General features: G+C 48.3%; 7 protein-coding genes and 1 pseudogene across 12 annotated transcripts; 4 read left to right on the top strand and 4 right to left on the bottom strand.

Annotated features, from left to right (window-relative positions):
• Window positions 1-1,571: 1,571 nt before the first annotated feature.
• On the bottom strand, window positions 1,572-4,720 carry LOC113613623 (60S ribosomal protein L37a-like). The gene is given in 2 exon segments (XM_027094450.1): window positions 1,572-1,891; window positions 4,714-4,720. Coding segments are annotated over 2 exon segments (327 nt in total).
• A 5,011-nt stretch (window positions 4,721-9,731) lies between these two features.
• Window positions 9,732-28,241, bottom strand: AARSD1 (alanyl-tRNA synthetase domain containing 1). Its single transcript, XM_027094790.1, has 16 exons — window positions 28,143-28,241; window positions 24,906-24,995; window positions 23,944-23,997; window positions 23,412-23,439; window positions 19,432-19,566; window positions 19,150-19,281; window positions 17,221-17,380; window positions 15,688-15,745; window positions 15,126-15,282; window positions 14,913-15,029; window positions 14,542-14,672; window positions 14,170-14,236; window positions 13,887-13,978; window positions 13,182-13,236; window positions 11,956-12,050; window positions 9,732-10,072 (listed from the first exon to the last, which is right to left on the bottom strand). The coding sequence occupies exons 2-16, from the start codon at window positions 24,944-24,946 to the stop codon at window positions 9,937-9,939; spliced, it is 1,458 nt and encodes a 485-aa protein (XP_026950591.1). The 5' UTR covers window positions 24,947-24,995; window positions 28,143-28,241; the 3' UTR covers window positions 9,732-9,936.
• On the bottom strand, window positions 25,956-27,233 carry LOC113613798 (60S ribosomal protein L21 pseudogene; annotated as a pseudogene).
• A 1,287-nt stretch (window positions 28,242-29,528) lies between the features above and the next one.
• RUNDC1 (RUN domain containing 1) lies at window positions 29,529-37,815 on the top strand. Of its 3 annotated transcripts, none has more exons than XM_027094789.1 (6): window positions 29,529-30,050; window positions 33,164-33,322; window positions 34,324-34,522; window positions 34,993-35,112; window positions 35,505-36,406; window positions 37,187-37,299. In XM_027094789.1, the coding sequence occupies exons 1-5, from the start codon at window positions 29,556-29,558 to the stop codon at window positions 36,368-36,370; spliced, it is 1,839 nt and encodes a 612-aa protein (XP_026950590.1). In that variant the 5' UTR covers window positions 29,529-29,555; the 3' UTR covers window positions 36,371-36,406; window positions 37,187-37,299. The 3 variants fall into 3 exon arrangements, with proteins under 3 accessions (XP_026950590.1, XP_026950589.1, XP_026950588.1); XM_027094788.1 differs by having other exon boundaries at window positions 35,505-36,419; window positions 37,187-37,298; XM_027094787.1 differs by having other exon boundaries at window positions 35,505-37,815.
• A 3,751-nt stretch (window positions 37,816-41,566) lies between these two features.
• Window positions 41,567-44,023, top strand: RPL27 (ribosomal protein L27). 3 transcript variants are annotated; one of them, XM_027094384.1, is made up of 5 exons: window positions 41,567-41,585; window positions 41,878-41,960; window positions 42,924-43,093; window positions 43,718-43,828; window positions 43,941-44,023. In XM_027094384.1, exons 2-5 carry the CDS (start codon window positions 41,880-41,882, stop codon window positions 43,987-43,989), a joined length of 411 nt encoding a protein of 136 aa, XP_026950185.1. In that variant the 5' UTR covers window positions 41,567-41,585; window positions 41,878-41,879; the 3' UTR covers window positions 43,990-44,023. The 3 variants fall into 3 exon arrangements, with proteins under 3 accessions (XP_026950185.1, XP_026950182.1, XP_026950184.1); XM_027094381.1 differs by having other exon boundaries at window positions 41,571-41,638; XM_027094383.1 differs by lacking the exon at window positions 41,567-41,585 and adding an exon at window positions 41,753-41,771.
• A 1,834-nt stretch (window positions 44,024-45,857) lies between these two features.
• On the top strand, window positions 45,858-56,244 carry IFI35 (interferon induced protein 35). Of its 2 annotated transcripts, none has more exons than XM_027094708.1 (7): window positions 45,858-46,040; window positions 54,384-54,473; window positions 54,838-54,985; window positions 55,056-55,162; window positions 55,264-55,450; window positions 55,546-55,652; window positions 55,889-56,242. In XM_027094708.1, exons 1-7 carry the CDS (start codon window positions 46,038-46,040, stop codon window positions 56,078-56,080), a joined length of 834 nt encoding a protein of 277 aa, XP_026950509.1. In that variant the 5' UTR covers window positions 45,858-46,037; the 3' UTR covers window positions 56,081-56,242. The 2 variants fall into 2 exon arrangements, with proteins under 2 accessions (XP_026950509.1, XP_026950508.1); XM_027094707.1 differs by lacking the exon at window positions 45,858-46,040 and adding an exon at window positions 46,686-46,815 and having other exon boundaries at window positions 55,889-56,244.
• Window positions 56,245-56,392: 148 nt separating this feature from the next.
• Window positions 56,393-63,305, bottom strand: VAT1 (vesicle amine transport 1). The gene is made up of 6 exons (XM_027094706.1): window positions 62,812-63,305; window positions 59,642-59,849; window positions 59,069-59,239; window positions 58,875-58,964; window positions 58,075-58,316; window positions 56,393-57,917 (listed from the first exon to the last, which is right to left on the bottom strand). Exons 1-6 carry the CDS (start codon window positions 63,220-63,222, stop codon window positions 57,834-57,836), a joined length of 1,206 nt encoding a protein of 401 aa, XP_026950507.1. The 5' UTR covers window positions 63,223-63,305; the 3' UTR covers window positions 56,393-57,833.
• Window positions 63,221-65,686, top strand: RND2 (Rho family GTPase 2). The gene is made up of 4 exons (XM_027094451.1): window positions 63,221-63,289; window positions 63,776-63,844; window positions 64,521-64,655; window positions 64,864-65,686. Exons 1-4 carry the CDS (start codon window positions 63,221-63,223, stop codon window positions 65,128-65,130), a joined length of 540 nt encoding a protein of 179 aa, XP_026950252.1. The 3' UTR covers window positions 65,131-65,686.
• Window positions 65,687-67,629: the final 1,943 nt, after the last annotated feature.

Here is a 67,629-nt window from a genome sequence, read left to right on the forward strand (position 1 = left end):
GTATCTTTGCTTTGTTCAGGTCTAGAATCTTGACAAGTTTATATTCCAGGTGATTGCTGATGCCATCAGAGGCCAGTCTGCCACCACAACTTTTCTCACACATTGCCCAAGTTCCCTCTGCATCCCCATAGCCCTTTCTCTCACTGTGGTTGTGAAATCGCATAGAAACAGTTGAAGCCAGCTCCCCACGACAGATATATTCTACACTTGTCAGAAATAGCAAATTGAGTGTGTCCATCAGGTTATTTTATGAACTTATCAGCCTATCTTGCCATGAAAGCCTGGTGTGAAGGGTTTTATAAAAATATATCTTATAAAGCAAATTTGCTTAGAGCAAAGGTAACTGAAATAGCCAGAAATACAAAACGTTGCTATTGCTTTCTGTCAATAATCAAGACATGACAGAATGGCCATCATCAAAAAATCTAGAAACAATAAATGCTGGAGAGGGTGTGGAGAAAAGGGAACACTCTTGCACTGTTGGTGGGAATGTAAATTGATACAGTCACTATGGAGAACAGTATGGAGGTTCCTTAAAAAACTACAAATAGAACTACCATAGGACCCAGCAATCCCACTATTGGGCATACCCTAAGAAAACCATAATTCAAAAAGAGTCATGTACCAAAATGTTCATTGCAGCTCTATTTACAATAGCCCAGAGATGGAAACAACCTAAGTGTCCATCATCGGATGAATGGATAAAGAAGATGTGGCACATATATACAATGGAATATTACTCAGCCATAAAAAGAAACGAAATTGAGCTATTTGTAACAAGATGGATAGACCTAGAGTCTGTCATACAGAGTGAAGTAAGTCAGAAAGAGAAAGACAAATACCGTATGCTAACACATATATGTGGAATTTAAGAAAAAAAATGTCATGAAGAACCTAGGGGTAAGACAGGAATAAAGACACAGACCTACTAGAGAATGGACTTGAGGATATGGGGAGAGGGAAGGGTAAGCTGTGACAGAGCGAGAGAGAGGCATGGACATATATACACTACCAAACGTAAGGTAGATAGCTAGTGGGAAGCAGCTGCATAGCACAGGGAGATCAGCTCAGTGCTTTGTGACCGCCTGGAGCGGTGGGATAGGGAGTGTGGGAGGGAGGGAGATGCAACAGGGAAGAGAGATATGGGAACATATGTATATGTATAACTGATTCACTTTGTTATAAAGCAGAAACTAACACACCATTGTAAAGCAATTATACTCCAATAAAGATGTAAAAAAATAATAATCAAGATATGAAAAACGTTGTAGGAAGTCAAGAAGCTGAAAAAAAAAAGAGTTAAAGATGCAGAATTTCAGGAAGACTGAGAAAAACAGAGATAACCTGGAAGTAGCAGTCAAGCCTCAGCTTACAAAAAGATGAAACAAAGAAAGAAATGTTCCCTGTTGTCTTACTGCAGCCATTGATAGCATCAGTATAGAGGAATTCAGCAGGGGTTTCCAGGGGGTGCTGGAAAATGGGAATCATGAATGCTGCATTCTGTTTTGTGTGTTTGTTACATAAATCAAACTATTTATTATGGGCTAGCAATGTTTCAAATGGTGGAGCTCTTACTGGCCTTTGCATGTCTTCAGTCTTCTGAGGGCAGACGTTACTGTGACTGCAGAAGTGGGCTGGGAGGTTCCGGCACCACCAGCTACAATTTTCATGCAGGAACCCCAGTGCCTGATCCCCACAACTCAGCTCTTCATTTTGGTTTCACCTCAGAAGGAACAAGTGTACTTGGCGTGCTGGCGGACTTCAATTTCCTTCACCATTCTCCTGAGGGAGGCATCAAAACAGGTCCCATATTTACCCGTGATTCTGACCTTAGAGCATTTAGCCTTGTCGTTGCAAACTAAGGCTGAGCCCGGAAAGCGGATGCTGTTTTCTGAATTAAGTTAGGATTCAGCACTATTCAGAATCTCTGGTCTTCATGGAGGTAAGGGCATAAAATATCAAGCATCAATTTGACCAGAGAAGGGTTGAAACTCTCAAAAACACAAATGACAAATCATTTCCAGAAGGCCACAACTTGTCTCTTCATTCCCTGCTGGCTTTTCGAGAAACCTCTCACTACTCCACGTCCCCCAGGCAAGATCTTCAGTAGCCACAAGGGGCCAAGACAATGAGAAGCCTTCTTTCAGGCTGGCTGAATCAGCGGGGGGCTCTTTTATCTTCTTTTTTTCTGGCGGAGGCCTGGGCAACCACAGGCTCACAGCACCCTCTGCTGTTAAATTACAGTCTTGATGTTGGGACTGAGACCACGAGAGAATTCTGGTCTGGGGCAAGAAGCAAATGACAAGAGCAAAAGAAACTCAAAATTAGTTTTCATGCAAAACTTCAGGACGAGTTAATCTTGCTGGTAACAGGCAGCAAAGACACAGCCAAGGAAAACGGGAGGACAGTGGAACTTTTCCAGCAAGACAGCTTTTCAGCCTTTTCCAAAGCTGAATGGAAATCCCTGACTCACCCACACCAAGGATCCAAACAGGCCAAGTACACTTTTTCGAGCACCGTTTGTAAAACACATGGAATATTGTCTTCATAGAAATAGAGCCCAGAGTAACAGAAAAGGGGAGACAGACAGGCTTCGAATTAAATGTAGGGAATTAGGGGCTTCTGTTCTGGGCCCTCTGGCTTTCAGCATGATAAGGTATGTACCTGCCCTAACAGAGGTAAAATTAGAAGCTACATGGCAACAGTGTAATGGAAGGTTTTCACTTCTCCTTACAGCTTGCTTATTTGATCTTTTTCCTTGCCAAAAGCACCAGACAGCCTTAAGATCCTTAAATGCCCCCGTCCTGAAATCACTTATTTAACCATGAGAGAGATGCTAGTTTATAAAAGAAAAGATGTTGGTCATATATATATATGTATGTATTATACAAATATAATATATTTATATAATTATATATAATATAAAATATACAAATATATTATACAAATTATATATATACATTATATATATGTATAGATATACACACATATATATATAATTTGTGTGCTCTTTTAAAGTATATTACGAATACTTACATAACTACTTAAATATACTAGCTATGTTACTCAGAGGCCACACAACATGGTGGTTAGGCAGATGGGCTCGGGAGCCAGATTGCTAGTTCAAAGTTGTGCCCTGTCATTAACTAGCCGTGTGACCCCAGCAATCTCCTTATCTCTCTGTGCCTCAGTATCCTCATCTGTAAAATGGGGATGACAATGGAATCCATCTCATGGGGTTGTTCTGAGAATTAAATAAGTTGATATTTATAAAGTGCTTAGAACAACACCTGGCAGAACTCTATATGTTTAACACCAACCAATAATTAAGCAATACCAAACAATAATAAAATAAAAATTAGGCAGTGGCACTGAAGTCTGCTTTTCACTATTTGGAACTGCAATTAGTAGAGGGTTTTATCAAGTGTAACTTCTTTGCCTTTGTGAGGTCTTTTTCAGACTATGTTTTTGTCACCCTCTTTTTGCTGGGGTGTAACACAGGATTTACCTTCTGTTAATGGGGAGGGAGGTGGGCCTCTGGGGACCAGAAGAAATGGCCTAAAATTGGTGGGAGAGGTTCATTTGGGTGAAGAGCAACACAAGCTTCATGTCTGTCTTATCCTTTGCCTCCTTGTAACAGCCAAGTAAAAGGTGCCCAAAATATATGACTCACTCCATCAGCCTTTTTAAGACCCTGTTACCTTCTGGGGCTGAGGACAATTCACAGTCCAGAATTTCTATAAAGAAGGGGCTTAGCAATGACCATCTGGTTGGAAGGGAAACCAGCAGCTGTCTTAGAATAAACTAGTTTTGTTTGCCTATTAAGCGCACTGCTGTATTTGAGATGGCCGGGATACTGGAGCCCAGGAGCGACTAGATTCCACCCAGTCCTCTGTTGTCTCTGCCACAATCCTCCTCTGCTCTCCTCCCCCCATTATTCTCTCACATCACCCTGTTCTTTTCCTGTTTGACTTAACAGAATGTATAATTTTACATTTATTTGCTTCTCTCTCCCCTTTCTTCTCCAGGACCTCAAATACCATTGAAAACAGTGACCACAGCTGTTTTATCCACCAGTATGGCCCAGTTCTTAGAACAGTGTCTGACACACACTACACTCTCAATAAATACCTGTTGAAGACATGAACAAATGAATTCCGTGATGGTTTACTACATACCCAAATCAGCAATAACAACAGAAACAAGTTAGGTGACATGGAAGATAGAGGAACTTTTATTTTCACAGAAGAAAAGGTTGATTCTGAAACACTTGGCTTTGAGGATGTTTGAGGATGAACAGGGATGGTTTACAGGAGGCCTCGGCTGCGGGTGGCTTCTGCAGGGAGTTCACGGAAGGGCTCAGCAAAAGAGAGAGAAGGCTCTCATTATCAGCGCCTCTTCTGCTCTGGACAACGGCCAGTTCACCAAGACCCACTCTTGTTCCTTGACATTGAGTCTGGCACTCTGCCAGCAGTAGTCTTCACAGAAGGTGCAGACCTTTCTGGAAAAAAGAAGAAAACTTTCCATCACTCTTTCCCAAATAGCCCTGGTTTCCCTCCATCGAAGGCACTTTAGTCATAGTTTGGATCCAATTCAGGAAAGGAATGGGAGACACAGAAGCTTTTTTCAAGAGCATTTCATTAGGGTATGTTGAGCTGTCTGTTTTCCCAGCAGGGCTCTGCAGTTTATTTAAGTTCTTATTAAGGAAAATACCTGGCATTCTAGCATAACTTGGCTGACTCTCTCGTTTCCACTCAGGACTAAAGGGTGGGGTGGAGCTACAGGACATTTAGGCACTATGCCTGCCTGAATTTAGGCTGTCTCCTGCTCTGTGTCCAGCTTTCATCTGATGTCTTTTGTCTTTCGTACTAAAACCTGATCCAGCACCTCCATGTGCGCACATAGTTATGAAGGAGACCTTCACCTTGGTGTGAGCCACAGCATTGTCTTCAGCAATTTATGGGTACTTAGGTCATAAAACTTTCTTAGCCAAGAGGGAGCCATTTCTCACTACTTCTATGCTGTAAAAGTGGATTCTAGCAATGTTCCAGAATATGCAATCTATGTGTGTATATGTGTACCTCAAACTCTACTACATTTTGTGCTAATTAATACCTATTATTCTCTTGGTCCTCATTTAATGTTACTCTAGTAAATGATCAAACTCACTCTGCTTGATTTTCTGGTGAACCTCACAAAAGATAATCCACCCCGTCCCTTGAATACAAACTGTACCTCTCCCCAGGGCATTGGATTAGGGCCCCTTTGACAGGTGTGAATGACATCACCAGTTCAAAATGTGCTGCTTTATCTTCCCTTCCTTTACACAACTAGTTACTGTTTTCACATAATTAGCTCAAATGTTGATGCATTTTCCTAATTATTTCAGAAAATTCTTCTTTCTTAGGACACCGTGTTCACATCCCCACTTGCCGGTTAAGAAACTGAAGGTAAGGGAGAGTCTCAGCAGGGAAACCATACACCCCGGATTTGCCCGAGACCAACCTGGTTTGTGGTTCTGGAGAGATGTGTGGAGCACCCCTTTCACTCTTAGAAGTCCCCAAGTTTGGGTAATAAATCATATGGTCATTCTAAGCCTACGTGACCAGAACCCACCTGAGTGGTGGCAAGCAAGGGTGGCCCCAGTCCACTACTTTTTTTTTAAAAAATAAATTTATTTTATTCATTTTTGTCTGCGTTGGGTCTTCATTGCTGCGGGCAGTCTACCTCTAGTTGCAGCGAGCGGGGGCTACTGTTCGTTGCGGTGCGTTGGCTTCTCATTGCAGTGGCTTCTCTTGTTGCGGAGCACGAGCTCTAGGCATGCAGGCTTCAGTAGATGTGGTGCACGGCTTTAGTTGCTCCGCAGCATGTGAGATCTTCTTGGACCAGGGATCGAATTCGTGTCCCCTGCATCGGCAGGTGGATTCTTAACCACTGCGCCACCAGGGAAGCCCAGTTCACTGCTATTTTTATTACACCCCGATGAAACAGAAACACAGAGGGAGAGAGGGAGATCACACACACAAGAAAATGAACTCATGGGAATTCCTTGGTGGTCCAGGGGTTAGGACTCCACGCTTCCACTGCAGGGGGCCCGGGTTTGATCCCTGGTAGGGGAACTAGGATCCCACAAGCCATGCAGCCAAAAAACAAACAAACAAACAACTCCCTCCTCAAAAAAAAAGAATTCCCTTGGGTCTCTGTTCAAGGGAATCCTGCCTGAGTCCTTCTCTAAGTAGGAACCCTTCTGTGAAGCAAATAATACTTCTCCGTCTCTCATCAACGATTCCATTTTGTACTGCCTAACTTTTACACTATGGTTTTGTTTTAAAACACGATACTCATTTAACTGAGGAAAGCAAGATGCAGAGGAGTGTACATTATGTTTCAAAAGAGGGGAGATTTATACACATCTACGAAAAAAATACTGCCAGAGGATATATAAGAAATTAGTGGCTGTCTCTGGCAAGGAAAATTGGGCAGAGGCAGGGCTGGAGAAAAAAAATTTTTAAATACGTTTTTTAGGGACTTCCCTGGCGGTCCAGTTGTTAAGACTCCCTGTGTCCACTGCACGGGGTGCAGGTTTGATCCCTGGTCGGGGAACTAATATCCCGCATGCTGTGTGGTGCAGCCCAAAATTTTTAAAATACATTTTTTAATTTACTTTTAAAATTTAATTTATTTAATTAATTTATTTAAATTTATTTAAAATAAAATAAAAATACATTTAAAAAATATCTCTTGATGCCTTTCATACCCCCTCCGCAGCCTACTGATGCAACGTCAATGCCTAAACTTTGCCTCAGAAACTCAAATTTCTCTTCCCTCTGGCCACCTGCCTGCAGCCCAGCTCTCCCACTCATCCTCCTCCTGGCTCCAGCTGAAGTCTCAGACTCTGGACTTCTGTCCCTGCCAAGTAGGCTGCCTTGTGGCTTTCAGTCTTACCAGACAAGCTGTTTTAGCTTCTTTCACTTTGGGAGAAAACTAACTGGACACCGTCATTCTCTCCTTAGGAGCTCTTGACACAGGAGGAAAAAATGATTCCACACCAGAGCTGTATCCACCCTGAACTTCTATATCACACGCACATGTAAGCACATAACCTCATCCGGAGACCCAGGAGTCAACCATAAGTTTGATTTATAGGACCAGCACAAACATCAAAGCTGACATGCCCTGTGAGGGAAAACACAGGGGCTATTTGGGAGAATTGGTCTATACTTTGAAATGGAATGGCACATCAACAAATACTTGTTAAGGGCTTCCCTGGTGGCGCAGTGGTTGAGAGTCCGCCTGCCAATGCAGGGGACATGGGTTCGTGCCCCGGTCCGGTAGGATCCCACATGCCGCGGAGCGGCTGGGCCCGTGAGCCATGGCCGCTGAGCCTGTGCGTCCGGAGCCTGCGCTCCGCAACAGGAGAGGCCACAAGAGTGAGAGGCCCACGTACCTAAAAAAAAAAAAAAACTTGTTAACTGTGAAGCTAATCTTTTTAACTACCTTGGATGCTTATTGCCCTATGGTACTATTACTAATCATATACCCATTGGCACCTACCTTCCCTGAACCTTCTCATCTATAAAATAGTTACACTACATCAGTGGTTTCCAAATGGTGCCCTGTGGCTCCATGGGGGTACCTCAGGGCCCTCTAAGCTCCTGCAAAACTCCAAGCCTCCACTCCTTTTTCCAACCAGATCAACACAGCTTTCATCCATTTCTGAATTGGGCTGTTATATGTAAGACTCATGAAGAAAAGCTTCCTTTAAATTGAAGACAAAAGTTTGAAAGCCACTACACTAGGTAACCACTCAATTCCATCCAGCCAAATTCTATGAAGCCACGCTCCCTGCCTGCCTCAGTTTCTCTAGCAGGAACGCAGCAGAAATTCCTCATGTGGGAATTTTACCTGAATAAAGTCCTTGTGTGAACAAGAAGACAGACATCTAATCTGAAGCTATTCACCGGTAGCTGCTGGGTTCAAGAGACGCCTCCCTTGGCCTCAATCATAGCTCCAAAATAACCTGGGGAGGCATAGGAGGTGCCTGCACACACGTCCATCCACAGGGGCACTGCCCAGGGATGCAGCTCACCTGGAGGTGGCAGAAGTGCAGCCACTCCTGCTGTTACAACCAATCCTCGATTTGCAGGTAAAGAGGAACTGAACATTAGGTAATCAAAAATACCCATTCTAGGTCATCTCCAGGAATCCAGTGTTTTCTTGAGCACTTACAGTTGAATATGTTACTTCCCAACACCACAGAGATTGAGGCACCCCCATTACTGCCACGTCACCAGTGAGGAAAGTGAAGGTTGAAAAGGCAAGATAACTCTCCCAAGTGAGTAAACAACAGAACCAGATTTTTTTTAAGTTGTATTCTTAAATTGTGAAATATAACCTCATGGAATAAATCATAAATGTAGGCTACAATGCGTAATCACAGAGCAAAGCCCGATGTTTACCTGTCACCCAAGTCAAGAAACAAAACACTGCGGGCACCCCAGAAACCACCCTCCCACCCCCATCTTGGGTCCCTTCTTCGTCCTGCTTCACTACCCCCCAGAAGTATCAATAAATGTTGTCCTTTTAAAATCAATCCCTCGCTTTTTGTTATATAGTTCTACCACCTATAGATGCACGAAGCCAGGACTACTCAGGTCTGTGAAACTCCAGTCTATGCTCTTAACCTTGAGATAATGCTTCCTCTTGTTCTATCAGCTGCTGAAAGATGACTTTAAATCTTCCATCAACTATGGATTTGTTTCTCCTTTTAGATCTGTCAATGTCTGCTTTATGTATTTTGAGGCTGTTATTAGATACCTATAAATTTAGAACTATTTTATCTTCCTTTTATCACCACACGTCTCTCTTGGTCTCTAATAATGATTCTTTTTTTTTTTTTGGCCATGCTGTGCAGCTTGTGGGATCTTACTTCCCCCACCAGGGGTTGAACCCAGGCCACAGCAGTGAAAGCACCGAGTCCTAACCACTGGACCGCCAGGGAATTCCTTTTTTTTTTTTTTCTGGGGGGGCGGAGCCAATAATGATTCTTAAAGTGTTACAGCTTTAAAGTCTCATTTACCTCATATTAATAATGCCCCCAGCTTTCTCTGGGTTAGTCTTGCCTGGTATCTTTTTCCATCCTTTTCCTGCCTCAATAGCAGACTTGGAACATCTTTCAACTATGTATTTTCGTGCCCTCTTGACCTATTTACAAAGTCATTGATACCTTTTAATTCTGAAACACAAGACTAGGAAAAGAAAATACGAGAAAACAAGGAGGTGTGAGTCTAAGCCCTAAGCCAAGCCTCTGGTCTGACTCACATCTCCTTAGGCAGCTGCATTTCTACATGAAGAAAGACTGCAGCTGGGTTTAGATAAATTACTACAGTTCATCAACATAACACTCACGGATAGGGTGTGCCTAACAGGAGCTGAATTAGAAAGCTGTTTAAGACTCACAGACATGGAGAACAGACTTGTGGATGCCATAGTAGGGGTGGGGGTGGGGGGTAGGTAGGGATGGACTGGGAGTTTGGGATTAGCAGATGCAAACTATTATATATAGAATGGATAAACAACAAGGTCCTACTGTATAGCACAGGGAACTATATTCAATATCTTGTGATAAACCATAATGGAAAATTATGAAAAAGAACATATGTAGCTCAATCACTCTACTGTACAGCAGAAATTAACACAACATTGTATATATCAACTATACTTCAATAAAATAAATTTTAAAAAATAAAGCTGTTTATTCACAAAGACACTGATCACATAAGCACACTGGAATAGACTGTATAAATTCAAATCCATCATGTAAATACACATGGTACCACAATCATTTCAAGTCAAACTATTTTATTGTCCAAGAGACTCCTTCTGTGGTCACAGGAGGCCGGCTGTCAACGGACAACCAGGGAGGCACCCGAGCCCTCACTCCTCTGCACTCTGCGTGCTGACGTAGTCCTGGAGAAGCGCCTGCACCTCTGCCCGACGGCTCATCTTGGTGGCCTTGCCCTGAAAGCGGCCTTTCTTCCCCGCTCCCTTGCCTTCTAGCACCTCAGCCACCCTGGGGAGCAGAGAGACAGGGAGGGCGCCTTTGAGGGAAAAGTCACAGGAGAACCAAGGGCAGCCCTGAGGCTTTCCCCTTGGGCTGGGGGGAGAGAAAAAGTAAATGGCTTCTAGAAATACTTGCACATGTGCACAAAGATATGGGTACCATATTTATTTAACAGCGAATAACTGGGGGCTTCCCTGGTGGCACACTGATTAAGAATCCGCCTGCCAATGCAGGGGACACGGGTTCGAGCCCTGGTCCGGGAAGACACCACATGTCACGGAGCAATTAAGCCCGTGCGCCACAACTACTGAGCCTGTGCTCTAGAGCCCACGGGCCACAACTACTACAGCCCATGCGCCTAGAGTCCGTGCTCTGCAACAAGAGAAGCCACCGCAATGAGAAGCCTGCGCACTGCAACAAAGAGTAGCCCCGGTTCGCCGCAACTAGAGAAAGCCCGCGCGCAGCAACATAGACCCAACGCAGCCAAAAATAAATTAATTAATGATTATTTAAAAAAAAAAAAGAGTGAATAACTGGAAACAACAGAAGTGTCTAGAAACGGGCTAAATTACGGCAACCTCCAAGGAACAGGATGAGCGTCATTAGGAGTAAAGAGCTGTAGACACAAAGACCTGCGGGAACAGCAGGGAAGCAACTGGGGCTGAGCGAGAAAGGTGGGCCTATGGCACTGGCCGGGCCCGTGCTGTCTGAAGAAGCAGGCCCCACTCACGTCCTCGTAGATACTAACCTGCAGGAACGCCAGTCCAGTGTTGCAAGTGTGTGCCTTTTTTTCTTCCTTTTTTGAGAAAAGCTAGAACTCCCTATTTTTAAATAAAAATCTCCTAATTTTAAAATGTAGCAACTAATTTTAAAAATTTAAAGTAGTACACAGGCCAAACCAGTCTATAGGCCACAGCTGGCTGCCTGTCAGGAGCCTCTGCTCTAAGTACTTCTGTTTTCCTTCAGTGTTTTACAGTAAACACATATTCATCACAGCCAATCAGGACTTCAAAACCCTAAATGCCAGAAAGAATATGGGGCACTCCACCTCCATATCTAATTTAAAATAAGAAAATATAAACAACATAAGAGTAAAAAAGTCCAGCACAATTCTAATTTTTCTATAATAACTACATCGATACGTTTTTTGATTCAGTCTCAAAACCCTAATTTTTTTCCCCAAGTTTGTCTGTGCCTCTGCTTTGCTGATGCCTTAAGCAGGTGCTTCATCTGCCTAGTGAGAATCCAGCACCTGTATTCATGTATCACTTATGAATCTCAATTTCTAAAAGAAAAAACACAAAGCACGTGAGATTTGGAGCCGAAAGTCCTGGGCTCGAGTCTCAGTTCTGCCACTTTAACCGTGAGATCTCAGGCACACAATGTGCTGTCCCTCATCTCTAAAACTGGGAATGACGGTGGTGATCATTATTTCTGCTAAGGCAACATCACATGACTGTGATGTGAATGAAAATGAGATGCAGGGGCTTCCCTGGTGGCGCAGTAGTTAAGAATCTGCCTGCCAATGCAGGGGACACAGGTTCGTGCCCCGGTCCAGGAAGATCCCACATGCCGTGGAGCGGCTAGGCCCATGCACCACAACTACTGAGCCTGCGCGTCTAGAGCCTGTGCTCTGCAACGGGAGAGGCCGCGACAGTGAGAGGTCCGTGCACCGCGATGGACAGTGGCCCCCGCTCGCCGCAACTGGAGAAAGCTCTCGCACAGAAACGAAGACCCAACACAGACAAAAATAAATAAATAAATAAGAAAATTTATTAAAAAAAAAAAAATGAGATGCAGATGCGGTGGCCCTTTGCATCCAACAAGGGTGCTATTAGTAGGTTAGGCTTACAGGCTCTTCCACCCATGCAAAGCAGTCCACGGAAGATTACCTGGGCGCCAGGGTCTCCACAGCCTCAGCTGGCCCTGCCAGTAAGAAGAGTCCAGCACCTTTCTCTTCGCCCACAGTTAAGAACAGGAGGGTCTCCTAGGATGGAAGACAAGATGAGCCCTGACACTTAAAAGACGTGCAGTCAATCCCCCCTAAACTGCACTCTCTTCAGTCTCAGGAACAGACTTTTATCATATTGCAATATATAAAGATACCAAATCAACACAGTGTACACCTTACTCAATATTACATACCAATAACATCTCAATTAAAAGGAAAACAGGTTTTCCCTCCTAAACCACAAATGATGTTCCTCATGAACGTAAGGCAGCCCCTGCACTCTGGGGCCCACTAGGGACAAGAAACTTTGAGAGTAGCTATAGGAACTTAGGTTGAATATTAAGAAGGGGGCAGAAGCCTGCTAACCATGACCAAGCATAGAATGTCTTTCATGATCTGACTCCCGCCAAACTCTGCAGCCTGGTCACCCCACTCCCACACCGCCCCTTGCACCCTGTGTCTGCTATCGCCAAAACCTCCGTGATTCCCTCTGCTTGGCCACCTCGGCTCCCCTGTCTGCCGATGACCGCTAAGCAGTCTTCTAGGCCTCTCCCCTGAAGCCTCCCCAGCCCTTCAGGGAATGCGCTCCTCTGCCTCTAGCACTGACCACCCTAAGTTATAAATGTCGGCATACACGGTTGTCTCCCAGACTCAAGAGCGAGCTCCTTGAGTATCAGTACTCTCTACACAGAAATAAGAGAGATACACACACACTGCTTGGCCCAGAGTAGATATTCCCAAAGGTGTTTCCTGAGTGAATGCAAAAGAGAGACCTGGAAACCACTAAGCTCTGGTCAGGACCGGGACGGGTGGTTGAAGCCAGAGGCAAAGGAACACTGAACGGACGGCCTTCTAAGGGCCTAGCCGACCGCCGTATTTCTGAAATCAGCCCTCAGCACATATAAATGTGGGTGGCACGGAGGAGTTCCAGTTCTGATAAAAGGAGCTCTGAAGCTGGTAAGTGTCACAGCCCCAGAAAGGTCAATACCACTGACTGAGCTTGGCACCTAAAACAGAGCCTAGCTCAGAGTCAGTGCTGAGAAAATAGCGTTGAATGAATTTCTGTTCCCTATTCTTCATGTGTTCATGTGGAGGGACCTCAGCTAACCTGATGCCCCTCATTAGGTCTCCACCCGGGGTGGACAGAGAACCTCATGCTCCTCTTACCTCTGACCCAATCTCGTTGGCGATGATATTCATGAACTCAGAATCACCCTCCTTCCTAAAACAAAGGGCAAAGACATCAGATCCAAGTTGCAACGGGAGCTAGGAAACTGCAGGAAGCCCAGCTCCTCCTCGTGAGGCTGGCCACACTGCTGCCTTTTGTGCAGAGTCCCAGAGAAAGAGCGTGCTCCCTGAGGGCCAGCCTGGCATCTTTCTAAGCCTCGGCACGCTATAACAAGTTTTGCGTTTGTTTCTGTCTCCCTTAAACAGGATTCACCCGGGTAAGTGGAGACCTGTTAGATGGCAAAGGAGATGAGGGAAGGCTCTAATGAAAGTTATAGTGAAGATGTTTATATCAAACCCAGGAAATCTGCAAGGCAACACACTTCTTTGGGTCTTCTTAGCCTTAAGAACACCGGGGGGGCTTCCCTGGTGGTGCAGTGGTTGGGAGTCCGCCTGCCTTTGCAGGGGACGCAGGTTCGTGCCCCGGTCCGGGAGGATCCCGCGTGCCGCGGAGCGGCTGGGCCCGTGAGCCATGGCCGCTGAGCCTGCGCGTCCGGAGCCTGTGCTCCGCAACGGGAGAGACCACAACAGTGAGAGGCCCGCGTACCGCAAAAAAAAAAAAGAACTCCTGGGGCGACCCGCCTCCCACTCTGCACTGCGTACAGGGGAGGGGCTGAGCCCTAAGCCTAGCACCCCTGGCCTCACCTGTGTAAAGTGACCACACCTCCCCAGTCTGGGCTGTTCCTGAGGCTGTGGGCAATGTGCACAGCCAGGTCTCTGAGCAGATTCAGGTTGTTCTGAAAAGGATGCCATAACTCAGTTGACAGGTGGGGAAAGGGTAACCAGAGAGAATACCGTCTCTCCACCCCTCCCCTCCCCAGTCACTGCCCACTAACATGCTGCACATCCAGTTAGGTGGAGGGGCTGAGTCTGGGGAGCCTTTTCCAGGCAGAGCCCACACCCTCGCCACCCTCCATGGATAAATCACCTTCTGCAGGAGCTTGTTGGAGTTCTGTAGCTTTTTCACTGCTTCCACATGATCCTCTGCTCCACACCTGCAAGAGAAAGGTTCATGGAGGCCTGCCCAGTTTTCCAACTGCTTTTGGTGTCAGGCATAAATCAATGGCGCCCTTCCTGATGGGACCCAGGGACATTTCCAAGGAAGCCTCAGGCTGTTGGGGAAGAGGATGTAAAGGAAGAAACCATTTTGTGTGCATCTGCTCGACTACCCAAAGCACCTTAGCATTTCTGGTTGCATCCTACCCCTAAAGATAGAGTATTCTGTCTGCCGCACAGGTGGGAAGGCTAAGCTCCGGGCTGCCCAGGCGCTGAGAAAATGAGGCAGTGGAAGGGGGCGTACTTCAGCAGAGCTGTCAGTGCTTTCTCAGTGCTGTGACTCTTCTCCATCCACTTCAGCACCCGGTTCCCAGCCAGAAAGGTCACGTTGGTTTTGTTCTTTTTCCCCTTCTCAGAGCCCAGGATTTTAATGACCTACATGAGGCAAGGAAGTAAAACACACACACACACACACACACACGCACGCACGCACACATATATAAACCGCAGCACAAGGGTAGGAGAGATCAAGACCTCCCTGCTGGCTCGGAAGCAATAAGGAGTGATTTCACTCAGGACCCCTCCCATGTCCCCCTCTATCACTCTCAGCCCTGCTGTGATCCCCCACCTCCGACACCCTCGCTCCCACCCACTCAAGAGCCCTTCCTCACCTACCTGAAGGTCACTGAGATTGCTCACGTGGGTCCCACAGCACATGTTGGAATCAACGCTCTTGATGGTGACAACTCGAATAGGCCCAGCATGATCATCCGGCAAACCCCGGCCCCTCACCTGGAACGCAAGGGAGGGAGGAGGGCTGTTTGAATTTTGATGAGGAGCCCTTGGAGGGCCACTCTACAGAAGCCACCCTGCCGGCTCGCCCCTCACCTGCTCCACACCGGGATCATCCAGGCTCAGTTCTCGCACATACACAGGCAGCCGCTCTCTGATTTTTTCATTGACGCTCTGCTCAATGGCAGCTACTTGCTCCGCAGTCACAGAAGGGCTGTCCAGCTCGATGACACTCCGGAGTCGCCCTAACTCCCTGCAAGAAGAAGTAGAGTGGTCACAGGATGCTGACGGGGACAATTAATAATAGAAGGAAGTTTATCGTTTACAAAGCATGTTCATGTAAATGCTGGTATTTAATCCTCACAAAAATGTCACAAAGTAGGGACTGTCATTTCCACTTTACAGGTGAGGGGTGATAAGGAACATGATCAAGGTCATGCAAGGGATTCACCCCCTAGTCACTGAGCTTCAAAGTCCATATTCTTTTTTAAGCAAAGGGAGATGTTTCTCAGGGAAAACACAAAGTCATCCACCACCCCATCTTCGAGGGGAACAGGTGAGCACAGATTTTTATCCTCCTACCCCCGACTCACTACTAGGAAAGGAGCCAGCAGTCAGGGACCCATGCCTGGCAATTAGTCTTATGCCTCTTGCTCACCATGATGTTGTCTTCAGCCCAAACAGATGATCAGCAACCGCAGTGATGAGATGCTGCCCTGAGCAGAAAAAGGAGATGGGAGAAGAAGTGAGAAGTGATCATGAGGGACACGACCCCAATGTCAACGTCATCACAGAAATTCTACTGCTGAAGACCTGCCTGGCACTGGGTAATACTCTTGAGAGATAGTTTATTGAAAACCCTCAGGAGAATTCTGCAAGAGGCTTTATGATGCCATTTCTTTTTTTTTTTTTTTGCGGTACGCGGGCCTCTCACTGTTGTGGCCTCTCCCATTGTGGAGCACAGGCTCCGGACGCGCAGGCTCAGCGGCCATGGCTCACAGGCCCAGCCGCTCCGCGGCATGCGGGATCTTCCCGGACCGGGGCACGAACCCGTGTCCCCTGCATTGGCAGGTGGACTCTCAACCACTGCGCCACCAGAGAAGCCCTATGATGCCATTTCTTGAATGAGGAAACCAAAGTCTAGAGAAATCAAACAACTTTCCAAGGCAACAGTAGCTCGTCAGAGGCAGGATTTGAACTCGAGTTCTAATTGTGCCAGATTCATTCACTCAACAAAAATTTATCAAGTGCCTACCACGTGCAAGGCACAGGGCTTGGCACTAGAGATATAGCGCTATCCCTGATCGATGACAGCGAGGAGGAGAAGGAATCAACTGTGAAGGCAAAGGGAACAAGACAGCCAAAGGCCTTGAAGGAGGAAAGAAGCAGGATGTGTTCAAGGAACGGAGAGAAGGCCAGCATGGCCAGGATGCAGGGAGCGGGAGGCAGGAGCACCGGGTGAGGCTGGAGCAGTAGATGAGCGCCAGCCCAGGCAGGCCTTGTGCCCCATGGCAAGACGTTTACCTTCATCATGAGCTACAGGTAGCCTTTGAAAAGCTTTAAAGCAGGGGAGTGGCCTGATCAGACTTTCATTTTTAAAAAATATTCTGGCTGCTTTGTGGAGAATGGGTTGCAAAGAGACAAGAATGAACATGGGGAAACTAGCCGGGAAGCTGTTACAGAGGGCTGGGGAGAGACAATGAGAGCTGGGACGAGGATGACTGTGTTGACAGTGGAAGCAGATAGAGAAGTACTTCGAAAATAAACCGACATGACTCAGATTGCCTGGCTATCCCTAAAGCAGTGTCTGAACTGACTTCCAGGATTTGAGCAACTGGGTGGATGCTGGCCATGCACTGAACATAGTGAAGGCGAAGAGAAGACCAGATCTAGGGGAGGGGGTGGCTTTTTAATTCCATTCTGGACATTTTGAGTTTAAGAAGGCTATGAGACATCTACAGATATAGATATCAAGTGGGAGGTTATAATACTTAAATCCAGCAATTATTCTAATACTTTTACTCTAACTGCTCATTTTGCTTTTATAACATTTATCACATCTTGCCTGAACTGGAGCTGATTCTGAATATGTCTGCCTCTTCCAAAAGGTTAACTCCTAGAGGACCCAAACCACATCTCAATCATCGTGACATTCCCACACGCAGCAACTGCCCCATCCCACCCCACCTACCTGAATGCTGCTGCATGTGGTCAAACCTCCGTTCCCAGTCCACCCGGACCTGTACCTCAGTCCCAGGGGTCAGAGGTGTCTGGGTGAAATGATCAGCCTGGGCGCCCCGGCGGGTCACTCTCAGCACAGAGATGTCATTGATTGTACCACGGTCATCAGGCTGGGGAAAGAAGTAAAAATAATCGGTGGTAGCAGGTAGGGCTCACCCTAACTCCTGGATACAAAGACCCTCTAGCAGAAGTTTGTGAGAAACACACCCAGAATTTGAGAGTCCCTAAGGGAGAAGAAGCAATGCCAAGTGAGGTGGTCCACTTTGCTCACGAAGGGACTCTCTCTATACTCTTCACTTGGAACACCTTTTGTTCTTCAGAACAAAATCACAGAATGAATACAAAAATTGTAACTACAGCATAAAATAGATAACTAATGAGAACCTACTATATAGCACATGGAGCTCGAAAACAAATAAATAAAATTTGAAAAAAAAATGTAACTACAGCAACGAAAATTTTAGTAAAACCCAAACAAACTTAATCCTCACTCTCATTGCCTTGGTTTAGATTTTTATCTTTCAATAGTTTCCAAACTGACCTGAATTTTTCTCCTTTCTTCCACTCTATCTTCTACACTGCTACTAAAATTAAATTCAAAAATATGCATTAAAAATATCAAATATTACAAAATATCAACTGCTTACAAGACACTGTACCTATCCAAGACTATAATGTAAATAAGACATGGTCCCTCATGGAACTGAAAAGTCTGGAGAAGAATAGAGACATGCTAACAGGCAACTGCAATACGATCTACAACATGCTATAGTTCAAAAAAGTACATTGTTTTAGAGGAGCTCAAAGAAAAAGAACCTAACAGTCTTGGGGAATCAGGGAAGACTTCCTAGAAGAGGTGATATATAAAATGAGACCTGCTATGGATACCTGAGGGCACAGGTTTTCCTTCAGCAGATCAGAAAACCTCCATGCTGGGAAAAATTGGAAGTTTCTCACAATCAAGTTTACTGAATATGTTCTCTCACATCATTTCTTTGCCTAAGTACTTCCATGGCTCACCATAGCTTCCTGAATGAAGTCCACACACCTTAACACATCCTTCAAGGCCCTCTGAACTGGCCCCCACTTACCTTTCCAAAGCCATCTCCAGCCTGTCATCAACACACACCAGAGGCTCCAACTATATGGGACTATTTTGCAGTTAACTAGACTTGTCAGATTCTTACAGGCTTCCCTGTTTCGGCTGGGAAAGCCTCTCCCACAATGCCCACCTTTGGTGTTATTATTCTCCTTTCCCATTTTCTCATTGGACCTTGCCCCTACCCCATCACAGCACTGATACGTCTGCCCTCTGTTGTGCTCCTTCATGGGAAACTTTTTCAGTCCATGCCAAACACCCTAATCGAATTCCTACCTCAGGTCCTTTGCACTTATTCTCCCTCCCCGGAATACTCCCCACCCCCCACCAGCACCACTAGATAATGGCAATGGCTTACCCCCTCACCTCACTTCGTTCTCGACTGAAATAACTTGCCCCCTACCTAGGAGGCCATCCCATCACTCTCTTTCCCTCGACCTTTAATTTTCTTTATAGCATTTACCATACTGACATACTACTTATCTATTCACCGTTTTGTCTGTTTTCTCCAATAAATATTCTACGTATGCAAAGACATTTTCTTGTTCAGCTTTTATCCTTAGGGCTTGAATTAGTACCCAGCATTTGTTACGGACAGATAGATAACCATTTGTTGATAAATACCTGCTGAATGAACAAATGAACTGAATTGAACTAATTTCCATCTGTATTCATTACAGCTAGGACTGAGGACCAGGAGAGCATTTCCGACCTGCTCGGAAAGAATTAGGGGCTTCCTGGGAGGGGGGAGAAGGAAAGGGGAAAGGATGGGCCTGGTACCTGTCCCCCGCCCTCGGGGAAAAGCAGTGTGTCTTCTAGCACCACGTGGAAACCGCTCAGCACTTCCTTCTTGCCGTTGCTTCCTTCGGTCTGCAGCTCCGCGGGACTGCAGGAGACCACGGTGGTGGTGAACTGGGTAAAGAGGGATGCGAGAGTAAGCCCCGACCCCAACCCTCAGCGCACCGGGACTGAATCCAGCTCGGTGCCCCCTCCACGCGGCGCCCTCTTCCCCGCACCGCCGCACCCGCTCGGAGCATCAGGTTTCCCGCCCGCCGGCCGCACCTCCCTGGCGTAGCTGTCCCGCTGACACTGGAACGCCATCGCTGCTGTCTCCCAGTACGCCAGTAACCTTGCACACAGAAATGCCTGGCGCCGGACGGAGAGCGAAGCGGGACAATCTTCATTCCGGGCGCGTCTCTGCGCAGAAGCAAAAGGGCTAAGAACGGCGTGTGGTTTGGACAAATTTATTGAAAACGCGAAGTGCAGGCACTCAGGGTTGCTGGGGGACTATTTTAAGACTTTGAAGAAAACCAGAAGACAAGACAGAACAAAACTGCGGCCTGAACTTGTCATAGCACTTTGTTTGGCCCTGTTGGACCCCAGGGATGTACGTAATTCGGCCCCGCGGAAGCCTGCCTGATAGAAGTGGGGATAGTACTGGCTTGGATAGACAGCAACGCCGCCCAATGGAAATGTAATGCAAGCCACATGTTAATTTTTCTTTAAAGCTCTTTTTTTTTAAATTAAATTAATTATTTATTTGGTTGCACTCGGTCTTAGTTGCGGCAGGCGGGCTCCTTAGCTGTGGCATGCGAACTCTTAGTTGCAGCATGCGTGTGGGATCTAGTTCCCTGACAAGGGATAGAACCCGGCCCCCTGCATTGGGAGTACTGGGATCTTATCCACTGCACCACCAGGGAAGTCCCTTAATAATGTTTTTATTTAAATCACCATATCCAAAATATTATTTCATCATGTAATGTGTATTTTAAAATAAGTATTTTCCCCCCCGTACAAGATTTTCGAAACCTGTTATGTATTTTACACTAACAGCACCTCTCAGTTCGGACTAGCAACACTTCAAGTACTCAGTAATCACGTGTGACCATTGCTACGGGATTGGACAGTGCAAATAAAGACGTTAACAGAAGTTAACATGTTTAACTGCAATCGGTGCCTTAAAACGTTAAATGGATTAAAAGTTAAGATTAACTTTCTGCTCTTTTAAATCAAGTAAAAAGCTTGAAGTTCCCAGATGTTTCAGAATATGGGGTTTTTCTGATTTTAGGCAGTAATGCAGACCATACCCATGTGTTACATAATGTGTTCCATTTGGAACTCTGGAGCAACTCCGTATTGATATTTATGCTGAGAAATAAATATGCTAAATGGAATAAACAAAGACTATAAATAGCCTCACATCATTTTAGGTCATGTTTTGCTGCCGGATGAGTTTTGGTGTTAACTTTTTTTTTTAGGTCAGTTTTTAGAAATTTTTGGTTTTCAGAATTGTGGGCAAGGGGACATATGCTATAGAAGTTCAAGTCCCAGCTTTGCCACTTATTGTGACCTGTTTGAGCACCTGTTAAGAGAAGACTTAATTATTTTACAAGGTTGATATGAAGTTCAAAATTTTTAATGAGATGATATTAAAATACTTAGTAAATTGTAAAGCACAGATTTGCATTATGTTATTTTTTAAGTTTAAGAACTAATGTCAATATCAAAATGGGCAAAAGACATGGACAGAGCACATTAAAAGAAATATTAATCACTAATAAACAATGAGCCATCTCATAATTTAAAGCAAATTAAACCAGGGAATTCCCTGGCAGTCCAGTGGTTAGGATTCTGTACTCTCATTGCTGAGGGCCCGGGTTCAATCCCTGGTTGGGGAACTAAGATCCTTCAAGTCCCGCGTCGTGGCCAGAAAGAAAAAAAATGAAGCAAATTAAACCAAGTATAATTTTATCTTGGCAAATATCTAAAAGGTTTTGGAGAATGGAGCACTCTTGGTGGAAGTGAAAATTGGTATGATTTCATCTAAAAGCAACTTGGCAACAGCTTTCAAAATGTTTATCTGCTCTTTGACCTAGCAATTCTACTTCTAGAAATTTACCCTATAGGAATTCCCTGGTGGTCCAGTGGTTAGGACTTGGTGCTTCCACTGCCAGGGCCCAGGTTTAATCCCTGGTTGGGGAACTAAGATCCTGCAAGCCACGTGATGTGGCCGGGAAAAAAAAAGAAAGAAATTTACCCTACAGATATTCTTGCCAAACATGTAAGGATCTACTTTTTTTTTTTTTTTTTTGGTGGTACGCGGACCTCTTACTGTTGTGGCCTCTCCCGTTGCGGAGCACAGGCTCCTGACGCGCAGGCTCAGCGGCCATGGCTCACCGGCCCAGCCGCTCCACGGCATGTGGGATCTTCCTGGACCAGGGCACGAACCCATGTCCCCTGCATTGGCAGGCGGACTCTCAACCACTGCGCCACCAGGGAAGCCCAAGGATCTACTTTTTAAACTGTTCCTTGCAGCCTTGTTTGAAAACTGAAAAAGACTAACAACAACTTAAATATCCCTTGATAAGGAACCAGTTAAATTATGGAAAATATATTCAACTGAATACCATGTAGCCATAAAGAAGAGTCAGATCTATGTATACTGATTTAGAAAGAGCTCCAATATATATTAACTGAAAAAAAGCAGGGTACAAGATGTATATTAATAGTATGATTCCCATTGTGTACACACAGACGCATTGCATTTGCCTATATGCGTTAAATTTTAATATATTGATATATTGTACTGTATATAAATAATACATGATATTGTATATGTTCCAGATATGTTGTATGTTTTATATATAACTATATAATTATATAATATTAATTATAGGTATTATGAAATTTATAACAGGTATAAATATAGATATAAAGATCTAGACATAAATATATAAATTTATTGAAGAAATTGTTAACAGTGGTTACAGCTATTGAGGGAGTGCAAATTCTACTTTAAATTTTAGACCCTTCTATACTATTTAATTTTTTAAACTATGTCCCTATATTACTGAAATAAACTTTAGATTTTAATTTTTTTTAACAAATCTCAGTACTTTACCATGAATTCAAGGGCAAAGCCTGAGTGTTGCATTTTAAGTCACAGTTTAAGTACACACTGGGCCCTCAGAAAATGTTTATGAATGAATGGGGTAGCTGATGAATAGAGTAGTAAACAGACATAGGCATTAACTAATGTAACAATTAGCTTTAAAAGTGTAAAGATAGGGCTTCCCTGGTGGCGCAGTGGTTGAGAGTTCGCCTGCCGATGCAGGGGATGCGAGTTCGTGCCCCGGTCCGGGAAGATCCCACATGCCGCGGAGCGGCTGGGCCCGTGAGCCATGGCTGCTGAGCCTGCACGTCTGGAGCCTGTGCTCCGCAACAGGAGAGGCCACAACAGTGAGAGGCCCGCGTACTGAAAAACAAAACAAAAAAAAAGTGTAAAGATATTTAAAGGAATGCTCTCCTAGTGCCAATAAATGGCCTAACTGCTTTTTAAGTGCAAAAAAAAAAAAAAAAAAACATGTAAAGATATTTCTGGAGTATGCAGGAAGCTAAGGTGGGTTTCTGGTTGGTTCTAGAGGTGGCAGTATTAGCTATACAGTGAAAGGCTGGTTTCTGCTCTGAAGATCTGGGCATGGGAAAGTTCCCCAGCTTGGTTACAAGTCTGCTCCCAATATCTTTCTTCTTCCAATCTCGACAGTAAGGGCCAGGATCTCTGACACCCACCTCTCCACTGGAGAGGAGCTATAGACAGGAAGAGGCTTGCCTCTAGGAGGAAGAAGTACAAAAAGGAAAGAGACACAGAACAGTTCCTACAGATTTATTATAATCTATATGCTGCTTCTATGGCTTTTGCTCTTACACATACACACACACAGAGGCTCAAGTACTCCAGAAAGCCCTGATGAGTGGCCCAAACACAAAGATTGCAGCCAATTGATAGGAAGTCAGAAGCCCCACCTGTCTACTCCTCTCCTATCCTGTCATCTGACACAGCAGCCTTAGTCAAGTGCCTAGGAAATAGAAATAAAGCATGAAGGAGGACCCTTAATAAAGAGCTTCTAGGAAAGTTCGGAGATCCCAGAGGACCCTGGCGCACAGCCAAAGAGCTGAGAAAGACCCAGGACCTAGCTTGTTAGAGTGACTGGAAGATAGCCACAGCTTCCTCCCCAGCTCTGCTGTCACAGAAAGTTAATTACTTGTTGCATCCGCACTGTCAGAATCATCCTGGGGGGAAAAAAAAGACAAAAGCCCCTGTAGAGTCTGCAAAGAGTGGACATTTATGTTCACAAATGCTGCTCACTCCCTCCAGCTCTCCAGGTTTTCTTTGGTAATTTTCTGAATCACACAACTTCTTGGGAGCCTAACACGGAAGGATTTAAATTTTGTATGATAAAATAAGACACTTGTATTCAGTAAAGAGCACTGTGCCATGCATCATTTAATGCCAGAATTACAGCGTATGCTACTGGTCCTTACAGCTATAAAGATAGTCAACAGGGCCAGGTCTGCCCTAGATTGGAGAAGCAGAAGGGGAGATGGAAGGGACAAGGGTCTTACTGGGGTTTTCTAGAGCATGGAGAAGAACATTTGACCTCCTGTGTCAAATTCAGATTTGGCTAACATGCACTGAGAACCACTATGTGCTAGAGACTGGGACAGGAGCTTTCTAGTGTCTTATTTTTAAGGGCTAAAAGGAAAGGGAAAGGTTAAGGAGCAGGCTTTACTTACATCCAGGTCGTCCATTGCAGGGGGAGGCCTCTTGGTCCTGACCTTCTCCAAAAGCTGGTGGGAAGAGAAAAGTAGTCACGAGAGAGAAGAGGGGCAAAGGAAGAGCAACCTGCATATTGACGGACCACAGGAAAATGGTCCCAGGCAAACCACTGCCCCAGCTTTAAAGTCCCTAATACATCACTGGAATGAACTGAAGAAAAGTAAATTGATACACCCCTTTTTAAAAAATTTTATTTTATATTGTAGTACAGTCGATTAACAATGTTGTGTTAGTTTCAGGTGTACAGCAAAGTGATTCAGTTATACCTATTCTTTTTCAAGTTCTTTTCCCATTTAGGTTATTATAGAATATTGAGCAGAGTTCCCTGTGCTATACGGTAGGTCCTTGTTGGTTATCTATTTTAATTATAGCAGTGTGTATATGAAATTGACCCCCTTTTTAAAAGGAAATTTAGACACACACATCTCCTTACTAATCCGGGTTACTATTAGTGTTTTTACAACTTGAATAAACAGCTGAAATTTGGAAACCAAATATCGTATAGCACGGTGCAATTTATTGGGGATTGGGGATTTATTTTGTGATGTGAATTTTTATACTGCGTAGTTTGAGCTTCCCATGAAGCTATCTGGCTCAGGAAAAACACACACACATACACAAAGAAAACAAAAGAGAGAACAAGAATTACAGAAAAGTAGGAAAAGCTTTTGCCAAACTTGTTCGGAACACAGGCTCTACTCTAAACAGTGAATGAATCTATGTATACAATTTCACTAGCAATATTCACTTCTCTCATCCCTACTAAATAAACATTGCACAAAACATAAAGACTATCAAACCATTGAGCAACCTGCCTGGGGAGATCATATCCCTCTGCCTAGCCCTGACGACAAGCCTCCAGAGCAATGTGTGCAGAGAGTCCCAGAGAATGATTGAGATAGGCAGAAAACAGCATTACCTCTGCGTAATGGTCCACCTGAGCCAGCTCCACTTCTTCATCCCCTTCCCAGTCTCTCCAGTTATCAAAATCCACAGACAACCACACTGGCTGCAGGAGGAAAGCACAGAGAGTCACAGGCCAGGAAGGCAGCAGCAGAAGTGCATAGATGAGTGTGGGTATGTGTGTGGGAGCATGCTTGGGGAAAAGAGGGTCAATGGGGGTATCATCTTCCCAACAGCACCCCTTTAGTTAACCCCCCTCCAGTCTGCCACGTCATCAGCAGCAGCAGATTTACCAAGAACTTACTAAGTGCCAAGCACAATGGCAGGCATTGTAGGGGATGGAAAAGCATAGAAACTCTGTCCTCCAGGAGCCAGCTGACTAGAAAGATAACACATCTAGAAAGATAACTGTATCATAAAGCATCCTAGGAGTCAACCAAGCAGCATTCCCTGGAATCAGGGACAACCCTTTGAGGCCCATATTCCAAGTTCCCACATTTAGACAGGGAAAGAAGTTATTTACTCAATCATTTAACAGGTATTTATTGAACACATACTGTGGTTGGCACTGGGATTTTTAAAATGTTCACTACACAGTCTCAGCCATCAAGAAGCAAGTAGGGGGGCTTCCCTGGTGGCGCAGTGGTTGAGAGTCCGCCTGCCGATGCAGGGGACATGGGTTCGTGCCCTGGTCCGGGAAGATCCCACATGCCGCGGAGCGGCTGGGCCCGTGAGCCATGGCCGCTGGGCCTGCGCGTCCAGAGCCTGTGCTCCGCAATGGGAGAGGCCACAATAGAGAGAGGCACACGTACCGCAAAAAAAAAAAAAAAGAAGCAAGTAGGGGACTTCCCTGGTGGTGCAGTGGTTAAGAATCCGCCTGCCAGTGCAGGGGATGCAGGTTCGAGCCCTGTCCGGGAAGATCCCACATGCCACGGAGCAGCTAAGCCCGAGTGCCACAACTACTGAAGCCCGTGCGCCTAGAGCCTGTGCTCTGCAACAAGAGAAGCCACTGCGATGAGAAGCCCGCGCACCGCAACAAAGAACCACTCGCCACAACTAGAGAAAGCCCGCGCGCAGCAATGAAGACCCAATGCAGCCAAAATAAGTAAATAAATTTATTTTTAAAAAAAGAAGCAAGTAGGGAAGGGAAATGTAAATAAATCATTATAATACAGTGTGGAAAGTGTGATGGTGGGTTCTGTAGGGGATATTATAGGAAGCCAGCCTTCTTGGAGTAGCAGGGCCTTGAAGGATGAGCAGGGGTTAGGTGGGCAAAGGTAGTGGTGATGGAGACTTTCCAGGAAGAAGCCATAGCTTGAGCAAAGGTATTGAGGTGCATAATAGCCTGGTGTGTGGAAGACAGCTGCAAGCAGTTTGCTGTGGCTGGAATGTGGCATTTGAGGCAGAGAGTAAAGGGGTATGAGGCTGCAGAAGGAAAGAACAGCCAAGTCATCAGCTTATACGCCATGCTATGGTCCTTAGACTCTAACCCAAATGGCAGAAGCTACAAGTTCAAATGCCTGAGAGTGTCAGGGAGATAACGAACAGGAGTGAAGTGAAGTGGAATGCATGCCCCATTTCAAGCTCCAACTCTAGGCATTTGGGAATTTAGACCAGCGTGGCCAGAGTCTCCAGTTTCCAAGAGAAGCTGAGAATCTGGATTTTTAGGTGAAATCTCTACTTTTTTTTTTAAATTTTTATTTATGTATTTATTCATTTTTACCATCTAGATCTTTTATTTTCTTTATAGCTATCATGCCATGAATTCATAGGGAATGGGTTCCAACAGTTCAGGCTCCTTTCCATTGGTTCTCATGAAGTGTGCTTCTCTGGGTGGAGCAGGCTGGTGCTTCAGCTGAACCCAAGTACCATTCTCTTTGGCTTCCTTCTTTTTCTGATCATTTTCCTTCACACATTTCAGGAAACTATCTCGGCTCTCGAAGTGCTTAATATGCTAAATATGCACATTAATTCTCTTGGCAATAATCTTGCCCTTAACTTGTTTGTTTACAGTGATGCCAACAGCATGCTGGGTAATGCTGTAAACTTGCAATTTTGCCATGGTAACATTTGTGGGGCATTCCTTTTTGAACAGAGCCCATTCGCTTGATATCTACAATACCACCTTTCTTGTAGATTCACATGGAAGGAACAACTCCATGTTTTTTAAAAGGCCTAGGGAACATATAGTGGGTGGCCTCCTCTTTCCCTTTGTGTTGGTCATTTTGGTGAGTTACTGGAAAATGGCGGTTCCGGCTGAAAGGTGAAATCTCCACATTTTAAATAATGAATGAATGAATTAATTAATTAATGGCTGCCTTGGGTCTTTGTTGCTGCACGCAGGCTTTCTCTAGTTGCGGCAAGCAGGGGCTACTCTTTGTTGCGGTGCGCGGGCTCTAGGCTTCAGTAGTTGTGGCATGTGGGCTCTGTAGTTGTGGCTCACGGTCTCTAGAGCGCAGGCTCAGTAGTTGTGGCGCACAGGCTTAGTTGCTCCACGGGAAGTGGGATCTTCTAGGACCAGGGCTCCAACCCATGTCCCCTGCATTGGCAGGTGGATTCTTAACCACTGAGCCATCAGGGATGTCTGAAATCTCCACATTTTTAAATGTCAGTAGCCCATCAAAATAATTTTTAACACTTTGAAGACTGCTAAAACAAATTTGAGAGGCAGATCCATCCAGCATGCAGCCAATTTTCAACTTTTAGGGGAAAAGAAGCCACTGGAGGGTCTTAAGAGGAAAAGTGACAGGGTCAAATGTGTGTTTTTTTTTTTTTTTTTTTGCGGTGTGCGGGCCTCTCACTGTTGTGGCCTCTCCCGTTGCAGAGCACAGGCTCCAGACGCGCAGGCTCAGTGGCCATGGCTCACGGGCCTAGCCGCTCTGCGGCATGTGGGATCTTCCCAGACCGGGGCACGAACCCGTGTCCCCTGCATCGGCAGGCGGACTCTCAACCACTGTGCCACCAGGGAAGCCCCAAATGTGTGTTTTAAACAGACCATGCTGAGAGGAATGCAGAGGATGGATTGAGGGTGGTGCTGAAAATATGCAACAAACCTCACCCAGTAATGGATAAGGCCTGAATTAGGAAGAGATTAAATCATGGATTCTATTTAAGAGGTCAAATAGGCAGGACCTGGTGAGTAACTGAATGTTGGTGGGAAAGGAGCTAAGGGTGAGTCCCAGACCCAACTTGTCAACCTGGGTACACAGATAGAGAGCACAGGAGAAAAAGCGGCCACTTCCCGCACACCCACCTTGATATCCTCCTTAGTGAGTCGGGGCCAGGCCACCTTCTCCTTCCATTTCCTCACAAAGCAAGTAATGGAGCGGCCAGAGCGCTTATCTCGTGAGTCCTGCCAGATAGAGAGCATCATTCTTAGGGTCTGAGGTTTAGAATGAATCTCCATTTCCCAAGCAGCCTTCCCATCCAGCCCTTACTGCCCCACCCCACCCTTACCTTGCAGTTCACCTTGGCATAGAACTCAATCTCATTATAAAACTCCATTCCATCGGCATTCTTGCAGCTGAGGAGACAATGCAGCTAAGGAGACGAGGAGGCTGAGTGTGGAGTGTGGGGGCATTAGGAGAAGGGAAAGGTTCCCAAGAAGCCAGGCCCTGGCAGCAGTGGAGGGGGAGGGGATTACCTGAACACAATGCGGTGGTCTTCGATGAGCACATGGACATCGGTGCTGTCCTCAACACAAAACTCCATGAACACATACTTGGGCCTGTCGTACCACAGGGTCCGAGCATGCTGCCTGAAGAGGAGTTGAGGTGGGGCTTCATAGGGGTGCGAGAGGGAAGACTGAGGGCATTTGGGAAAGGTTGGGGAAAATACAGGGACGTTTTATGCTACAGCACGGTCAAAGCGGAGCTAAATAAGACAGAAGGGGGTGGAAGGGGAGTGACGAGACTGGGGTGTGCGGTGAAGATGAACCTGAGGAGAACCGAAAGTGCGAGAGTAGAGAGGTAGGGAGTTATGGAGAACATTCAGGTCACACTTCCCCTCAGCACCCCAAGGATACAGAGACCTGGGGTCCGGGGTTCCCATGGGACCTCGCAGAACCTGGAGCGCCCAGAAAACGTGGGGAAAGGAATCTCTAGTGAAAAAGGCAACCAGAAGCACTTACCGTGCCATGGCGGCTCCCGCTGCCCCGAGGCGTTTGGAATCCGAGGCAGGGGCCGCTATCTTTAGATCCTGGGGACGCCCCCAGCAGCTGCCTCTCCTTACATGGTTGGGGAAAGGGTTTAGAAGAAGTGGGAACGTGGCCTAAGCCAAGGGATCCGCACTCCGAAGAGACTCTGGGAGAGCATAGTCCCTGCAGCCCTTCACATCTTGGGGTCTCCAGAAATACACACGTTAGGAATAGACGACCCGCCCGCCGGGATTAGAGGTCGATACACATGGAAGGGCTTGTCCCGACTTCATTCGCCTGTTTCTCCAATGCTTAGCACACTCAGTGTCCGACACACAGCAGGCGCTCAATTAAAAAAAAAAAAAAAAACTACTGGCCAGAATTAAGTCCCGAGGGAAGGCCGGCCCTGGATGACGTCTGAACTAGGTGACGTCTGGGCCCCGCCCATCCGCTCCTCTGGGTTTCCCTGCCAGCGCGCCGTTGCCATGGCAGCGGGGGGCGCGGCTGACGTCCGGCGGCGTTTCCTGAAACATGGCGGCTCTCGAAGCGGCTGCTGAACCGGTAACGGGGGTAGCGGCCGTTGGACCAAAGGCGAAGGACGAAGAGGAGGAAGAGGAGTCGCTTCCGCCGTGCGAGGCAGTGCGCTGGGCGCCGGTGGGGGCGGTGGCAGAGGCCGGGCCCGGGGCGGCGGCGTTCTCGGAAGAGGCGGCGGCCGAGGAGCCCGGAGCGGCCCCGGGCTCCCCACCGGACTCGCCGGGCCGGACGCTGCGGCGGCTGCGGGCCGAGCGGCGGCGGCTGGACTCGGCGCTGCTCGCGCTGTCCTCGCATTTCGCGCAGGTGCAGTTCCGCCTGCGGCAGGTGGTGCGCGGGGCGCCGGCGGAGCAGCAGCGCCTCCTGAGCGAGCTCGAGGACTTTGCCTTCCGCGGCTGCCCTCACGTCCTGGGTTACGGGAGCCCAGAGGACCCCACCAGCGATGATGGCGACGGGATGCCGGGGGACCGGCCACGGTTGCGGGGCGAGGACCAGGTGAACAACTGGGGCCGCGCCCCGAGGGATATGGGAATAGAGGGGTAGGTGGGCGGCGATGCTAACGCGGACGGAGGTAGCACTGGTGAGAAGCCGGCTCGTCTAGGTGGCTATGCGTGTCCCAGAAGAGACCAGACAGGTGTTCGGGACCTGCTGAAAGGCAAGAGGACAGAGAGGCCTGGGAAGCTGACGGTGAGAGGTGTTCACCAAAGGTGTGGGAAGAGATGCAGGTGTGATGAGGTGAGAGGCAGAAGAGGGATGAGCGAGGAGAGTGTTCAGAGGGCAACAGAGCAGCCAACTGAAACAGTGCTGCTCCCGCTCACCTTGCTGTCGCCTCAAGAACCTAAGCCCTCAGCACATTTGTTGTGAGAGTTCTCCGACCCTGGAGATGGAGAAAATTGCTTAGAGAAGAGCAAGTGAATTGAAATCCATGGAAATTTAGATGTACTCCTTGTTTGTGCTTTCCTAGAATCTAGAGAATGTCTTTGATCTTCAGACTCTTGTCTGGGTGAGAGCTTTGGTGAACAGCAAGGTCTCTTAGTAATTGTAAGAAACACAAGTCCTAATTATGTGAATTTCCTAATGCTGGTATTTTGAAACTCCTTCCCCATCCTACTTAATAACTAGGTGTTCTAAAGGAAGCCCCTTTGGTAACTGTGACAAGATTCATTCAGTTAGTCAACACTGAATGCTGAGAATTTGTATGACAGCCCCAGGGGACGTTTCCTTACAGTCTTTGAACCTCTGGAAGTGCACAATTGTAGATAGCTTGTTGGAAGAGACTCGCTGTTTTTTCTCCACCTTCTTATTTAGGTTACAACCCATATGTGGCTTTCTTCCCACTTAAATTGATTTTAACCAAGAAGACTTATCAGCAGATATTGACTTGCTTATTTTAATCTGAAATGTTTCCAGTGCAGTCCTGTGTTTACTGTTCCACCCTTCTCTCCGTATACCCACAGCTCCTTGCACAAGTCCTCAAATTGCCAGACTTTTTTTTTTTTTTTTTTGCGGTATGCGGGCCTCTCACTGTCGTGGCCTCTCCTGTTGCGGAGCAAAGGCTCCGGACGCGCAGGCTCAGCAGCCATGGCTCACGGGCCCAGCCGCTCCGCGGCATGTGGGATCTTCCTGGACCGGGGCACGAACCCGTGTCCCCTGCATCGGCAAGCGGACTCTCAACCACTGCGCCACCAGGGAAGCCCAAATTGCCAGACTTTTAAGGAACAGGTAGGATAGAAAGAATTTCTGTGGTCAGGCCCTGTTCAGGAGTGAGGAGCACCAAAGGTTTGGTGTGGATGTGGTGCTCTTTTGGTTGTCCGTTTTTACTTTTAGAAACAGTGTACAACTTAAAAAAAAAAAAACTGTAGCGCTCAAAACACCTAATAAGCAGCTGTAATCTTGTGTGCATATATTGACACATGAACAGGTGGTGCCAAAGTGGGGACAGTTAGAACCAAACGATTTACTACTTATCAGTTCCAGTTTTTTGTTTTTTTAACCAGTATTTTCTCTCGCTTCATACTGGAAATTATTTCTGTTATTTCCTGCCTTGCACCAGAGCTCATTGTTCTCACCTAGTAAACATGTTTGCCCACACTCCAGTAAATCGCATACTCAGTAATTACCATGGCAGGTAACAGCGTTCAGCAGGCACAGTCATGAAAATGGAATCAGGATCTATGGCTGGTTTCTTTCTTCTTTGGCTTCATGATGTTGGGATGGGATACAATGAAAACAAAAACAAAGTTTTCCTAGTCCTTTCCCTTTGGGCTGGTTAGACAACTTTTTCCGTAAGAGTTCATTATTTGGAATGTGGCCTTCTGAACCTGATTGCGTTCAGTAACATACAGCAAATGTGTACTGAGAGCTTACCCTGTGCCAGACACAGTGCTAGGCCCTGGGGGTAGTCAGGGCCTTTGCCCTTAAGGAGTTCATAGACTTGGGGAGACAGAATCCTAAACAAATCATTATAATGTGACATGAGCTAGAGTAGAAGTTTGTACAAAATACAGAGGAAGTGATTGGTTCTGCCTGGGGAAATCGAGGAAACCTCTTAAAGAATAGCTAGGCCACTAAGTTGGGGAGAAGAACAGGGTGCTAAGAAAAAACCACGACACTGGGAAAGCTTTGGAGAGGCAGTATCCCCTGAGAAAAGGCTTGCTTTCATATTGAGCAGAGCTAAAGCAAGGGGATTGCTTTTTAAATAGCTAAACAAACAGTTAATTTGTTGTTTTTCATTTGTTCTCTCTCATACCTTACTTCTGGAGGCCTTGGTAAGTACCATTTTAAGATTAAATTTAATATCCTATAGACATCTAGTTTAAAATGCAGCCTTACACCTGTAAATGATTTGCTAGTTTTGCTTTGTTTTGTTTTTGATACTCAAAAAAGGCAAGGAAGAACCAGTATTTGAGAATACATTGGCAAGGCTTTACCTCTCCGAAGGGTTTTTCATCATTTAAATGTAGAAACTACCGGGTGGCCAACAGTGAGAAAAGGCGTCACTGGTCAGGGAACCTTATCGAACTTTTTTTTTTTTTTTCTCAAACCTAATTACCTTCTCACCCCTATTACTTGGCTTTGAATTTTTTTCACTGCCCCAGGTACCTGTGTTTGTTTGATTTTGCAATACATTGGAGGCGCTTTGGACCTTAAGAAAACTGATATGAGTTATAAAGCCTCTCTGTACACCCTTACCTCCAGATTCTCTCGCAAAATTTGGCTGTAGCAAGTATTCAGGACTTGTTCTGTGGTAATTGGCTCTGGAGGATGGCATGTTTAATTCCAGGGAGGCTGTCTTGGCTGAGATAAATTGTGTCAATCTTAACTAGACCTGAGGGGGTGGGAAGCAATCTTAATGAAAGCCCCCATTGTACTTATATCCTATTTCCAATGAAGGACAAATACTTTCTTAAAGAAAACACGCATTTAATAAATTGCCCCGATGAAATAATTATTCTCATTTTTTAACGTGTCCCGTGAATTCTGTATTTCATTCGGGTTACTTGGAAACATTTTATATTTTACTAGTCATTATTGGCTTAAGAGAGTTCATAATGTGCCCTGACTTTTTCTTTTCCTGTGAAATCAACCCAAATCTTTTCCCATCTTAGAGTGAGCAGGAGAAACGGGAACATCTGGAAACCCAAAGGGAGAAGCAGAAGGAACTGATACTGCAGCTCAAAACGCAGCTCGATGACCTGGAGACGTTTGCCTATCAGGAAGGCAGTTACGACTCCCTGCCGCAGTCCGTGGTCTTGGAAAGGCAGCGGGTGAGCAGATCCAGAGGCGCCTCCTCCACTGCCTCGGGTTACCTTGTCCCTTCCAGCGTTCGCAGGACAGCCTTGTCCAGCTTGCTCACCCTCAGCCTCACTGCTGGCCCATATCAAAGGGAAATTTTGCTGCTACCTGGGACCAGTCTTTATTCACATGTGGAAACACACATGCCAAAGCTTTCTAATGTGATGATTGAGCTCTTTTTTGTTTTTTTGGTGGCTATTATTATTAATAATAGTAGTAATAAATAATAATAACAGCAATAATTTATTTCATTTGATCATTGAAACCGTTCTACTTGGGCACTTCATATGATGTAAACTAGTTTTCTCCCCCAGCACCAGTCAATAAATATTCCAGGAATCCTGACTTTAATGCTGTATTTATTAAAGCAACACCTGGGCAGACAGGTGAATCTGTTAGTCAAAACACAGTCTCAGTTACACGTTTGTCTCTCTGGAGCTGTGATGTGGCTGTTTTTCTGGCAGGGCTGGAGTTATACATTATCTGGTTTTCAAATTGTTCCTCATGTTGTCACTAGGATATTTTGGTTGTAACACGCCTGGATATTTCATAGAGCTTTTCCTTTAGTTGCCTAGAGTAGTAAGGCAAGAAGGGATGAGAAGGACTAGAAACTAAGGGAAATCAGTATTTATTCTCTTGGAGGCCAGGGGGGAAGCTAACTATGGGGCTTTTGGGATCATCAGCCGCTTTGGATCATTTACACTGTTGTTCTCTTGAGTGAAATTTACCTGGCCTGGTAGAAAATTTGCAGTGAGAGGAGCCATTTCTGTCAGAGAGGAACCAGGGGTCCTTGTTTCTATAAGAGACGTAAAAGGCCTGTGCCCTCACCTTGATCAGCAGTTGCACCATTTTTCTCACAAATTTGATTTCCATTTAAGGGTAGAAGGGAGGCACACTAGTAAAGATTCTCCTTCTTCCTAACCCTCTCCCTGAAAATTCCAAAGGGTGTGCTCATGGCTTGTAGTCTTGATAGGTGATCATCGATGAGTTAATAAAGAAACTGGACATGAATCTGAACGAGGACCTCAGCTCACTGTCCACTGAGGAGCTTCGGCAGCGTGTGGATGTAGCTGTAGCTCAGATCGTCAACCCAGCCCGAGTGAAAGAACAGCTGGTTGAGCAGCTGAAAACTCAGATCCGAGACCTCGAGATGTTCATCAGCTTCATCCAAGGTCAGAGGAGGGATGGAAAGAGAAGGGTGGCTGGATGTCATCATAATTATATGTATTCTGAGTACTAACACCTAAAGGTGCCAGTCCTTGATGTATATGCAAGAGGTTTGATCACTCGGTAAGGGAGCCAGCATGGTGGAGTAGAAAGGACATGGATTTTAAAACCAGAGAGTTAAAATCTCAGCCCTGCCCCTTACTGGCTTCGTGTCCTTCGTAGACTAATGCGGTTAGGCAGGTTCCTAACCTCTTCAGTCCCGCTCTCCTCCTCCATAAAATGATGATTCATGCTTCCTTCACTCAGCAGTTATTTATTGAGCCAGCTAGTATGTGCCAGTCACTGTTCCACACGATGAAATACTATTTGTAAAAGTCTTGTCACGTGGTAGGCACTAGTAAATAGTATTCTGCCTTTAAAAATCTGCCAAAAAGAGGCTAAATAAATGTCTCCTCTTTGTAACCTCTGATTGCAGATGAAGTAGGAAGCCCATTACAGACAGGTAGTGGACACTGTGAGTGCAAGGCCAGTGGGAAGACAGGAAACGGCTCCTGCAGAACTGGCAGCAGCAGACCACCTCAAGGAAACAGCAAAAGTAAGTACAGCTTCCAGAATGCGCAAATCTATAGAGACAGAAAGTAGATTAGGGGTTGCCTAGGCTGGGGGATCGGGGAGAAGTAGGGAGTGGGAAATGCCAATGATACACGGTTTCTTTGGGGGATGATGGTTGCCCAACTCTGTGAATATACTAAAAACCACTGAATTATACACTTTTAATGGGTAAGTTGAGTGTTATGTGAATCATATCTCAACATAGTTATTACTAACCAAAAAAAGTAAGCCCAGCGACATCCTAGGTGGCTCTTGGCTTCATGTGGGACCCATGCTGTGGCTCAGAAGCAAGACTGGATCTCAGCTTGTGACTTGCTGACTGTCCCTCTGACCACTATGGCCTCTCACTGATGAGTCGTTGTGTTTTCTACGCAGCGAAGGCAGAAGACATGAAGAGAGTTCGGGAGACAGGGCTGCACCTGATGCGGCGAGTGCTGGCAGTGCTCCAGATCTTTGCTGTTAGCCAGTTCGGTTGCGCCACGGGCCAGATCCCGCAGACCCTGTGGCAGAGGGACCAGGCTGACAGGGACTACTCTCCCTTATTGAAGAGGCTGGAGGTGTCAGTAGACAGGGTGAAGCAGCTGGCCTTGAGGCACCAGGCGCATGACCATTTCAGCAGCTCCGCCAGCCTCCAGGACCTCTCTCTGGGAGGCAAGGATGAGCTGACCGTGGCTGTGCGGAAGGAGCTGACTGTGGCCGTGAGGGACCTGCTGGCCCATGGACTGTACGCCTCTTCACCGGGGATGAGCCTCGTCATGGCCCCCATCGCCTGTCTGCTGCCGGCCTTCTCCTCGGCCCCCGAGGCCATGCACCCCTGGGAGCTCTTTGTAAAGTACTACCACGCTAAGAACGGCCGTGCTTACGTGGAATCCCCCGCCCGGAAGCTCTCACAGTCCTTCGCCCTGCCTGTCATGGGAGGCACTGTGGTGACGCCCAAGCAGAGCCTGCTGACAGCCATCCATGTGGTGCTGACAGAGCACGACCCGTTTAAGCGCAGTGCAGACTCGGAGCTGAAGGCCTTGGTGTGCATGGCGCTGAATGAGCAGCGTCTCGTGTCCTGGGTGAACCTCATCTGCAAGTCGGGGTCGCTCATCGAGCCCCACTACCAGCCCTGGAGCTACATGGCACACACGGGCTTTGAGAGTGCCCTCAACCTGCTCAGCCGCCTTAGCAGCCTCAAGTTCAGCCTCCCTGTAGACCTGGCTGTGCGCCAGCTCAAGAACATCAAAGATGCCTTTTGATGAGAATGCCCTGGCCCCAGACCAGCACCTTGCTCAGTAAGGATAGATGGTTAGTCTTCTCAGATAAGAGCAAGAATTAGGAGGAGGGGCTAAAGACATTTTCCCTAGCCAGATGATGCAAAGTCTCTCTCCCCCATCAACTTAGCATCTCAGAAAGATATGCTGGAGACCCTCTTGTTAAAAGGTTCTGCCCTGGCATGTAACACGGTGTGCATGTGAGCACATATACTTGAGCCTGTTGAAAAGAAGTCAGTCATGGCACACCCTCTTCACGCCATGTCTGATTTGTAGAAAATCCGGGTTGCTGTAACCATTCTCTTCACGGTGGTGAGGGACAGCATGAGTGAGTTGTTGGTCCTGGAAGACATACAACTTAGGGCTCCTGTCAGTCAAGTTGTGAGCCATCTTCCTTCACTTGAAGCAGGTTTGAGAGAGTCCTAGGTCAGAATTCAAACTCCTTTTGTGAATACTGATGCCTCTTTCTTCCTGACCCCAAGGTCAGGGGAGGCCCTGTGTGTTCCATAGCTGCCTCTAAAACCAGGAGTGGGCATATCTGAGAACAGCATTTCTAAGGGTGTTTACCACAGTTGATTTTTTTTTTTTTTTTTTTTTTTTTTAATTTGGCTGCGCTGAGCAGCTTGCGGGATCTTAGCTCCCCGACCAGGGATTGAACCCCGGGCCCACAGCAGTGAAAGCGCCAAGTCTTAGCCACTGGACCGCCAGGGAATTCCCCAAAGTTGATTTTAATATGAGCCCTTTTTCGTGTAGAGGTAAGAACTGAAATCTGTCCCTGACCACGTGGTCCTTTCCTTACAGCCCAGATGATGGTCTTTCGGTTTTGGAGCTGGTTTACCAGGACAGCCACCATCTGGTTCCATGTCCTCTGGCGAGTAACCTTTCCTCTGCGCACCTCCCAGCTTCTCAGAAGGAAACGTGTCCAGGGTGTGTTCCACGTGTCCTGGAGGCTGGATGGTGGAGGAGGTCTGACCACGTGATCATACTACAGCGTGGGTAGGAACTGTGGCAGATCACTGGTGACAAAGAAGGGCCTTGGCATTTCCTTGTAGAACTGACTCTAGACTGGTCCTGTTGGGTCTCTTTTAGCCTTTTTAGTTCATATTTGCCATTCCGCTTGCATCCTGCTCTGGGACTGACCAAAAATGAGCAAAGTATATCACCTTCTGGAAAGCCAAATGGGTTCCCAACACTACTGATTTACCATCGTTTCATGTATTTAATTGCCAGCTGCGCTTCGTGTCTGCACTATTATGTAGTGCATTTTAACTTAATGTTTTCAGTAAGATATTATTTAAGATCTATTCTTGATAATTCATTAGAATTAGTCCTCCTTCACGTGAAACAGGATAAGTGTGAAATGTTGTGAAAAATGGTATCTGTGGTTGCTAATAAAATCATAGTATTTTGTGTAGCTTCTCTGCAAAGACCTTAGAGACTGTTGGCTTTGGTTTATAAGTCTGGGCATTGTCAGCGTATCTGATCCAGATCAGTATTTCCTTGAGCAATGCCTGGCTCCTGGCATTTCTGCCTCTTCTCTGTCCCCTGCACTGGATCAACTGAGCTTTGGTGGTGTTTCCCCCACTATCCCCCTTGAACAAATTCATGAGAAAGTTTCGTTGGCATTATCATCCCATCTTGCCCAGACCTACAGTCCTATCCCCACAGCATATCTCACCACACATGCCACTTTAGGAACTGACGCTTTTAAATTCACTTGTCTGGATACCATTTAGGGTGGGTGATAAGTGCTGTAGTCGTATGGCATAGCCCTGGATCACCCCAGTATGTTTCCAATCCTCACAAAAACTGGTATTAAGGCTTTTATGCTAACATGAGGAGAAGCATTTTGTGTGTGTGCCATCCTAATTTAATTCTCACTACATGTAAGGCAGAACAATATTATCTGCATTTTATAGCTGAGGAAACTGAACTGCAGAGGTTAAATATTTTGTCCACGTTTACATGTTGGAAGAGCTGGGATTTGAACCCAAGTTGCCTGAATCCAAATCCTATGGTCTTTATACTGTTAATGTTACCTCATTGTATCATGCTGCTTCTAGATATTTTGTTCCTCTCTCTCCTTTATCCACCCCCTCACTTCACCATCACTTTGTGGATGAACAGGTATTTTCCACATGCCTGCCAGAAATTTCAGCTGCCAAAGGACTAGGCTGCAGGGAGATGGGCAGATAGCCATTGCTCTGCCAAGTTCTTCATGAAACTTAAAGACATGTAGAGACAGAGACAAGCCTGCCAGCAGGCCAGCAGTCACGTAGCTGCTAGTCACTGATAACATCTGTATTATAACTGAGGACAGAGGTCTGTGCTTGGCTTGGAGTGAGGCAGACAGGATGAAGGAGGAGAGGAGGGACTGTCAGCCGAGGTCTAAGGCTATGCAAGAACAGAATGAAAGAGAGCCGTGAATATGTATCCAATGAAAGTGCAGCGTCCGTTGTATGATCTGCAAGGCACCGTTAAAGATTTCCAAGATGCTCTGCCTTCATTCATTCACTATTGAGCACCCACCAACTGCTTGGGCCAGGCTAGGTGCTCAGAACTTATCTCTGCCTGCCTTCAAGGAACACAAGGTTTAGCAAAGGAGGTAGCAAGCCAATTGGAGATTTGAGTAGCTTGTTAAAACACAAATTGCTGGTACTTCCCTGGTGGTGCAGTGGTTAAGAATCCGCCTGCCAATGCAGGGGACACAGGTTCAATCCCTGGTCTGGGAAGATCCCACATGCCGCGGAGCAACTAAGCCCATGCGCCACAACTACTGAGCGTGCATGCCACGACTACTGAAGCCTGTGCTCCTAGAGCCTGTGTTCTGCACCAAGAGAAGCCACCACAATGAGAAGCCAGAGCACCACAATGAAGAGTAGTCCCCCTGCGCGCAGCAAGGAAGACCCAGTGCAGCCAAAAATAAATAAATAATTAAAACAAACAAAAACAACCACAAATTGCTTGGTTCCATCCCCAGAGGTTTTTATTCAGTAGCTCTGAGAATTTGCATTTCTAACAAGTTCCCATGCTTGTTATGCTGATGCTGCTGGTCTGGGGACCACACTTTGACAACCACTGATCCAAACCAACTGAAATGTGTTCTATAGTAAAATGAAGTGTGGATTGGATTGCTGAGGGAGCATAGAGAAGGAAGAGATGAATTCTGCCTGGGAGAATTCTAGAGTGGCCTTGAAGGATGGATAGGATTTTGCCCAGCTACAGTGGAGGAGAATAACAAAACACGGAACAGCTTGCGTGAAGACCCTGGCGCTCAGAAGGGGTCAGATCTTTGAGTACTTGAGCTGGCTGGAACCCAGGTGGTATGTGAAGGGTGTGGAGGAGACAGGAACTTATACTGCAAGGAAGATAGAGAGGAAGGGAGTGAGAGTTCAAACTTTGGTACAGAGAGCCAGCGAAGGATTTCAGGCAGGTAAGTGGCGGACTTAAGAGTTGTGTTTAGAGAACTTTCTAAAAATAAGATCATGGCTCCACACCAGACCTGAACTGGAATCTCTTCAGTTGGCAATGCATATTTAATAAGCATCCCAAGCAATTTTTGACCCACCTAAAGTTTTGAGGAGGGACTGGAGAAAACAAAGAACTGAAGCTGGATCAGTTAGGGAGCAGGTGTAAAAGGATAGAAAAGATTTAAAAGACATGAGGCAAAATTCACAGGATTTAGTTACTAATTTGATTTGGAGAGTTTTAGTATGTGATAAGAGTTCAAGGCAATGATAAGATTTCAGGGTTTGGTTTCTGTTTTCCAAGAGAGAAACAGCAAAAGACACAAAAGCAGATAAGGAGGCTGAAAGAAGACCATGGAGGTGGAAATGGACAGGGTCGTGTGGTGCAGTGGCAAGAGCGGCTTGGGAACGGGGGAGCCTTGATCTGCGCCACCAACTCCGTGACTTTGCTGCTCTAGAACTTTCCTCTCATCTTTGAGAGGACAGAGTAGACGATTTCTGGGTTCCTTTCCAACTCTACAATGTCATATTACAAATTAAAACAAAACATTTTCATTAAATATAGAAATATAAGTACATAATCAGGGTGATAAACTATTGGAATGAAGTCCTGAGGGCTGCGGGGGAAATTGGTCCTTGGAGAGCCTGAAGAAGAGAAATGATGAAACCTTGATTGTTCCCACGTCTTGCCCAAGACCAATCCTATAGATTCGTCAGTGTTCAAATGAGCAAAAACTATAAGATGGTTTCTCTTTCTCTTGAACTCGGAAGACACCTAAGGAACCATCTAAAAACACTCTTCCAGTAAGTGATGGGAAATAATTCAGTTTGAGAGCCAACTAGACCTGGGTTCAAACCCAGATTTGATGATCAGAGCCTTAGGCTCTCTAAATCTCAATTTCCTCATGTCTAAATGGGAGGAAAATACCCAAGATGCAGATTCCTGAGAATTAAATAGCAGTTGACTTACCTAAAGTGCCTAGCATCTTGCCTGGCACAGAGTGGGTACTCAATTTGGTGACTGGGTAAACAGTATGGGCTCAGGAGGACTGCTTGAATCTGAGTTCCCAGCTTGATCACGTACTAGCTGTGGATTTGGGGCAAATTACTTAACCTTCCCAAACCACAGTATCTTCAACTGTGGAATGGAGATAACATTACTTATCTCTTATTGTCGTTATGAGGATCAAAAGAGATAATACACGTAAATAGATTAACTTGGCCTGACACAGCGTACAGAGCTGCTAGTATCACCATAATCGTCCGTCATCTCCCTCCTTTATTCTGGTCGGAAATGTCTCTGACATCATTAGCCTCTAAATGTTGAGGGCAAGTTCCCTTGTTTGATTGATCTTCGTCTCTTCCTTATGCGTAACTGTACACAGTTGGTACTAATAAATGTCCTATTTTGTTTCTTACTCTTCCAAAGCAAAAGAAGTAAATTTCAAACTGTGCCTCCCCCACCCGCTAGCGCCAGAGGAAGGAACTACAACCAGGGGGCAGAGGAGCAGCTGCGTCCACGTAAAAGCCTTCCGGGAGAGGCAGAACTCCTTTGCCCTTTCTACTGCTGGAGCTGCTCATAAAGTTTGATTTGAATAAAAAAACTGCCAGGCCTTCCTTTCCCTTCAAGAGCTTCTTCCGCCCTCAACACAGATTCTGAGCGCCACGCAAGAGGCGGGAAGAAGCCCGAGGGGGCGGGGCAGGAAGTGAGGTCACCCTCCCCGGGGTGAAAGGTAAGCGGAAGTGCTCTTTCTTTCTCTGCTGTAGGCCCGAGAGGTTGGTGCCGGTGAGTAGCGGCTGGGGCAGGGCATTACAATCCGCAGCCATCCGCGGACTGGGGGTTGAGTTGCGGGGTGGTGCCGGGTGCTTTTCATTCCTCGGTCTCTGACGGCTTCGTAGCGGATCCTGTCTTGAGAGCAGTACCTGCGGGCGGCCTGAGCCGAGACGCAGTGAGCGCCGCTGAAGTTCCGGGCCCACAGCCTGAGCTGGCGGGTTTCTGAGCGGCCCCTTCTCTTTTCTCTGCAGACATGGGCAAGTTCATGAAACCCGGGAAGGTGGTGCTGGTCCTGGCCGGTCGCTACTCCGGACGCAAAGCGGTCATCGTAAAGGTACCAACCTCGCGAACCTGTGCCCCTTTGTATCCCGTGAATGGGGCGGGCGGGCGACTTGGAATTCAAGACCTAGTTTGGGGGCATTACCCACTGAGCATTGCGAATGGTGGCGGGGGGTGAATGCATGAGAGCTTTTGAGAGAGAAAGACGCATAATAACAAATGGGAGTTGAATTGGACAGCTGACACCCAACGCGTTTTCTGTCAGAGAGGTTTTAAATAATACTAATGGCTGACGTTTATTGAATGCTTGCTTGGTACCTGGCACTGCCTTATAGGTGTCGTCATGTGCAATCCTTGCGGTAACTATAAGGTTACTTTCTACTGCGAAGGTTTAGAGCTGTTAAGTTTAACCTGAGGTCAAACAGGTAGTAAGTGCTGCAGCTGGGACTCCGTAAAAAGAGGAGAAATTGTTACTAGTTAAAATGGTCACTTAGCGTAATCTAGCCGTTCACTGTTTGCCTTTTACCTACGTCTTTAGCCTTTTATGAGATTTTCCTAAGCTCTGGCCACATACACCACTGCTGTTGACTGTTGGGGACACCGGGGCACCCTTGGTTCCCTTTCCTCCGTCTACCTGAGGCTGGTTTTGGAGTTAGGCAGCCAGGTTTGGAATCCTGCCTCTCACCATTCCTAGCAGTGCAATCCTGGAGGAGGTTAAGAGATGTAAAGTCCTGAGAGCTAGTGCTTGGCATATAGCAATCACTTCATAATTGTTAACTGTTGTTACATTTTAAATCTCTTGCCTCCCAGGAACCCTTCCAGATTTTTCCTGGTGGGAAGGAAACCACCCTCTTCCCTGTTACTCTTTGGGCATCTAGCATAGCACTTAGAATGTCTGCTTTGTGTCGTTTTTATAATAGTGGGTCTCAGAGGCCTAGGGGTTGACGGTGTTCTTTCTATACACGCCCTACATCTAGCAAAGGGCCTCAATAGCAATAACATGTAATTGCTCATTCAGAACATTGATGACGGCACCTCAGACCGACCCTACAGCCATGCTCTGGTGGCTGGAATTGATCGCTATCCCCGCAAAGTGACAGCTGCCATGGGCAAGAAGAAAATTGCCAAGAGGTCAAAGATCAAGTCTTTCGTGAAAGTTTATAATTATAATCACCTCATGCCTACAAGGTGAGCGTTTCAAGAATGGGAATGAAAGTGACTTTTTCTAACTTTTCCCACTCTCTGCCCTGCTGAATAAGGAGACAACCTTGTAGCCGCTCCAGTGGAAGAGACATCATTTTCAATTTGGCATTTGGCCGTGGTTTCCCAGTGTTGCCTCTTTAATCCATCTTGGAAGTGTTCACTTTCCTGTTGTTTTCTATTGATTTCCCTGACTTGGCAACGCCGGATTGAAAAAACCTCTTCCAAACTTGCTCTTGATCTGTCTCTCTCCTCACCTGAAAATTCTTTGAAGTGTTGAGTAAAGGTTGTTCCATTTGTTTCCAGCCACAGTAAACACAGGCATAGAATCTGGCCTGCCTTCTTCCACTCTCAAGGATACTAGTTATTATAGGGTAGGGTAGTTGTGGGAAACTGAGAATGAATTGTGAAGTTTTTCAGTGGCTTGAATCTATGTAAATGAGTTTGTTAAAACTGGGCATTTCCAAAGAATATCATCAGGACTTTAGCACAGTTTTGATGATAGCTCCTGTGGAGTCAGACCTTAACGTGCCAATGTCCCAGGAGTGGGGCGGAGGGGTGAAGGCCCTGGCAGCATGTGGGCTGCTCCTACCTTCCTGCCATTGTCCCCAGGTACTCTGTGGATATCCCCTTGGACAAAACTGTTGTCAACAAGGATGTCTTTAGAGACCCTGCTCTCAAACGCAAGGCCCGACGAGAGGCCAAGGTCAAGTTTGAGGAGAGGTAAGTAGGCTTTGGTAGTGAATGCTGGAGTATGGTTTCACTGTTCTCCATGAAGACAGTTTTGTCTTCTGTGATTCCTCCCCTCATTAGTGTCCTTTTTTCCCCCCTCTAGATACAAGACCGGCAAGAACAAATGGTTCTTTCAGAAGCTGCGGTTTTAGGTCTGTCTTGTTTCAGTCATTACAAATACAAAAAAAAAAAAATCCATGTGTCTGCTTCCTTCTTGTTATTAGACTGGGAAAGAACATTCATACGATGAGAGACACTGGGTGGTGGATGAGGGACTGTGGGAAAATATAAAATAAAAGGTACATCTGCCTTTGTGAGACATGGGCTACTTCTGTCCATAGCCTCATAATCCTTTAGTGGTCTAACTCAGTGGGTAAAATGTCATATTGAACTGTTTCCCCAAAAGAGCTACTCTGGACATTTTTAGGTGTGGAATTGTTTAAGCATCCCTGGCTTCAACCCATTACATATCTAGAGAACTGTTCCCCCACCCCCACCCCGTGTGACAACCAAAGGCCCCTCTGAGTGGACACCATCTACTTTGGATTAAGAGTCACTAACCTGAGGTGGTTTGTTAAACCGGAGTGCCAGATTTGGTAGGTCAGAATTCAGCATCTTGTCAAGTGATGTTGGTGCTGCTTGGACGAGGACCACACTGGAGAACTGCTCTAGATGGGGATGGACACCAACAATGAAGGCCTGAGCCACAGAGCAGCCATTTCTAGTGGGACCAAGGAGAGGTCCCCAAGTGGTCTGTCTAGCAGAGACAGGCAAGGAAGGGTGTGGTTCAAGGGGGTGGGGCTCTGGATTGTCACCACTGTGTTACAGGAAAGGCGTTTGGCCCTTCTATAGCATTTTACTTCTCATTGGACACTTAACTGTGACTGGTGTTACTGATGAAATAGGTTCTCCAGCCAAGCTAATACTAAGTCACTAAATGGAACTAGGATTCAAATGGCCCTATTTGCCAAGCTTCACACTTGGCACACTTTCAGCTGGGGTGAGGAGTGGGGGCATGAGAAAGGGGCTTAGTAAGTTACTCTGAGTGGGAAGCCCTGGACTAGGTGAAAATAGAAAACATATCCTGCACTGTTTTATGTATATTCATTGGACTCATCTCACCCTTAAGTGTTTTTTGGTTTTTTTTTTTTTTTGGCTGCGTTGGGTCTTCGTTGCTACGCGCAGGCTTTTCTCTAATTGTGGTGAGCGGGGGCTACTCTTCGTTGCAGTGCGCGAGCTTCTCATTGCGGTGACTTCTCTTTTTGGAGCACGGGCTCTAGAGCGCAGGCTCAGTAGTTGTGGTCCAGGGGCTTAGTTGCTCCGCGGTATGTGGGATCTTCTCGGACCAGGTCTCGGACTTTTGTCCCCTGTGTTGGCAGGCAGATTCTTAACCACTGCGCCACCAGGGAAGCCCCTCACCCTTAAGTGTTCGATATCTCCAGTAAGTCACACTCACACTCACTCACAGTCACAAATGGAACTATATTTAAACCCTCCTTTAACTAAAAATTCAAGTTCAAATACTGTTCCAACCAGGTTTGGATACATGCATCACTTCCTAGCAATGTGAGTTTGGGCAGGTTTCTGCACTTCTGTGCCTCACAAGTTTAGAATCTCATCGGGAAAATGGAATCAACTTCAAGGGGTTGTTTTGAAGGTTGAGTTAATTCATGGGAAGCAGAATTGGTATTGGGCACATAACAGCTCTCAAGTGCTGGCTGTTGCTACAGCTTCGTCAACTTGATGGGGCTTTATCTGTCCTGGTTGCATTTCTCATTCAGTTATCAACATCTGCATGTTCTGGGCAACATTCTAAGCTCTTGGGAAATAGCCATTAACAAAGCAGACAAAATTCTACCAATAGGCCTGTGCTGGGATTGCTAGGTTGGGAATGAATGGCTGATTGGGGCCAGCATTCAGTTTGTAGTTGCTTGTGGGGTAACTTCCCCTGAGGCCTCACAGCTGGGGGAAGTTCGAAGACCAGGAAGCCACCCAGGGGTGGAGTACGGAAGGGCAGGGACTTTACTGAAATGAAAGTGAAAGCAAAGAGCCTGCGTAAGAACCATAAGAAGTGTCTTTCAGGCTCTGCCGGGGAGACCAAAACTCCTCAAAGTGCAAGCAAGACTTTAGTCGTGTTGGACCCTGCCAGTTTGTGCCAGCTCTGAAGCTTCAGCCCTTGCTAACTGGACCTTAGACCGTGATGGTGAGAGGAGGGTCTTGGGGGTGGGGGGAATCCAAGAGGAATGCTCCTCTTGGCCAGGAATCTACAGGTATCCCAGGGCCTGGCAGGCAACCCTCTCCCTACCCATCTCTTAGACCTGCTACAGGTCTGGAGAGTGACGGCTGGGATGACCTCTCTGCAAGGGAGTTGGTCCCCTAATCCACTGCCTCAGAGACAGTTCTATAACCTGCATCTCGGGATCGTGAATTCCTTGTGTGGATGTGCATTTTTCTGGAGAAAGAATCCATTGTTTTCATTAGATACTCAAAGGGTTCTGTGACCCCCAAAAGTTTAAGAATTGCTCCAACCTTTATCTCCTGAGATCTTCCTCAACAAGTTCCTCCCCTCCTTATATTTCCATCTAAATGTCACCTTGACCTCTCTTCAGGGCGAGGGGAAGAAGTGTTACCCTGTCTGCTGTGGTCCCCACTTTCCCAACCCCTGATTGCCCCTGCTCGTGCTAGACTAAGCCCTCTGCGGGCTGGTCCTCTGTCTCAGCCTGTTCACCCTTGATCCTCGGTGCCCAGCACAGTGCCTGGCATGCAGTAGGTGCTCAATAAACAGCTGTTGAGTGAATGAATCTCATTTCCCTAGTTTCTTCAGTCTTTCTCCCTGATACTACCCCGTCTGTTACAAATATATAGGTCTCTTGCTTGGAAATTTTTCATTTGCCCCTCAAATGTTGAAGGAAGACACAGGCTGTAGAGGCCAGCCTGCCTGGTTCCAAATCCTGGTTCCTCCAATTGTGTGGCCCTGGGTAAGTTATTAGCCTCTCTAAAGTTTACGATCTAAGCCCCATTTCCTTATCTATTTGGTGGGAATGACGGTAACACTTCACACAAGAATAGCTACCTGCCACAATTAAACTAAACAATCCCTAAAATACACAGTAAAAACTGAGCACGCTGCTTGGCACATACTGAGTGCTCAATACATGTTCATTATTGTTAACATTGCCAGTTCCCCAGTTCAGCCACCCCTCACTCCCACTCTGGAAAAGTGCTCTCTTAAAGGGCCTTTACATATTAGAAAGGAAAGAAGGAAGGTGGATTCAGGAAACTGTATTTTTTTAATATAAATTTATTTAATTTATTTATTTTTGGCTGTGTTGGGTCTTCGTTGCTGTGCGCGGGCTTTCTCCAGCTGCGGCGAGCAGGGGCCACTCTTCGTTGCGGTGCGCGGGCCTCTCATTGCGGTGGCCTCTCTTGTTGCGGAGCGTGGGCTCTAGGCACGCGGGCTTCAGTAGTTGTGGCATGTGGGCTCAGTAGTTGTGGCTCATGGGCTCCAGAGTGCAGGCCCAGTAGTTCTGGCGCACGGGCCCAGTTGCTCCGCGGCACGTGGGATCCTCCCGGACCAGGGCTTGAACCCGTGTCCCCTGCATTGGCAGGCAGACTCCTAACCACTGCGCCACCAGGGAAGCCCAGGAAACTGTATATTTAAAAAATCACCCTAAATTCATTATTGAGAGACAGAGTCTATTAATGACATTGTGATGTCTATCTTCCCAGAATTTTTATGCATTAATAAATATCCTCATGAATTAAAACATTTTAAACCATCAGAATAGGGAATGTATAGGCAGCTTTATATTTTGCTTATTGTGAGCATTTTTTCATGTTAAATGTTCTTTATTACTGTCTTTTAATTGCTAAATATTTTATATTTAGCTGTTTCTTGTTGGACGTGTAGATTTCTTTTTTTTTCCCATTGTAAACAAGGCTACTGTAATTATCCTTGTACGTGAACTGACCATCTCCTTATGATAAGCAGGACTGTTTTTTGTTGCTCAATCTCAGCAGTCATTCTCATGCCTCCTGGCAGAAGGCTTGTTAGCAGCACTGGGCACAGCTGCGGGCTCCTCTGCCTTAAACGTGTTGTTCTTCATGCCTGCTCTCCCTCAGGTTTCACTAGCCCCTCCTCTGCATTCTCCTTGGCTGGTTCTTCCTTGTTCCCCTGATCTCTTAGTGTTGGTTGCCCCAGAAATCAGCCCTTGGACCTCTACATGTTGATCTCATTTAATTTTGTGACTTTAAGTATCTCTGCTTGGATAATTTTCAAATTTATACTCATGGCCTGGACCCCTTCCCTGGATGCCACATCATAGAGGCAACCAGCACTCTACATCTCTACTGGGATGTCAGATAAGCACTTCCTCCCTAATATGTTCAAAGCAAACCCCAATCTCTTCCATCCAACGTATTTCCCATCTCGGCAAATGGCTCTCCTTCCCCTCAGTTGCTCAAGCCTAACAGCTTAGTGTCATCACAGACTCGTCTCTTTCTTCCACATCCTACTTCCAATCCATCAGCAACTTGAATCAATCTAAACTTTTTTTTTTTGCGTGTGTGGCACGCTTGCGCGGCTTGCTGGATCCTAGTTCCCCAGCCAGGGTTTGAACCCGTGCCCCCTGGAGTGGAAGTGTGGAGTCCTAACCACTGGACCGCCAGGGAATTCCCTCAATCAATCTAAACTCTTGACTACGCCTCACCACCTCCACTGCTACCACCTGATCCAGGCCATCAGCATTGCTCACATGGACACTGTCATGGCCTCCTAAGCAGTCTCCCTGTTAGTGCCCTTTCCCCACATCAGTCTGTTCACACAACAGCCAAGTTATCCTGTTAGCATTTAAGCCTGCCTGCAGCCTCCCACCTCACTTTATGTGAAAGGCCCTTCATGGCCCCACTCTGTTTTCTCTGTGACTTTATCTCCCACCACTCCCCCCTCACTCGCTCTCCTCCAGCCACATTGGTCTCCTTGATGTTCCTCAAATACATACAACAAACTCCCACCTCAGGGCCTTTGCACTTGCCGCTCCCTCTGCATAAAACTTTCCCCCACATATACACACGGCTGACTCCTTTATTTCCTTCAAGTATATGATCAAATATCTCAACAAGGCCTACTCTGATCACCCCAGTTAAAACTGTACTCCAACATTCTCTGTCCTCCCTTCTCTGTTTTTGTCCATAACACTTATCACTAACATACTGCAGATTTTACTTATTTATTGTGTTTATTATCTGGCTCATCCCCTAAAATGTAAACTCCACAGGGAAGTTTTGTCTGTTTGGTTCACTACTGTGTCCCCAGAGCCTAGAACAGGGCCCGACACGTGGTAGATGCCTGGTAGCTGATCGTTGCATGAGTGAATAAGGAAACAAATGAGGGAGGGGACTTCCTGTAGCCCTCCTTTTCTTTTGCCTCTGTTTCATCACTCCTCTTCCTTTGTGTCTATGATGCTACCTAATCCTGGCCCTGGCCCTGACCATGCCTTCTTTTTCTTTTCTTTTTTAACATTTATTTATTTATTTTGGCTGCACCGGGTCTTAGTTGCGGCACATGGGATCTTCGTTGCGGCATGCGGACTCTTAATTGTGGCATGTGAACTCTTAGTTGTGGCATGCATGTGGGATCTAGTTCCCTGACCAGGGATCGAACCCAGGCCCCCTGCCTGGAACACGGAGTCTTACCCACTGGACCACCAGGGAAGTCCCCATGCCTTCTTTTTCTTCTCTGCATTCCTTTATCTTTCCTGACCCCTGACTAGGTATCTTCAAAGATCACATTTTTAAGGGCTCTGTCCCTGAATGAGTTCTTCCATCCTCTTGGCTTCTACTATTACCACATACTGTTCTAGCCCAGAGTCCAAGCCACCAAGTCCTGTCCCTGACACTCTGTGTCTTCAACAGCCTTGGGTTTGACTTACTTTGGCCCATTAGGGCCAAAGTTTTTTTGTTTGTTTGGTTTTGTTTTTTGTGGGTTTTTTTGTTTTGTTTTTGGCCACACCACGTGGCTTCCAGGATCTCAGTTCCCTGACCACGGATTGAACCCAGGCCACAGCAGTGAAAGCCTGGAATCCTAACCACCAGGCCATCAGGGAACTCCCACCATTAGTTAACCTTGATGAACCTCAGGTTCCTCAACTATCAAACGGGGATTATTAAAACACAAAACATTTAACATAGCACTCATCATATGCCGGGAACTACTTTTCCAAATAAAATTATACATAGGTAGAAATTGCTATTCCCACTTTACAGATGAAGAAACCAAGGCACAGAGAGTTAAATAACTTGCCCATTGTCTTGGCAGTAGTAAGAGGAGCTGAATGTAAGCCCCGGAGTTTTGGCCCCAGAACTTGTGCTCTTAACTGCTATATTACACTGCCTCTCAGTACTGCTATGATGAACACAGATAGCATGAGATTTTATCTTAGGGGTTGTTAGGTTCTAAACTTGGCAAGTAAGGCAGAAGAATGCATGTAGTCAAATGAACCTCAAATCATTAACTCACCCCTAAGTATCCAGAATTTACAGTCTCTCAATGAGCTCAGTGTAAAACGGATCCCTTTTCTTTTTTCAGTTGAGTACCAGATGGATACTGGCTTGCATTTAGAGACCAAGTTATCATGTTAGTTAAGTAAATAAATAGCATGTATAGTTGAATTCAAGTAAGTGACTACAATCAGCCTGTGTTGTCCTTAAGAAGTCTGTGATAGAGAAGTTTCAGTTGGGAGTTGGAGACAGGAGGCAGTTTTGTGATACTTAAATGGGATGGAGTCCAACTGTGCCGATCACTTAGCAGGTCCCCAGTAACTACTGGCTCTCTTCCCTTGCCTGCTGGGTCAATGACATTATACCAAATCCTTGGACACCCAAGTCTGCAACCTCAGTGTTGCATCGCCTCTCCAGTCTGTCCCCTCTGTCGCTTTAATACAGCATCCGGAGTCTGGCAGCTTTTTCTCTTGAGATGTACTCATCTGTGTGTGCTCCTTGTGCCCAGTGCCAGAGGTTCAGGTCAGCTCCTGTCACGTCTGTGAGAATTAGAGCCACAGATCTGGGCTTGTTCTCCCCACTCCCCAGTTCCTGCTGCTCCAGTTCATCCTGCCATCACTGCCAGCTTTTTTTTTTTTTTTTTAAGTATAGTTGATTTACAATGTTATGTTAGTTTCAGGTGTACAGCAAAGTGATCCAGTTATACACGTATGTATTCTTTTTCAGATTCTTTTCCATTATAGGTTATTGCAAGATATTGAATATAGTTCCCTGTGCTATATACAGTAGGTCCTTGTTTATCTATTTTATACATAATAGTGTGCATCTGCTAATCCCAGACTCCTAATTTATCCCTCCTTCACCCCTTTTCCCCTTTGGTAACCATAAGTTTGTTTCCTATGTCTGTGAGTCTGTTTTTGTTTTATAAATAAATTAATCTGTGTCATTTTTTTAGATTTCACATATAAGTGGTATCATATGGTATTTGTCTTTCTTGACTTACTTCATTTAGTATGGTAATCTCTAGGTCCATCCGTTGCTGTAAATGGCATTATTTCAGTCTTTTTTATGGCTGAGTAATATTCCTCTGTGTGTGTGTGTGTGTGTGTGTGTACACACACATATATATATATAACACCTTTATTCATCTGTTGATGAACAGTTAACTTGCTTCCATGTCTTGGCTATCATAAATAGTGCTGCTATGAACATTGGGGTGCATGTGTTGTTTTGAATTAGGGTTTTCATCTTTTCCGGATATATGCCCAGGAGCAGGATTGCTGGATCATATGGCAACTCTATTTTTTTTTTTAAAGAGCCTCCATACTGTACTCCATTGTGGCTGCACCAATTTACATTCCCACCAACAGTGTAGGAGAGTTCCCTTTTCTCCACACCCTCTCCAGCCTTTATTATTTATAGACTTTTTTTTTTTTTTTTTTGCGATACGCGGGCCTCTCACTGTTGTGGCCTCTCCTGTTGTGGAGCACAGGCTCCTGACGCGCAGGCTCAGCGGCCATGGCTCACGGGCCCAGCCGCTCCGTGGCATGTGGGATCTTCCCAGACCGGGGCACGAACCCGTGTCCCCTGCATCAGCAGGCGGACCCTCAACCACTTGCGCCACCCGGGAAGCCCCTATTTATAGACTTTTTAAGGATGGCCATTCTGACTGGTGTGAGGTGATACTTCATTGTAGTATTCATTTGCATTTTTCTAATAATTAGCAATATTGAGCATCTTTTCATGTGCCTGTTGGCCACCTGTATGTCTTCTTTGAAGAAATATCTATTTAGGTCTTCTGTCCATTTTTTGATGACCGGATTGCGCTCTTTTCAACACTGTGTCCATCACCTCACTCCCCCTTTCAGAAATCTTCACCAGTTCCCCATTTTCCCACTGATAAACTCTCTGGCCTGAATTGTTTTGTTTGTTTGTTTGTTTTTCCTTGTATCCATTCACCAGTGGATGGACGTTTTTGAATGTTTTTTTTAAACTGTAATTATGAAGCTTTTAAAACTAAATTTACTTATTTATTTATTTAAAGCTATTTATTAAATAGCATTGCCAATTACTAGATTTTCAAACAATATGTATAATTAGATCAAGATTTAAAGCAGAAGTAAAAAGAGGATGGATTAAAGACTGAATCCAACTTTTATTTTTCATATTTATTTAAAATCAAGCCATCTGGGCTTCCCTGGTGGCGCAGTGGTTGAGAGTCCGCCTGCCGATGCAGGGGACACGGGTTCGTGGCCCGGTCCGGGAAGATCCCACATGCCGCGGAGCAGCTGGGCCCGTGAGCCATGGCCGCTGAGCCTGCGCATCCAGAGCCTGTGCTCCGCAACGGGAGAGGCCACAACAGTGAGAGGCCCGCGTACCGCAAAAAAATAAAATAAAATAAAGCCATCTTTTTCAAATAAAAATCCAGATTTCTGGTTTCCCTTAGAAATGGGAAGATATAGGATACTGAGACCACATTCCATGTGAAAAAACTTGGCTAGAGCCGAGAAGGGGTTGCCACTTTAGTTGGGACATGCTGTCTGCAGGATGTAAGAGTCCCCACCTCTCCATATCACACTGCACCTGCTCCCCTGACTCATTGATGTCATGTAACTGACCCTGAAAGTCACTGATTATTTCTCACTACTCATTAATTGGCATTATTTGGTCAAGCCCTAGTTTTCTTCTGCTTAAAATAGAGTGAACTCGCATTGAATTATTCAACGCCCACTGTAATATGTTCCCGTTCTGTCATTCGTTCACTTCATTCATTCACTCACTTCATTCATTCATTCAACACGGGTTTACTGAATGCCTGTTTTGTGCCAGGGACTCTGCTGAACACTTGGGACACAGAGATGGCCAGGACAGAGTCCCGTCCTCCCCAGTGAGCTCACACTTCCCTGAGCTGACCTTATTTATCAGGCTTCCAACCACAGGGTGAGCTCTCCATCCCACAAACAAAGGTGCATTTATTCCCATCCCTGGTGTCACTCCCCTGCCCATTTGTCAGCTCTCTCTGGATCTGCTCCAAATCACACCCAGCCTGAAAGGCTGCTTGGTACAGCAGAAAGGGTGGCAGTCATGGGACAAGCTGGGAGATGTGGGGTAAATTACTCCCCTACTCTGAGTTTGATTTCTTCACTGTAAAGCATAGACTAAGAGTCGAGAGTCAGACTGCCTAGGGCCAGATGACTTCAGGTAAGTCACTTGATCTCTCTGAGCTACTGTTGCCTCATCTGCAAAATAAGAAGAGGGTGTTTATTTCATAAGGTTGTTGCAAGACATGAGTGGTATAATCCATATAAAGGGCTTAGCACATGTTAGCTGATAGTCTTATGACATCTTGCAGCTGTAAGCTCCTACTACTCCTCGAGGCCTCCCTAGTTGTGTTAACCCCTTTGGGACGGTCCCTCCTCCAAATTCCCGCTGTCCTCCACCATCAGCCTCTCCTCCACCATCAGTCGTGTGATTGTGCACTGTCTTGAGTACTGTTTGTTTGTCTGTTTGAAATATTTATTTATTTATTTTGGCTGTGCTGGGTCTTAGTTGCAGCATGCAGGATCTTCGTTGCGGCATATGGACTCTTAGTTGTGGCATGCGTGCGGGATCTAGTTCCCCGACCAGGGGTCGAACCCAGACAGGCTGCATTGGGAGTGCAGTCTTACCCACTGGACCACCAGGGAAGTCCCTTGAGTACCGTTTTATACGGGCCTAAGCGCTGGACCCTTTTCTTCCACTGCCTGTGTCGTGCCCAGTACCTCATAGCAGGAGCTCAATCAGTGTTTGTTAAACTCTGGTCTCCAGGAATGACCCAGCCGTGGCTGCTGCAAAGGCTCCTGCCTTTCAGAGCAGCTGCGATGGGGGCAGCCAGGCTGGGCCAGGACAAGCCCAGGGCAAGGTAAAGGGGTTGGGCTGTTCTCGGGCTGAGCACCAACTCTGCTCCTGGAGTGTCCAGAGCAGAGTTGGTCATTCATTCTCTTTCCCTGGGTCATTCATTCTCTGGAAAGGCAGGTGGATGTCTGGTTGTTCCCCTCTGCTCCAATAGGCCCTCCAAGCCCTTCAGGAGGAACAGGCCAAACTAAAGACCAGGCTACAGGAGCTGAAAAGGAAGCTCAGGGACAACCCCCAAGACAAGGTAAGCTGGGAGGGGGTATGGCCTGGTAGAAAGAGCTGGGGAGGTCTTGGTTTCACTACTGCCTCTGCCATTTCCATGCTGTGTGACCTCGAGTGTGTTACTTGAACTCTCTGAACCTGTCTGCTTCTCTGTAAAGTGGAGCTACCTACCTCACAGGCTTGTGTGAGGACAAACTAAGATTTTGTATGTAAAGTGCCAGTACATGCTTGGCCCACATTCATCCGCTTAGTTACCCAGCTCTTCTTTCAGTGTTCATCCCTGGCACTCAGCATCAGTGGCATGTAATTGAGGGTGCTTTCCTCCTGGGAGTGGGGCGCTCTCCCAACCCTGAAATCTGCATCAGCCTCTCCTCCCCCACCTCCAGGTCCCATTCCCAGTGCCTGAGACCCCCCTGGTGTTCCGAGGAGACATTCAGCAGGGCAAGGAAACAACCAAGTCTGTGGTTTCTAACCTGCGGATCTGTTACCCTCTGCCTGGAGGCTCTGCTCTGGTCACCTTTGATGACCCCAATGGTGAGCTCCGGGAAACCTTGGGAGGGAGGCTGGGAGGCTTCCTAAGTACTGACCCTGCTCCCCCACCCAGTGGCCAAGCAGGTGCTGCAGCAGACGGAGCACACGATCAATGTGGAAGGGTTCCGACTGCGGGTGCAGGTCCAGCCCTTGGAGCTGCCCATGCTGACCACCATCCAGGTGACAGAATGGCAGGGCCCTGGGATCTGCACGGGGCCCCATGCACCTGGGCACAAGGGAGTGGGGTGTGCCTGGGATGACTCCCTCCTGCCTCCCCCTAGGTGTCCAGCCAGATGAATGAACAGAGAGTACTGGTCAGTGGGTTTCCTGCCGGGCTTAAGCTAAGTGAGGAGGAGCTGCTGGACAAGCTGGAGATCTTCTTTGGCAAGAGCAAGAACGGGGGTGGCGATGTGGAGACGCGGGAACTGCTGCAAGGCAGTGTCATGCTGGGCTTCGCTAAGGATACAGGTAAGGGCCTTGTCGGCGAGATGAGAGCAGAGGCACCAGGCCACAGGAGGGGGGAGCCCTTGATGCTGAAGGTCCCCCGCTCCCTGTCCCTGCAGTGGCCCAGCACCTGTGCCAGACGGGCCAGTTCACAGTGCCACTGGGTAAGCAGCAGTTCCCTCTGAGAGTCTCTCCCTACGTGAGTGGAAAGATCCAGAAGGCTGAGGTAAGTGGGAAGGTGGAAGATGGGGACTGGACCCGGTAACCTGTCTGCCTGCCAGAAACTTGCCCAAGGAAGGACCACAGCCCCAAAACCCCACTGACCTACCCACTGCCAACCTCTCCAGGCCTCCTGCCCCCTCCCATACTCCTACGGTCACCACCTGCCCCGCCCTCTGCCCCGCCCCGACCCCCCAGCCCAACCTGCACGAGCCCTTGCCCAGCTCCTGGCTCCTTTTCCAGGTCAGGTCCCTGCCAGTGCCCCACTCGGTGCTGGTGCTCAACATTCCTGATGTCCTGGATGGCCCGGAGCTACAAGACGTCCTGGAGATCCACTTCCAGAAGCCCACCCGTGGGGGTGGGGAGGTGGAAGCCGTGGCAGTCATGCCCCTGGGACAGCAGGGCCTGGCAGTCTTCACTGCCAAGTTGGGCTAGGAGCCTGCCCTGCTCATCACCCCCCGCCCCTCTGCCAAGGTTCTCAAACGAGGCTGGGGTTGGACGCATATACAGGAGAGAGAGATCATGCCGGTCAACGGCAGGAGGGACTATGAGTTGTGAAACGCTGCCCCGAGAACAGTAAAAGCGCCTGCATTGCACGATCTTCTTCCTCATTTCATTTCAAGAAAGGAAACTCGATTAGGCCATGGAAGAAGGCTAGGGGGAGGGAGAAACCCTAGCCTTCCACTAGCAGCACTGGCCTTCCACAAGCTCCCCTTCCCGTCCACTATCAGAGGCAACATCCAGCACCCAGGGTTTGGCTTTTTATTGACACAAACACAAAGGCAGCTTCGGTAACCATAACGGGGTGGGTACACAAAAGTGAAAATCGCACTTCACACATTTAGGCCTCGTTCAGATGAAGAGGCTGAGCCCCTCCCCCCACCTCCCAATGGCAGTGGCTTGGGCAATCACCCGCCCTAATTCCAGATCCAAGGGCAGAGGGACTTACACCCCTAGCCCCGGGAAGTCCCCACTTTGGTTCCAGTGGCCCAGGTCCTAAACCTCCGCTTTGACCCCCTGTTCCATCTCCCCACCCCTGTAAACAAAGTTTGGGGCTGAGTCTGAAAAGCTGCCTCCCTGCTCTGAGGAGACAGTGGGCCTCCGTGACTACATGGGGAACGTGCTTCGATTTTTACTTTGGTCCCAGAACAAGAGGCAGATGGCATCGCCTCTCAGAGCTCTGGCTGGTAAGTGGCACACTTAGCTGCAAGGCTGAAAAAGCTGCCCCGCCTCTTCCGCCTCAACCACCATAGAGAAACGACAGCCCCAGAAGACAGGACATGGCACAGGCCCCCGGAGGCTAGGGGCTGGCCCCCCACACACCGGCACACACACAGATTTTTGGCAGTGCTATGGGACTGGGGAGCAGCGAAACCCCAGCTCCAGCAGAACAAGGAAGGCACTGGGGAGGACGGGGGCAGGAGGTGTGAGGCAGGGACCCCCACACACACAAGCAAGCTTTCCATTGCTAAGGCACTGAGAACAAATCCAGAGAACTCAGTGAAGAGGAGGGGGCTCCGTGTCCCTCCCATAGAGTGGTGACCTAGGGCAGCAGGTCTGACTCCCGCCCCTGCTGGAAGGGGCACCCCTGCTGGAGAGTGGCAGAACCCCTGGAGGTGGGAGAAGCCGATTGTGCTCGAGAAATTGGGGACAAGAGGACGAGGCCTTACAAGGTGGGCGCTGGCTGGCCCGGGTTGAAGGGACACTAGGGCGACACAGGGACATGCTGGACTCACACAGATTGGCCCCATATCCTGAGCTGGCATTTCGATTCTTTGGGGAGGTGTGGGGCGGGGGCAGGAGGGCAGACGAGGCGGAGGCGGAAGCACAGGGAACAGGACGGGAAGGGATTGGCTAACCTTGGCACAAAAGCAGCACAGCGAGGCCCGGGGAAAGGGTGGGGGCAGGAAGTGGCCGGCCTCTCTCTGACCCTCCCTGTCCCCTTGGCAGGGCCCAGACATCCAAGTGGTCACTTCCCAACCTCTTCAGAGGGCAGGAAGCGGGGAGGGGGAAGCCCTGACTAAAGAGGAAGAACAGGACAGGGGAGAGGACATCACCGCAGAGACCTTGGGGGGAAAGAGGGCAGCGCATTGTGATAGAGGATGAACCGCGAGGGTCTGGTGGCCAACAGCACATGGCTTCCCAGCTTCTCTCTTCCCCGGGCCCTGAGGGTCTCCCAGCCCCCTGCCTAGTTCTCCTTCTCCGGCCCAGGCACCAGGAGGACTTTGCCCACGTTCCTCTTCTCCTGCATCTGCCTCATGGCATCCGCCACCTGGAGAGGAAGACAAGACTCTGCTCCCAGCGCCATTCGGCCCATCCAGGGAGCTGGCCTAAAGGAGTCAGCCCTCCTCCTCCCACGACTCCTCCCCTAGGGACCCCAGCCTTCACGGCTCCTATCCAGGCCCTCCCTGCAGGGCCATCACACTCACCTTCTCGAAGGGCCACACGGAGTCGATGTGGGGTTTGATGTGGCCCTGGTTGTACAGAGCCACGAGGCGGGCCACCACACCGCTGACCAGCCCCGTCTCGCCCTCCAGGTAGCCCAGGTGGAAGCCACACACGGCTCGGTTGGCCGGCAGCAGCTGCAGAGCTGTCACACTGAACTGATTCCACCATGTGCGCGCCACGGCCATCAGGTTCCGCTTGGGGCCCGTTAGCAAGTTGGCCATTCCTGAGGGACGAGGAGACACATCCTGTGAATCCAGGTGCCAGGCACATCCCTGTGTGTCTGGATCCAAGCTCATCTGCCCCCCGCGGGCCCCTTACAATTATCCATACCGGCACCCGGGAGTGACAGGAGCACCTCCCACCTGCTGGCTACCTGGCCCAGATGGACTCTAGCCGACTCAAAGATTGCTCTAAGCTTTATATACTTGTTTATTTTTGGTGTGAAGTAGTTTTTTAAATGGAAATGCAACTTGCCCAAGAAGCCCAGGAGGTAGGACAGAGGAAGGCAGACTGGTTGACACTGCATCAGGAATAATCCCCAAACAAGAACACAGAGAGAACACAGAACTTGCTATGACTCATGAATGAGAAGGCGAGTAGCTACACCCAGGAGGGAGCGATGTGAAAGCAACATCCAGCACCAGGCTAACCGTGATGCTTCCCACAGAGCGCCAGAGTCTCTGTCCGTTCTGCATTCAAAAGCCCTGGGCCCCTATATCCTACCCCTCAGACCCCACCCTGCTTCCCCTAACTCCCCCTCCAGCCCGGCCCACCAACTCACCATAAGTGACTATTTTGCCCATGGGTTTGAGGAGGTTGTAGCCCTTGGCCGTATCTGACCCGCCCAGAGGGTCCAGGACGATGTCCACTCCTGTCAGAAAGTAGGGGGCCCAGGAAGAGCATTAGGATTCACAGATCTGGAGACGCCCCTCCCTGTCCCATGCCATCCTAGCCCTTCCCACTCCCTGACCCCACCTTTGGGAGAGATCTTCTTGATCTCCTCTACGTAGTCAGTCGTGTGGTAGTCGATGGGGTGTGTGACTCCGCTCTCCTTCAGCACCTCATGCTTGCCGGCTGAGGCCGTTCCGAACACCATCACGTTCTCTACTGTACGGCACAGCTGCACGGCAGCCATACCCACACCCCCTAAAGCAAGACACTTTCATAAAGGGGGGATATAGAGTCGTCCAGCCACCACTCTCCATTCTCACCTCTCAAGGATCCAGCCCATCACCTTCATTTTGCCTGGGCTCATCTTGAGGCTTTCTCTCCCATCATTCCATGTCTAATTTCCAAGATTGAGAATTGGGGGGAAGGTGGCTGGGAAGGAGGGGGTGCTGGGCAAGGGCACGTTGCTATGTGTAGCACACCAGGCTGGACCTGGTGGCTGAATGCTACCACGGCAACAACACTGTAGAGGCCTCTGGGCACCATAGGCCGAGGCAGCTAGTGTTGCCATGACAACAGTCCAGACAAGCAGCAGGGAAGAGGCCCGGAAGGAGATCTGGGTTGGGTAAGGAAAAGGGATAAATGGAGGGTGCCTGTCACCTGCAGCCATGTGTACCAAGACGCTGTGGCCAGGCCGTAGGTTGCCAAAGTCAAAGAGGACCATGTAGGCTGTGATATAATTGACCAGCAACGCAGCAGCTTCTTCAAAGGTCATGGCCTCAGGCATTAGGAAGGTCTGGGCCGAAGGCACAGTCACCTCCTCCTGCCACATGCCTGACCGGATCAACACCATCACCCGGTCCCCGACCTTGAAAAATGGAAAAAGAAACTGATTCACTTTGCTGTACAGCAGAAACTAACACAACATTGTAGATCAACTATACTTTAATTAAAAAAATTAAAAAAAAGAATGGAAAAAGAGCATCATTCATTCACTCATTCATTCACCCACTGGTAATTTATGACCTTCTACTATGCACAAGGCCCTCTTCCTGGCAATGAAGTAATAGTACAAGCAGCAGCAGTACTCGTGGTAATGGTTATAATAATAACAATAGTAATAATAATATCATCAATAACAACTTATCTTTATTGACTGCTTACCAAGGCCAGGCCCTATTGTAAGTGCTCTACATATAAACGCTCAATCCTCACGTCAGCCCCCTGAGGAAGATACTATCCTTATCTCCATTTTACAGATCTTACACTTTATTATTGTGTAAGATCCCTGAATGCAAGAAGCTTACAAGTTAGGGCAGCATGAAATATTGAAGAGACCAAACTGCTTAGGTTTAAAAAAAAAATGGGCTCCACTGTTTACTGACACTATGACCTTGGGCAAATAAAAATTATCTAACCTTTTTGAGCCCCAGTTTTCCTATCTGTAAAACAGGGCAGTTAATGAGGATTAAGTAGCAAAAAATCAGTGGTTTTTAGCCTAATGTCTGACACATAGTAAGAACTTCGTAGTGTTAGCTGATAATAAGGACAACAATGATGACAATATCAGAAGCAAGGAGGGGAGGTCACCAATCCATTAACTGAAGGAAGAGGGCCGTATGCTGTAAGGGCCAGACCAAAGTGCAGGTAAAGGCCTCTGAGCAGTTAGGGCTGTTACCTCAGGAGAAGGATCTGAGCCGCCACTGGGGGCTCAGAAAGAAGCTTCACCCAGAGACTGGGGGGAGGAGTGATGGCCAAGGAGAGCCACACAATCCCACCTACCAGGAAAAGGCATCCCCCCTCCCCTTCCCCATACCCTCAGCCACCTGCACAAGAGCCTCCTTGCAGGAGGGAAAGGGAGCAAAGGAAGCAGAACCTTCCCCTCCAGTTTAAGAACTGGGGTCAAGGGGAGGATAGGGGAAAGGGGAAAGGGGTCAGTCTCCAGAGGAAGGCCTCTCATGGTCCTCTGAAGAGCATGGAGAGGGAGGTGTGGGTGCTGTTCCAGGACAATCCGAGTCTGTCTTGGTCCCTGCCAGGAATGATGGGAATTCTGTACATTAACGAGACTTGGGATCCATGGGGCAGGGGGATGGGACTCCCACACATACCCTTTTTCATGTCCACACTCCATTGAGGAGGAGTACTGAGGGCAGAGTAGGACCCTTCTCTGCAAGCACTGGCCTGAGACGAGGTCTGAGCAATGGAAGCATCCCACCCCAGGACTCAGGACTAGTGGACTCAGAAATAACCCAGGAGAGCTGGGGAAAGTGTAGTGGTCAGTCCAGGTGGTGGCCAGTCGCAGATTTGGCCCAGAACAAGGTCCACTTACCCAGGCTAATGCTCACCCCTCAGCCCATTACAGGGCAGGCCCATGACCCTTCCCCAGCCCAGATATCAGGAGGGAGCGGGGGCTCTCCCCTCCGAATCCAGCCTCTTACATCATATTCTTACCCTGGACAGGATATCCTGTATTTACGAAGCGGAAAGTGTGGGGAGAAGAGGTTAGGTGGTTGGCCTTCAGCAGTAACATGAACTATTACTCCCCCAACCAAAAAAAAAAAAAAAAAAATTCTTCTTAGCACCTTCTTAGAGTAGGATTATTTAGAAGTCAGTGGAAAGGGTGGGGCCAGAGCTGATTCCACAGAGAAGCCCTTTAAGGAGGAAGAAGACGTATGCCTGTACAATAAATCCAAAAATTCCAGCTCTGAGCTCTGGGACCCGCAGGTCTGGCAAGAAGAAAGTCTGCATTTGATGAGTCTCTCTTGCAGGGGCCAGATTTGAAAAGAAACCCCTAAACAAATGACGTGCAAAGGCCTCACCCCAAGTCTCTCAAAAAGTTGACCATTTGAAACTCTCCGGTGCCTGGGGCTGTCGCCAAGATTAATGATAAACAAAAAGGAGTCACAGACCTGCAGAGCTGGGCCAACCTGCTCCCGGTGCCACACCCCCCTCCCCAGCCCAAATGGGCACCGGCCCGGTTTCTCAGTAGAGGGTCCTCTACGAGAAGACAGAGGTGGGTTCCGCCCAAAGTTCCCAAGGGCAGCCCGGGGTCGTGGTCCGCTGGCTGAGTCACCGGAGGAGGAGACAGTGCAGTCACGGGAGACAGAGAGCCCAAGACAAAGATCCAGACACCCAATCTCGCCCCCCACCCCACCCCACCCCGTCCCCACTCTCACCCCCACCCACCCCCGATCAGACTGGCAGTATAAGGCCGGTGCGCGGGAGGAAGGGGTGGCAGACTCCCTCTCCTCCATGATGGGCGTGCCTGTCTCTAAGGCCCTGCTCTGGGAGGGGCCGCCTCACACCCCCACAGACCACGGGGCTGCATGTGACTAGGGCTCTGGCACGGCCCTGCGCCCCCGCCCAACCCCGACTATATAGCTCTTCAGGCTCCCTCGCGGGAAAAAGGTACCGACCGTCACTCAGAGTCACAGACCACAATTACCCGCGGAGTGTTTAGTGGGCAGGGGTACAGGATAGGTTTCACGGGTGGTGGGAGGGGGCCTTAAAGGTCATTGTGCGCATGCGCATAGGCTCCTTATTGTTTCCCCACCCACCCAGCACCAGCACCGTTTCGGGGCGGCGGCCACAATTAAAATGTTTGGGGAGGGGGCAATTACTTCATCTCAACCTCCCACCCCCAAATATAAATCCAGTTTTCCAGGAGCCTCAGAGCACAGGCTCCTTTCCTACGTCTTCCATGCCCGTCTACCCGGGTTCGTGCCAGTTTTCCTCGGCTCTGCCACACCTATGGCGCCCGCCCACTCGTGCCCCACTGCCCCGTGGCCCGCGCAGCCTCTCCCTGCCCTGCCCTGCACTGGCCCGCTCACCTTGCGGTCGTTAACTCCCTCTCCCACAGCGATCACCACGCCCGCGCCCTCCATGCCTGGAGTGAGGGGCAGCGGCGGCAGCCGGTCGTACAGCCCCTGCCGGGCCATAAGGTCGGCGAAGTTGAGCCCGCAGGCCTTGACGCGCAGCGTCAGCTGGCCGGTCCCGGGGGCCGGGGGAGCGGCCGGCCGGGTCTGCAACTTCACCTTGTCGTAGCCACCGAAGCCGGTGAGCACCAGGCAGCGCAGCGGCGGCGGCGAAGGGGCGACGGGCCCCTCGGAGGCCGCGGGTGGCTGGGCGTCGCCGGCTGCCTCCTCCGCCTTCGGGAGCTGCGAAGAGGCATCTTCTCCAGCCTCTGCCTCGGCCACCGCCACCACGGTGGCCGCCTCGGCTACCTCTCTCTCGGCGGACATGGCTGGGACGCTCGACGTGCGCGCACAGCTGGACCGAGAGTGCGCCGCTGGGGAAGGCGGGGCGCGAGTCAGGACTTGCTAAGGCTGCCGACTCGGAGCGGGCGGGGCGGGGCGCCGGGACGGGGGCGGGGCCTCGAGCGCGGACTTAAAGGGCCAGGGCCACCGTGCAGGTGCGGCGCGAGCGCGAGAAGTGGAGAGGAGGCGCTTATTGGGTACGGGCCCACGCGAGGTCCTTCTTGGGATCATGAAGACTGCGAGTTAATTTACTTATTTATTCATAATAATTAAGCTAAAAATATATTAAGGGACAGTCTGAAGGACGATCCCAAAACCTGAGCTTACATCAGATGTGGGGAGCCAGCCACCTGTGGAGCGGAACCCAACCGAGTTGTTCCTCAGGCTCTGACACGACCCATATGAGACCCATTCTTTGCTTGCAGTGGCAAACTTGGAGCAGGGTGACCGAGCCATCTGACTTTGTTAAAGCTCTGTACTTCAATTGTCCTTTCTGTAAAATGGTGATGGTGTTGCTTGCTCTAATTAATCTAATTAATCTTCGGATGCTGTGCTCATCTGCTTTGACATTAGCCGACCAGAAACACTGGACAGTGTCCTCAAGAAGGTGGGAGCCTAGGGAAGCAGGACGGCTAGACTGACGGGGACCAGAAAACACATGGGCCAGGAGGAGGGAATTACAGCTGAGCATGGCCGTCAGGGAGAGTGTGTGTGAAGCTCTCCCCCTCCCCAATCCCCCCCTGACTTCCTGGAAATCCGTCCTCAGAGCTGGATATGGCATCTGGGGGAGATGGGGGACAACAGGGAGGAGTACTCAAGGGACTTCTCGTCCACCCTCCCCATCTCCTTGGGTGTGGGAGCCCCAGATGGAGGGGATAGGAATGCTGCTGCTGGAGCTCAGGAAAGCCCTGTGGTCTCCTCTCCAGGCCCCTATCTCCATGAGAAAAGCCCATGGTGAATGGACAGAAGTCGGCTAAGGCAGCCCCAGTTCCCAGGGAGGGGAAGGGAGGGCGGGACTGGTCTGTTCCCAGGAGCAAATTTGGGAAAGGGGATGGCAGACCCTTCATGGCCACTAAGGTAGAAGCAGGGCCCCACCCCTGCCCTCTCCTCCCTTCCCTTCTCCCACACCCTTCCTGCTTTCAGCCCAAGCCCACCACTCTCACTTCCTTGCTTACTTACATGGGAGAGCCCAGAGAGGTGCATGGTTTCTGCATGCTGTGAGCAAGGATTCACCCTGTGCTGCCTTCTACCCCTGCATAACTCTGATTTCTTCCTCCAAATAGTGGCAAGGGGAGACTCAGGAGTTTTGCCCCAATGCCAAGGTTGTGCTGGTTGGCTGTAAACTAGACATGCGGACCGACCTGGCCACACTGAGGGAGCTGTCCAAGCAGAGGCTTATCCCTGTTACACATGAACAGGTGGGACCCTTGATCTCTGACCTAGTCCCAGCCTAGACCTCTCACCTCTGCCCCTCTCAGCCTCTGATTTGAAAACACCCTATTTGGCTAATCCCTTGCCCTGGCCTCTGACCTGATCCCTTGACCACCCCCTGCCCTCAGCTTCCTTGCCCCTTGCTGAGCTGCAGGCTAAGCCCTGTAACTCTCTCCACTCACTCCATCCTTCCAGGGCACTGTGCTGGCCAAGCAGGTGGGGGCCGTGTCCTACGTGGAGTGCTCCTCCCGGTCCTCTGAGCGCAGCGTCAGAGATGTCTTCCACGTGGCCACAGTGGCCTCCCTCGGCCGGGGCCATAGGCAGCTGCGCCGTACTGACTCACGCCGGGGACTTCAGCGATCTACTCAGCTGGCAGGACGGCCGGACCGGGGAAACGGGAATGGGACCGGAAACGAGGGCGAGATACACAAGGATAGAGCCAAGAGCTGCAACCTCATGTGAAGGGCCCCGTGGGCAGACTGAGGAGGGAAGGTGTAGGCACAGTTGTCCCCCTGCTGGCCACCGGCCTCCTGACCTCCTGACTCTGGCTGGGACTTTAGGGTGGGCGAGTGAGCAGTTCTCCTGGGCAGGGAAGCTGGAGGCAGAAGGGTACCGCCATTCCCCACATCCTCATTCAGCTCCTCTCCAAGGCAAGTTGAGGGAACTAGCAGAACAGGCATCTGGGCTGGGAGCTGGGATGGGGCCAGGGGGTTGGGGAAGCTGGCATCAAGCGGTGACCTTGGTTGAGTCTCAGTATATGAAGGGTGCCTTCCCTCCCCACCTTCAGTTCCCATATCCTGGTCCTGGCTTCCTTCCCCAAGGAAAGTGTCCATTCTCTGACCTTCCCTCTTCCTCTCCTCTCACTTCTACAGCTGTTCTCACTCATCCTAACCTCCAGGCAACATGCACTAAATTAAAAAGCAAGTTGAGAAGCCTCTCCCCCAATTTACCCACCAGTCTTAGCTCCCTCCCTCCCTTCCCCCAAGAGTCCCCAAATAAAGCCCATGTCCATGGAAAACGACTGTGGCTTTAGTTTTGTTGCTTTCTAAGAAAACAATCTACCAGTCTCTAGCAGCAGGAGGGAAAGTTAGACTTCAGTAAGAACTTCCCTGTCGATGCCCACAGACGGAGCAGAGGAAAAAGCCATGGGTTGGATCAGCAGTGTCCTTTTCGGAGCCAGAGGCGGGAGAGAGAGATATCTTGGGAATATTCATGTCAGTTAATGAGCCAGACGATCCTAAAGCCGTTAGGGGGTTTTAAAGTGGACTGATGTGCAATTCATTACTCAGCCCAACTGGGGCCCCTGCTAATGTGGGAAGGATCCGGCTGAAGTGGTCCAGGCCGCTTGCTCACCATGTCCAGCCCCAACTTGGAATCTGCTGGTGCCCTGGGAGCTGTGGGTGTAGGGAGGGCACCAAAAGCCTCCACATCAGGGTGACCCTGTACAGAGTGGTTTCCCAAGGGAACAGTAGTTTGATTCTGGGGTCTCCTTGGAGGCTGGGGCAGGGGCTCTCTCCCTCTTTCCATCCTGAGCTCCTTGATGATTTTGGAGGGAGCACAAGATGTGAGTTGAGGGTCACACCTCCCCAACCCCCTACAGAAGGAAAGACGGTGGAGGGGCCGGCCAGAGCACTTGTTGTCTGGAAAGACAGTGCTGGTCTGTTTTCTCCGGAGTCTGGTTTCACATTGTCCTGTATTCCCTCCCTGGCTCTGATCCCACTGGCCTCTTTTCGGTGACATTCTCCCCCAGGAACCATCCGTGGCTCTCCCCTCCCCCAGCCCCAGCCAGTTCTTCAGACACACTCTGGGAGAGAACACAGACCTTACCCTCCCATCTGCTGGGATCCCCACCTAATTCACAGCCCATCTTTCCCTCATTCATTCAGCAAATGTGTACTGAGCACCAACTGTGTGCCAGACACTGGCTTGGGATTCTGAAAGGACCAGTCTCTGTGCTCTGGAGGCCAGCCCGGTGGGGAAGAGAGGTACCCCAGGTGTGATGGTTCCCTGGTTGTGGAAGCTCCTTACAGCCTCAGAAGCCCATCCTCTGAGCCAGGTCCTTGAGGGTTGAAGAGGAGTTTGCCAGGCAGGGAAGGGGCGGGAAAGGCACTCTGAGCAGAGGGTACAGCATGTGCAAACACGTGGAGATGAGGAAGAGCATGGCACCACTGGGGCTGCCATGGCAGGGAGGGCGGAAGACAAGGCTAGGAAGGTACAGGGAGGCCGCTGCAGGGCCCACAAGGGAACCAGGGCTTCATGCGGAGGATGTGAGGCAGCATGAGGGATTTCAAGCAGAGAATGAAGGGACCAGATTTGGTTTTTGGATAGATGGTTATCCGGATGAGGTGATGGGGGGCTGGGGTGGGGGTGGGGTGGGGGGCGCAGGGAGGGTGTCTAGGGGGTTTGGCTCTGTGATGTGTCATTTAAAATAGCGTCTCCCTCGGGACTTCCCTGGCGGTTCAGTGGTTAAGACTCTGTGCTTCCACTGCAGGGGGCACGGGTTCAGTCCCTGGTCAGGTAACTAAGATCCTGCATGCCAGGCAGTGTGGCCAAAAAAGAAACAAACAAATAAAATAGCTTCTCCCTTCCCTACGCCAGGGCCCAGTCTTGAGAGGAAAGGAAATCCCCACCCACTCCTGCCTCATCAAACACTCCTTATCCTCCCTCTTCCTCCAAGACCCTGTCCTGGTCCATCTCAGCCAATCTCCTCAAGGATTCTGGGACAGCTTCAAAGGCACCGGGCACCCTACCCTCTTAAACTGAGACCTGGTTAGGGGCTGACTCCAGCATCCTCTGCAAAGATACTGAGTCCTGGATTGAGGGTGCTGGAGAGCGCTGGGGCTCAGCTAGGTGGACCTCAGTCTGGTCCCAGAGGCCTGACCCTTCCCCCACAGGGGCCTGATATACCACTGTCTTGGGATTTTGTCTGTGGCTTCTCATCTCCACTTTGAACTTTGGTAC

Source organism: Aethalodelphis obliquidens, unplaced genomic scaffold (genome assembly GCF_003676395.1).
Source record: "Aethalodelphis obliquidens isolate GAN/ISIS:26980383/991018 unplaced genomic scaffold, ASM367639v1 scaffold89, whole genome shotgun sequence".
Classification (NCBI taxonomy): Eukaryota; Metazoa; Chordata; class Mammalia; order Artiodactyla; family Delphinidae; genus Aethalodelphis; species Aethalodelphis obliquidens.

Excerpts from the sequence above, each read along its gene's own strand:
- AARSD1 (XM_027094790.1), bottom strand. The coding sequence starts at position 24,946 with ATGAAGAAGTGGAGCTGGCTCAGGTGGACCATTACGCAGAG. Across the intron at positions 23,440-23,943 it reads CTGCAATGGACGACCTGGAT|GATGATTCTGACAGTGCGGA; the intron begins GTAAGTAAAGCC and ends TTTTCCCCCCAG. Across the intron at positions 17,381-19,149 it reads TCCCCGAGGGCGGGGGACAG|CCTGATGACCGTGGTACAAT; the intron begins GTACCAGGCCCA and ends TTCTTTCCCCAG.
- RUNDC1 (XM_027094787.1), top strand. The coding sequence starts at position 29,556 with ATGGCGGCTCTCGAAGCGGCTGCTGAACCGGTAACGGGGGTAGCGGCC. Across the intron at positions 33,323-34,323 it reads TGGTCTTGGAAAGGCAGCGG|GTGATCATCGATGAGTTAAT; the intron begins GTGAGCAGATCC and ends TAGTCTTGATAG. Across the intron at positions 34,523-34,992 it reads GTTCATCAGCTTCATCCAAG|ATGAAGTAGGAAGCCCATTA; the intron begins GTCAGAGGAGGG and ends CTCTGATTGCAG.
- RPL27 (XM_027094384.1), top strand. The coding sequence starts at position 41,880 with ATGGGCAAGTTCATGAAACCCGGGAAGGTGGTGCTGGTCCTGGCCGGT. Across the intron at positions 41,961-42,923 it reads GCAAAGCGGTCATCGTAAAG|AACATTGATGACGGCACCTC; the intron begins GTACCAACCTCG and ends TTGCTCATTCAG. Across the intron at positions 43,829-43,940 it reads AAGGTCAAGTTTGAGGAGAG|ATACAAGACCGGCAAGAACA; the intron begins GTAAGTAGGCTT and ends TCCCCCCTCTAG.
- IFI35 (XM_027094707.1), top strand. The coding sequence starts at position 46,738 with ATGTTGAAGGAAGACACAGGCTGTAGAGGCCAGCCTGCCTGGTTCCAA. Across the intron at positions 46,816-54,383 it reads CTCCAATTGTGTGGCCCTGG|GCCCTCCAAGCCCTTCAGGA; the intron begins GTAAGTTATTAG and ends CTGCTCCAATAG. Across the intron at positions 54,986-55,055 it reads CACCTTTGATGACCCCAATG|TGGCCAAGCAGGTGCTGCAG; the intron begins GTGAGCTCCGGG and ends TCCCCCACCCAG.
- RND2 (XM_027094451.1), top strand. The coding sequence starts at position 63,221 with ATGGCTGGGACGCTCGACGTGCGCGCACAGCTGGACCGAGAGTGCGCC. Across the intron at positions 63,290-63,775 it reads CTGGGGAAGGCGGGGCGCGA|TCTTCGGATGCTGTGCTCAT; the intron begins GTCAGGACTTGC and ends TAATCTAATTAA. Across the intron at positions 64,656-64,863 it reads TCCCTGTTACACATGAACAG|GGCACTGTGCTGGCCAAGCA; the intron begins GTGGGACCCTTG and ends CCATCCTTCCAG.
- VAT1 (XM_027094706.1), bottom strand. The coding sequence starts at position 63,222 with ATGTCCGCCGAGAGAGAGGTAGCCGAGGCGGCCACCGTGGTGGCGGTG. Across the intron at positions 59,240-59,641 it reads CTTGGTACACATGGCTGCAG|GGGGTGTGGGTATGGCTGCC; the intron begins GTGACAGGCACC and ends GTCTTGCTTTAG. Across the intron at positions 58,317-58,874 it reads GGGCAAAATAGTCACTTATG|GAATGGCCAACTTGCTAACG; the intron begins GTGAGTTGGTGG and ends CTCGTCCCTCAG.